At 39.8% G+C, this 72,089-nt stretch overlaps 5 protein-coding genes and 1 long non-coding RNA gene across 6 annotated transcripts; 3 read left to right on the plus strand and 3 right to left on the minus strand.

Moving 5' to 3' along the window:
* Nucleotides 1-10,442: 10,442 nt before the first annotated feature.
* LOC138899907 (uncharacterized) lies at nucleotides 10,443-13,385 on the plus strand. Its single transcript, XM_070186606.1, has 3 exons — nucleotides 10,443-10,644; nucleotides 12,301-12,422; nucleotides 13,314-13,385. The coding sequence occupies exons 1-3, from the start codon at nucleotides 10,443-10,445 to the stop codon at nucleotides 13,383-13,385; spliced, it is 396 nt and encodes a 131-aa protein (XP_070042707.1).
* A 143-nt stretch (nucleotides 13,386-13,528) lies between these two features.
* Nucleotides 13,529-16,132, minus strand: LOC138899908 (uncharacterized). The gene is made up of 5 exons (XM_070186607.1): nucleotides 15,236-16,132; nucleotides 14,608-15,121; nucleotides 14,137-14,276; nucleotides 13,799-14,089; nucleotides 13,529-13,579 (listed from the first exon to the last, which is right to left on the minus strand). The coding sequence occupies exons 1-5, from the start codon at nucleotides 16,130-16,132 to the stop codon at nucleotides 13,529-13,531; spliced, it is 1,893 nt and encodes a 630-aa protein (XP_070042708.1).
* Nucleotides 16,133-25,830: 9,698 nt separating this feature from the next.
* Nucleotides 25,831-26,544, minus strand: LOC117274705 (uncharacterized). The gene is made up of 2 exons (XM_070186608.1): nucleotides 26,332-26,544; nucleotides 25,831-26,136 (listed from the first exon to the last, which is right to left on the minus strand). The coding sequence occupies exons 1-2, from the start codon at nucleotides 26,542-26,544 to the stop codon at nucleotides 25,831-25,833; spliced, it is 519 nt and encodes a 172-aa protein (XP_070042709.1).
* Nucleotides 26,545-35,890: 9,346 nt separating this feature from the next.
* On the minus strand, nucleotides 35,891-36,337 carry LOC138899909 (uncharacterized). Its single transcript, XM_070186609.1, has one exon. It carries the CDS (start codon nucleotides 36,335-36,337, stop codon nucleotides 35,891-35,893), a length of 447 nt encoding a protein of 148 aa, XP_070042710.1.
* Nucleotides 36,338-43,535: 7,198 nt separating this feature from the next.
* LOC117274706 (uncharacterized) lies at nucleotides 43,536-43,928 on the plus strand. Its single transcript, XM_033654030.1, has one exon. It carries the CDS (start codon nucleotides 43,536-43,538, stop codon nucleotides 43,926-43,928), a length of 393 nt encoding a protein of 130 aa, XP_033509921.1.
* A 6,600-nt stretch (nucleotides 43,929-50,528) lies between these two features.
* On the plus strand, nucleotides 50,529-66,097 carry LOC138900649 (uncharacterized). Its single transcript, XR_011411766.1, has 5 exons — nucleotides 50,529-50,818; nucleotides 53,245-53,664; nucleotides 53,997-54,065; nucleotides 63,862-63,930; nucleotides 64,470-66,097. It is a non-coding gene; the product is annotated as an uncharacterized lncRNA (long non-coding RNA).
* Nucleotides 66,098-72,089: the final 5,992 nt, after the last annotated feature.

Below are 72,089 nucleotides of genomic sequence, written 5' to 3' on the forward strand. Positions count from 1 at the left end.
TACTGCACTCTGCACTTCTTGTGCAGATTTTGGTATTGGTCCCAGCTGATTGAAAGGCGTAGCAGCTCGGACTGGTTCATCGGAGACTCAAGGTAGATCTGTTGGCGTTCGCAGATCTTGAAGTCCCCGTCTATCTTTTCAGTTTTCCTTTATTCTGTTTCTTTCGTTCAAACAGTTGTATTTCTTTCAGACTTTTACTTGTAGTAAAATCCTAGAAGTTTGTGAATTGTGACTCCAGATCCGGGTAGTAGTGTATATATTGAGGCTGTTATAAATTTCCGCACTTATTTTAACTCGTATAGCTTAGTTGCTGTTATTTACTGAAATGTATAAGAATTGGCTTGATGAATTCTCTAACATTGGCTTAACTAGCAAGTGAAATGTTAGGCGCTATCACGGTCCCGACGGTGAGAATTTTGAGTTGTGACATCCTCACTTGTTGGTGTTAAAGGACACGGTGCATTGGGGTGGTACTAAGGTGGTTGTGATTGGTGATGATGGTGTTATGCGGCTTCAAGGATGGATTTGTTTCAAATGTTGATGGGTTGAGAGATTTGATCCTTGAGGAGGCTAACAGCTCGCGCTATTCCATTCACCCAGGTGTCACGAAGATGTACTGTGACTTGAAACAACACTATTGGTGGCGGAGAATGAAGAAAGATATTGTTGCTTATGTCTGTCGGTGTTTGAATTGTCAACAAGTGAAGTATAAGCATTAGAGACCGGGAGGGTTGATTCAGAGATTTGAGATACCGGGGTGGAAGTGGGAGTGAATCACTATGGATTTTGTGGTAGGCTTACCATGGAGCTTCAAGAAATATGACGCAATCTAGGTTAATATGGACCAGTTGACTAAGTCCGCACAGTTTATTCTGGTGATGACTTCCTATTTTTTAGAGCGGTTGTCTCAAATCTACATACGGGAGATGATCCTCCTGAACGGTGTGCCCATTTCCATCTTTTTTGACCGAGGCACATAGTTCACATTGCAGTTTTGGAGAGCAGTGCAGCGAGAGTTCGGTACACGGGGTGATTTGAGTACAACATTCCATCCTAGAAGGATGGGCAGTCCGAGCGCAATATTCAGATCTTGCAGGACATGTTACGTGCCTGTTTTATGGATTTCGGAGGTTCATGGGATAAGTTTCTACCACTTGCAAGTTTGCCTAAAACAACATCTATTTAGTTGAGTATCCAGATGGATCCGTATGAGGCTTTATATGGGAGGCGATGTCATTCATCGGTTGGTTGGTTTGAGCCTGGGGAGGCTAGGTTGTTGGGGACTGATTTGGTCCGTGATGCTATGGAGAAGGTTAAGGTAATTCAGGAATGACTTCATACAACTCAGTCTAGACAGAAGAGTTATGCTGACAGGAAGGCTCATGATGTTGCATATATGGTGGGTGAGAAGGTTCTACTCAGAGTTTCGCCCATGAAGGGTGTGATGAAGTTTGGGAAGAAGGGCAAGTTTAGCCCTCGGTATATTGGCCCGTTTGAGGTGCTTGAGAAAGTTGGGGAGGTGGCCTACATACTTGCCTTGCCACCTAGGCTATCGGGAATTCACCTAGTGTTTCATGTTTCGATGATCCAAAAATATTATGGTGGTCCGTCTCATGTTTTGGACTTCAGCACGGTGCAATTAGATGGGGATTTGACTTATGATGTGGAGCCGGTGGCCATTTTAGATCGGCAGGTCCGAAAGTTGAAATCAAAGAGTATAGCATCAGTGAAAGTTCAATGGGGAGGTTAGCCGATCAAGGAGGCTAATTGGGAGACTAAGTAGGAGATGCTGACCATATATCATCACCTTTTTGAGACTCCAGGTATGATTCTTGACTCGAGCACGTACGTCTGTTTAAGAGGGGGAGAATGCAACAACGGGGAGGTCGTATTGTGTATTGTAGCCTCGTTACCCTATTTATTTCCTCTTCTATGATCATTTGTGGTTATATGACTTTTTGGGTTGTTTGTTTTGGTTTCGGCGACATTTCGGAGTGAATTGGGACACCCTGTCCCAAGGTTGGAAGCTTAAGTTAAAAGTGTTGATCGGAGTTTGACTTTTGTGTAGACGACTCCTGAATGGAGATTTGATTGTTCTGATAGCTTTGTATGGTGATTTTGGACTTAGGCGTATTTTCATAAATGAATTTGGAGGTCTATATGATGATTTGGTGCATTTTGCGAAAGTTGGAAGGTCGAAGGTTTAGAAGGTTGGAAGGTTTGACCGAGTTTATTGATATCAGATTCGAATTTTGGGTCCGGAAGTTGGAAAAGGTCCATTGTATCATTTGGGACTTGTATTCAAAATTTGAGGTCATTCCGAGGTGTTTACGCTTGTTCACTGTTAGTTTTGAATTTTGAAAATTCATCAGTTTCATTAGGCATGAATTGGGGTGCGATTCATGGGTTTGATATTATTTTGTGTGGTTTGAGGCCTCGAGTAGGTTCGTGTTGTGTTTTGCGATTAGTTACTGTGATTGGACGGGGTCTAGGGGGCCTCAGGGGTCTCAGGTGTGTTTTGGATGAGTTTCAGACCATTTTCTTCATGTTTGGACAACTGATATGGTGTATGGTGTGTGCCTCTTCGCGTTCGCGATATTGTGATCGTGTAGGGTTTTATTTGTTGGAAGGTGTGTTGTTCTTCGTATTTAGGAGCGGGTGACCATTATCGCGATGCTTTAGAGGGCACTAGTCTTCGCGAACGCGTACAATGAGCAGCGTTCGCGTTAATGGGAGGCTAGCCGGGGGCATCAGGTCTTAAGCCTTCACATTCGCTAGAGAGGCTTCGCGTTCGCGCGGGCATGAGGTCGTTTCTTCATCGCGTTCGCTAAAGATGTTTTGGCGGCTAGTGAAGCTTGTGCTTCGCGAAAGTGAGACTTCTTCTGCACTCCCGAAGGTTAATATGTGGGCAGACTATATAGTACTCAATTTCGAGGGTTTGAGTTATTTTATCATATTTTGAGTTGTGGAGCTCAGATTTGGGTGATTTTGGAGGGGATTCTCACGATTTAGATTAGAGTAGGTGATTTTGACTCGTATTTTTCCATTATTCATGATTCCATCTTTGTTTTTAACATTTAATTTGTGATTTAAATTGGAGAAATTGGGCATTTTGCTTGAAAACTTTTCTAAAACATAAATTTAAGATTTGAAGGTCGATTTGAGGTCGGAGTTGGATTATTTGTATATGGTTGAACTCGTATAGGAATGGTATTAAAAATCTGTATGTTTGGTCGGGTTCCGAGGTGCGGGCCTGGGGTTGAATTTTTTGGTTGACTTTTTAATTTTGGTTAAAGATCTTAGCTTTATCATTTGGCATCAATTCCTATGATTTTTATTGATTATATTAAATTAATTTGGCTAGATTCGGGTTGTCCGGAGGTTAATACATGTGGGAAGGGCTTGTTAGAGGAGTGATTTGGCTTGTTGAGGTAAGTAACTTACCTAAACTTTGTTGAGGCACTAGTTCTTAGAGTTATTTGTGACAGCTACCTGCTATGGGTGTGCATATGTGTGGAGTTGAGCCCATGTGCGAGTACCGGGGTATTTATCCATGCTCGAGGTACTGCTTAGGCTATGATATGCCTTTTATTGACTCTTAATATTTAAGCTGTGATGTTTCTCATATCTGTAACCTTGTTGTGAACTATTTGATCCATGTTTAAGGTTACATAGAGGCTAATTCCCTGAATGAACTTGATAATTGCTATTTCTATGATGAAATTGCCGATTTGAGCTATGATAGTACACTTTACACATGCCTACGCTTTAGCATATCATTATACCAGTCCAGGAGCATGAAATTTAATATTCATTCATCATATACATGTATTCTTGCATATTTGCTTCTATGTGATATGATTTGGACTGGATGCCTATGACCATGCCGAGCGAATTATGTTGTTATGCCTGTGACCACGCCGGGCGAATTGTGTTGTTATGCTTGTGATTATGCCGGGCAGATTGTGTTGTTGTGCCTGTGACCACGCCGGGCTGATATCACGTTGAATTGGCTATGTTGCGTGTGGATATGGATCCATCCCCCGACGTTACACTCTCATGTGCCTTCTTGATGGTGTACACGCGGATTTGAGGAAAACTAATCAGTGGTTTGGTACGGATATGAAAATATTAAGAAAACTCTGGCCAGTGTTTGTTCTAGATTTTGTATTTCATCTTTACCTGCAATTTCCATGGTTATTTACCGGATTTATTTGCATATCATCTTTATGTACTAGATCATTAACTAAGCTGAGTATTTGAGTAATTGTGCACACACGCATATGGTTTTTTCTGTGCTTTATGACTTTATCACATGACTATTGTTTACTTGTTGAATTATGAAATTGTACAGGTTATAGCAAGTATCATTTATAATTCTTGTTTCTTTTAACTCATCGAGATTAGTTATGATACTTGCTGAGTACATTAGATAGGTTGTACTCATACTACACTCTGCTCTTAATTGTGTATATCCAGTGTCAGGACCAGTCATCAATAGCGGAGTTTCTTGATGAGTTGAATATCCAGAGACGAGGTAGAGCAGCATTCTCATTCGCAGCCTTGGCATCTCTTTTCTTACGTACTGTTGTTTTTATTTGAGAGAATATTGTATTTGGTCATTTCAGACTTTTATTTCTGTATTAGAGGTCATGACTCTTTATTTACCAGTTTTGGGGCATTTATCATGTATTGGCTTTACTATGATATATTAAGTTTTCAGACTTATGATATTTCTGTCAATTCTGCTATTATGGTTCTTTGTTATTAAGTCCGTCTTGTCTAGCAAGTGTGTTCGCTATCACGACTGGTAGGGATTTGGGTCATGACAAATTAACATCAAAAAATTTATGCCAAGTAGAACCAACTTATTCCTAGGCAATTCTATTAAAAGAGGTTTAAAGCCTCGAGTCCTTGCTATTCATTTCTACCAAACCCTAACCCACTTTTTCAAGTGAAAAATAAAGTAAATTGGCACTTGTTAATGTTTGCAACCACCAACTATAGATGAAGCATAAGAAATGAATAGAAATCAATATATATATATATATATATATATATATTCAATGGTGAACAACAATTAACATTACACCCACTTTGCATCTACAACCTTAGTATTTAAAGTTAGCTACCCATACTAAAATGCAAGAACAAAGCATTAAAGAAAGCCATGAAAGCTTATAATGAGGACAAAGTGTTGGAATCAATCCAAAAAGCTCCAAAATAATTGTAGTATTCAATGCTCTCAATGTAGGACCTTTTTCAAAAAGCTTTCTCACAAAAACCCTAGCTATTTTATTTATTATGGCCCAAAAGACGCGGATAAATTTGTGACAAAAATTGCCTTCAGGGGAGTTCACGATTGCGAAATGGATCGCAGATGTGGTCCGTAATCCACACAATCCTTGCAAGACCGCATGTTTAATTTTTTGCACTTCTAGATTGCCATCACATATTAGTTATGTGGTCCATATACTGATTCCACGGTCCGCATAATGAATAGCATAATCGTCACTTTGGGTCATAAGGAATTTCTCTTACATTTGTGCGATAATTCTGCTGTCCGCACATGAGTTATGCAGCCGCATACTAGACAACATATATGACTCTTGAAACTAGGCTTGCATGGTTACATCTGCGACTAAAATTGCGGTTCACATATCACTTATGCGGTCGCATATATGCCGCAAATCTGAATTCTTTAAGGTATTTGACATCTTTTTCATTTTCTTGGCTCCTCAAGTCCGATTTCCTGCATAATACCAAAAATCTTAGAAATGACTTAAAATGCTTTAAAATATAAGCTAAAGTCTATGAAATCAGTATTGAAAGTGTTACATCAACACCCCCAACTTAAATTCTTGCTTATCCTCAAGCAACTAAAGAGCTACCCTACTAGGAAAATAATCGACTTTCGGGTGATCACAAAATATCAATGACAATGGACGGTGTAAATTGTTAGCTAACAAACATGTGACTTCCCTTATTTACCCTTCAGCAAAGACAAAAATCATTTAGCTGTTCAAATAATCAGTTAGTGAGCTTTGAGCCTCAAAAGCAATGAAAGAGTGTCACTAATAGCTAGGCATGCACTTGCATCCTTCTTCAAGAAGCCTAAGTTTTTTTGACTCTTGCAATTCACGCGTCCTCTTAATAAAGGAAATCCCTAACTCAATAGAGACATTTATGTACAAGGGACACATTTAGAAACTCTCACACTTAGAAAGAAAGTCATGTGCCACAAGTATCAGTCAATATGCTTACCCTTATTTTAACTCGTTGCGAGCTCAGAAATATTTGGTTGTCGATCAAAAAAGACTTTTCATGGTTTATAGTGTAAGCTTTGGGAAGAGTTGGATGAATATTTGGGAAATTAGTGACTATACCCTCCTTGAACGCTACACGGATTCTTTCTTGAATAACCCACTTTAATGACCCGATCGGTAGTTTTGTGTATTGTAGCCCTGTTTCCCTATTTTTTTTCTTTTTCTATATTCATTTGTGGTTATGTGACTTATCGGGTTATTGTATTGGTTTCGGGAAGGTTGTGGAGTTAATTGGGACACTTCCCAAGATTGGAGACTTAAGTTGAAAGAGTTGATCGGAGTTTGACTTTTGTATAGATTACTCCAGAATGGAGTTTTGATGGTTCCAATATCTTTGTATAGTGATTTTGGACTTAGGCGTATGTTCGGATGTTTATTTAGAGGTCTGTAGGTTGATTTGGTATTTTTTGGCGAAAGTTGGAAAGTTGAAGGTTTAGAAGGTTGAAAGGTTAGACCGAGAGTTGACTTTATTGATATCGAGTTCGGATTTTGGTTTCGGAAGTTGGAATAGGTCTGTTGTGTTACTTGGGACTTGCAGGCAAGATTTGAGGTCATTCAGAGTTGATTTTATATGGTTCAATATGAGTTTTGGAAGTTGGAAGTTCATTAGTTTCATTAGGCTTGAATTGATGTGCGATTCATGGTTTCTATGTAGTTTGATGTGATTTGAGGCTTCGAGTAAGTTCTTATTGTGTTTTAGGACTTATTGGTATGTTTGGATGGGGTCCCTAGGGCATCGGATGTATTTCTGATGGGGTTCAGACCATTTTCATCATGCTTGGACTGCTGATCAGATATCTAGTGTGCTCTTCATCGCGATCGCGACACAATGGTCGCTTTTGCGAAGGCTTCTTGGTTGGAAGGCGAGTACTCCTTACGTTCGGGAGTCTGGGAACTCGTTCATGATGCTTTGGAGGGAAGTGGCCTTGGCAAATGCGAGATGGAGGACGCGTTCGCATAGAAGGGCCTTAAGCCTTCGCGCTCGCATGGGAGCTTCCACGTTCACGTAGGTCTGTGGTCGTTGGTCATTTCGTTCGCATCTAGGTCATCGCGTTCGCAAAAAAGTTTTGGCAGCTGGGAGATTTGTTTTCTTCACAATCACGAAGGCATTTTTGTGATCGCTAAAGGTAATGATTGGGCAGACTATATAGTATTCTATTTCGAGTGTTTGAGTTATTATATGGTATTTTGAGTTGTGGAGCTCAGATTTGGGCGATTTTGGAGGTTTTCACGATTTGGATTGGGGTAAGTGTTTATGACTTAGATTTGTACATTATTCATGATTCCATCTTTATTTTTATTATTTAATTAGCTATTTGAATTGGAGAAATTGGGGGGTTTTGTAAAAACTTTTTTGAAACATAAATTGAGAATTTGAAGGTCTATTTGAGGTCGGAATTGGATAATTTCGGTATGGTTGGACTTGTAATTGAATGGGTGTTCAGAATTTATGAGTCTTGTCAAGTATCGGGGTGCAGACCAGGGGTTTACTTTTTGATTTTGATAAAGATCAAAGCTTTGTTGTTTAAAGTTATTTCCTACGGTATTATTTGATGATATTAAGTCATTTTTTATAGAATCGAGTCGTTTGGAGGCTGATTCGCGTGGGAAGGGCTTTTTGGAGTATTGATTTTCTCGTTTTGAGGTAAATAACATATCTAAACTTGGAAGTGAGGGTATTTAACCATGGGAACTATGTTATGAGAGTTATTTAGGTGACGTACGTGCTAGGTGACGGGCGTGGGTGAGTGCACCAGAGTATTCATGATTAGAAGTGGCTTTTAGACTACCGTCGGTCTTGTTTTCTTTCATGCTTTGTTATATCCGTATTTTTCTTATTTGTTTAATTACTTGAGTTTCGTTTCATGTTAGAAATCATGTATAGGCTAGGCGCTAGTTGTTTGAGACATGATAGGGCTATTATTGCTATTTCTGAGCTATTTTCCTTAATTGTACGCATACTCTCAGTCATGATTCTATATCCGTATACGATATCTCTGTATCAGCATTTTCTTATTTTATTCCTCACATGTTGTTAATGTCTCATATGTGTAACATTGGGAATTTAGTATTGTGAGATGTGGTTAACTAAGACTTGACCAGTTGATGATTGAGCTTGGGCCATAGAGCCGATTTGTTATTGATTTTGAGGTGACACGTACACTAGGTTCATATTGGGCTAAGTGTTATTGATTTGGGGCGACGCGTGCACCAAGCCTCACCACTAGGCTTTATGATTATGATTAGTGCTTGGGCAGGATCTGCCCCTCCAGAGTCTGACATGTTAGAAGTGGGCGCAGGCACAATGTTTTATATACGTGCTTGATGATGGGCGGTTATGCCAGGCACCCGTATAATGCTAAGTGTGATTATTGTTGATGGATCCACTATGTTATTGTCGATTTAGCATGTATATTTGACATGTAGGCATAGAAATGTACTTTCCTCCAGCTAGCTGATAATGAAATATTTTATCCGTGTTGGGCTTTAACTGTTATATTTGAAAAGCATGCCTAAATTCATGATATGTGAACGAGCTGAACAAGATATCATTGAGCTACTTGCTTACATTGTTTTCCTTTATATCCTGAAATGTTATTAGTTATTATTATTGGTCTCTGACTGTTTATTTTGAGCTCGTCACTACATTCAGACAAAGATTATGTTTGTTACTTATTGAGTACATGGGGTCAGTTGTACTCATACTACACTCTGCACTTTGTGTGTAGATACAGGTACTTTCGGACTAGGTGATTTCCAGAGTTGAGTTACTAGTTGTTTTGGGAGACTACGAGCTAGTTGCTATGTCATCCGCACTCCTTAAAGTTCTCTTTCAGTTATTTCTATTATTATTGTTCTATTGTTCAGACAGTTGTATCAGAGGATTTGGCTTGTATTTTAATATTCAGTAGTGCTCATGTACTCGTTGACACCAGATCCTTGGATTTGTTGTAGCAACATTTAAGTGTTTTCATAAGATATTCTATGATATGTTTTTCGTTGTTGAGATATTAACCCATGTTGTTTTATCAAATGTTTTGTTATTGGTGACTGTTGGCTTGCCTAGCAAGTAGTATTAAGTGCCATCGCGGCTCCGGTGGGAGTTGGGTCGTAACAAGTTGGTAACAGAGCGGTAGGTTGCTTAGGTCTCATGAGTCATAAGCATGTTTAGTAGAGTCTTGCAGATAGGTATAGAGACATCTCTACTTATATTCGAGAGGCTACCGAACTATTAGGAAACTTTGCTTTCTTGTACTCTTGTCATGCAGATTTGTTCGTTTTAGAGTCTTAACCTCTATTATTCTATTCTCTCACAGATAGTGAGAACACGATCAGTGGATTAGGTGCTAGTACCACCTGTCAGGGTCACGAGAGGCAGGGGCCGAGGTAGAGGCCGAGTTGGGCCTTGCACTGCAGTAAGGGCAGCATATGTGGAGCCACCAGTTGGTCTAGCGGAGGAGCATGTACCGGATACTGTTGAGCTGTTGGGACCAGCCCAGACACCGGCGGTACCTATTATGATACCTTGTCTTCAGGAGGCCTTGGCTCAGATTTTGGGCATGTGTACAGGTTTGGCTCAAGCAGTTTCGATGCTAGCTGCACCAGCTACCTCACAAGATGGGGGAGGAGCCCAAACTAGGTCATCAGACACCAGGGGTGTTACTAAGCCAGTCGTTGCTGCTCGGGATGAGGTTGGTCTACCTTGAGTGATGCGGAGTAGAGAAGGTTGGAGAAATTTTGGAAGCTTGATCCACCTTAGTTCAGTGGGGCAGAGTCAGAGGATGCTCAGGATTTTCTCGATCGGTGTCATCAGATTCTTTGCACTACGTGTATTGTAGATATTAGTGGGGGGGGGGGGTTTTCACTATTTTTTAGCTGATAGGGGCAACTGACAGATGGTGGCGAGATTATGAGTTAGACAGGCCAACTGGCGCAGTACCACTTATGTGTCATGAGTTCTCAGTTCTCTTCTTAAAGAAGTTTGTACCACAGACTTGTAGAGAGGAGTTGCATAGGGCATTTAAGCAGCTATGCTAGGGAGATGTGACTGTGACTCAGTATGAGATGCGATTCACAGATTTGGCCTGTCATGCTATATGATTGGTTCCCACTGATATGGAGAGGATTAGGAGGTTCATTGATGACCTCAACGATGGTCTACCTTACAGTTTGTCTAGAGAGGTTGAGACGGATGCTCGATTTGACCAGGTGGTCGAGATTGCTAAGCGCTTGGAGCAGGTCCTCAGGCTTGAGCGCGAGGAGCGAGAGGGCAAAAGGACCTGTGGATTTGGTGGTTTTAGTAGAACCTCATTTGGAGGTCAGTTACATCACAATTGAAGTTGTCCTTATAGGACCGCTCATATGAGGTTCCTCATGGTCCATCAGCTGGCCACAGTCCATACAACGCTTGTCCAGTTCGGTCATCTTCAGTGCACTCCCAGCACAAAGCTCGTACAGCGCTCCATTAATTCAGGGTTCGTTAGTACCAGGTTCTTTTAGTGATTATTCTAGTTCTCGGGGTCCAATGCAGGCCCTACAGTCATTCCCGGTTCGTGGTTGCTTCGATTGTGGAGAGTTGGGGCATGTGACGAAGTATTTCCCCTGTTATTATAGAGGTCTAGTGTAGCAGGGAGGCTGGACTATGGCTCTTTCACCAGTTGCTATACCACATGCTTAGCTAGCTCGGGGTGGAGGTCGTACCGATTGAGGTCGCCCTAGGGAGGAAGTCCGACAGGTGGTGGTCAGGCTCGATACTATGCTTTTCCTGCCAGGCCAGAGGTAGTTGCTTCTGACGTAGTGATCACAAGTAATATTTTTGTGTGCCACAGGGATGCTTCAATATTATTTGACCCATGTTCCACTTATTCATATGTGTCATCATACCTTGCTCATTCTTTAGATACGCCCCGTGATTCTTTAGTTATGCTTGTTCATGTATCTACGTCGGTTGGTGATTTTATTATTGAGGACCATGTGTATCAGTCATGTGTTGTGACTATTGTGGGTTATGAGATGAGAGTTGATCTTTTACTGCTTAGCATCGTTGATTTTGAAATGATTTTAAGCATGGATTGATTATTGCCATATCACACCATCCTAAATTGCCATGCTAAGATCGTGACATTGGCGATGCCGGGGGTGCCGAGGTTAGAGTGGAGAGGCTCCCTAGATTATGTTCCTAGTAGGGTGATTTCACATTTGAAGGCTCAACGAATGGTTGTGAAGGGATGTTTGACATATTTGGCCTTCGTGAGGGATGCTGGTGGTGATACTCCTACAATTGAGTCAGTTCCAGTAGTGAGAGACTTCCCAAATTTATTTCCAGCAGACCTGCCGGGCATGCACCTGATAGGGACATTTATTTTGGTATCAATCTGGCGTTGGGCACTCAGATCATCTCTATTTTACTGTACCGTATGGCAGTAGAGTTGAAAAAGTTACAGGAATAACTTCAAGAGTATCTTGATAAGGGATTCATCAGGCCTAGTGTGTCGCCTTGGGGTGCATCGGTTCTATTTGTGAAGAATGATGGTACTATTTTGATGTGTATTGATTATAGGCAGTTGAATAAAGTTACAGTCAAGAATAGGTACCCACTACCACGTATTGGTGATTTGTTTGACCAGCTTCATGGTGCTACGGTATTCTCAAAGATTGCTATGAGATCAGGACATCATTAGTTGATGATCCGGGATTCAGAAATTTTGAAGACGGCATTCAGGACCCACTATGGTCATGATGAGGTTCAAGTGGTGTCTTTAGGGCTGACTAATGCCCAATAGTCTTTATGCACTTGATGAATAGTGTATTCCAGCCATATCATGATTCATTCGTCATCATTTCATTGATGACATATTGGTGTATTCTCGAAGTCGAGAGGATCATGAGCAACATTTGATGACTGTACTCCAGACTTTAAGAGAGAAGAAGCTATATGCTAAATTCTCCAAGTGTGAATTTTGGCTCGATTCAGTGGCATTTTTGGGGCATGTGGTGTCTAGTGAGGGGATCAAGGTGGATCCGAAGAAGATTGAGGCAGTTCAGAGATGGCCTAGACCGTCTTCTGCTATAGAGATTCAAAGCTTCTTGGGTTTGGTAGGTTATTAATACGTTTTGTAGAGGGGTTTTCATCCATCGCAACTCCTTTGACTAGATTGAACTAGAAGGGTGCTCCTTTCAGATGGTCAAATAAGTGTGAGGTGACCTTTCAGAAGCTCAAGACTGCATTGACTAGAGCCCCGGTGTTGGTGTTGCCTACAAGATCGGGATCTTACACTTTGTATTGTGATGCATCACGTATTGACCTTGGTGCGATGTTGATGTAGGATGTTAGGGTGATTGCCTACGTGTTTCGACAATTTAAGGTTCATGAGAAGAATTTCCATGTGTATGACTTAGAGTTGGTAGCTATTGTTCACGCGCTGAAGATTTGGAGGCACTATCTGTATGACGTTCTATGTGAGGTCTATACAGACCATCGGAGTCAGCAGCATATGTTTTTTTTTAAAGCGAATATTCCAGTAAGCTTAGTGCTTAGTGGTATTTTTTATTAATAATAACAAAATCCAGATACAAATTGTATCGATGTCTAACCAAGTACAAAAGAGTAAAACAAGAGTGTATATCCATCCTAGTACCATAACTGGGTAGTGAACTCAATTGCGATATTACAAAAAGTGCTACTAATTGTTTATCTGAGACCAAACCCACAAGACCTACATAGCATAGTACCGTATCCTGCACTAATTGATGCGACAACAAGGCCTTGAGTTTATGATTTCGCTTGCAATATTCTCATAGTAGCCTTGCATATATGTGAATAATCTAGTCAGTTATAGCTTCTTGATCCCTCGTATAATCCGTATGTGATTGACATTTCTTCCGTTTTGGCCTCCCATAGCCCCTATTTTCACACCAAGAACACATTTCACAGTGTATGGATATGGGCACTCTATACTTTATAGACGTAATAGAATTTCCTTTCAGCTTGCGATCTTTACTGACGTTGTTATCTCTAATCAGCAAATTGAAGCAGAAGCATTGGACATACCATGTTGATATCCATAGCTTCCCAGTTGCTCTCTTTAAGTTTCTCCCACAGATTGTATGCCACCTACAAGCCTTCATTCTTTTTTGTGTTGTGTTGAGTTGAACCATGTATTTGTTACACCTATAGGGATTGAGTATCAAAGACACTAATACTACCCTAGTAAGTTTTGCCAATACATATAGAACAACCTCCTCCTTTGTACCTGCAAAAAAGAAGTTATCGAAAGTGAAAAAAGACTTCCTACTCTCCTTCTTCTAGATTTGAGTAGGAGGTTTATGATGTTCATGGTGTTCAACTCCATGTCCTGTAAAATATCGATGTCTGTCCAGTAACCTTTTCATCCAGGCTCCCTACCACACTCTCCAAAACACCTCATATTTTTCAGTTATCATCATGAATGATTGGGTTTAAGCCTCCTTACTCTAATATATGGGACTTGCATCTTATCACTATTCAAGATTTTCTTCCCATGAGTGTCCAAATAACCAAATGATTCAGCCTGAATATGAGCATTCAACTCTAAAGTTAAGTTTGCCAAGTGATCAACTAGCTTATTCCCTTCCCTAAGCATATGAGTTACTGCCACTACACAACTAGACATAAGATTAAGAATTTCTTCCACTTGTCCCACAATATGCCATCGAGGTTCCCATACTTCATCCAGCACTCTCTTCATCAACAATGAATCTGTCTCAATGACACAAGGAGGTAACTGTGATCGTACTATGTATCTTAGAGCTTCCAGGATTGCTTTTTTACTTCAGCAACATTATTGGTGGCATCATGGATTTCCTCTGCTTGTGCATACAGTAAGTCACCAATTCCATCTCTAATAAAGAAAGCATATGAAGCTCTACCATTTCCTCTGCATGCTCCATCTGTGTTACACTTAATCTTTCCTGTCAAGAGGCAAATGCCACCAGACTTTTGTGTACTTCAATTTTTGTGTATGAGCCATCAGTTTATCATGTAAGTCCGGCCAGTTATCAGTGACCCCTGGAAAGGCAGGTCTTCTAATCTTCAGCAACATATGTATGGATGTGGACACTTCATAGATCACCCTATTGATGAACACTATTCTTCCATGCATTACTGCATTCCTTCTTTTTCGCAAATGCCAAATAATCAATGATGGCATAGCTTGGTAAACCATCTTCAGGCCTGTATTAGCTGGCTTATTCCACCACTCATTTATCACCTAGATTAGTAGCCTCCCTTAAATATTAATACCTATTGCTAAACTGAAATATTTCCAGATGAATCTGGCCAATAGAGATCTAAAGAACACATGTGCAAGAGTTTCTTTTGTAGTACTTCTACAACACCAACACCTTGATGTAACAACATATCCCCACCTTCTGAATGTGTCATCTAATAGTAACTTAGCCTTCCATAATCTCCACATAAAGAAGGATACCTTAAATGAAACCCCCTTCACCCGGATGAATTTGTACAACTTGTTTTCCTGTTTTCTCTTCCTTACATATTGCCGGGCTGATTTCACAGTAAGCTTTCCTTTGGATTCACGTTGCCACCATGGTTTGTATTGTATATTAGAGAATGTAGGAGGCTGGATGGTTTCTATAATGTGCTCAAAAAGTTCATCAGGTAATACGTCTCTCAGCATATCAACATTCCATTGTCCATTCTCTATAAGTTCATGAATATTTTTAACAGATTCATCACACCAATGATCAGGTCCTGAGGCATGATATAAAGACCCTACACCTGCCCAATTATTATACTAGAAGGAGGCATTTCCACTCTTTAATTGCCACCATATTTGATACTCGATGATATCTTTCATTTATAGAAATTTTTTCCACTCTTGTGATCAATACTTCCAAGTCACAAGTACTTTATGAATCTTCTTGCAGTATTTATTCCTCATAAATGTTGTCCATAATATCTTCTTGGTTCTGAAATTCCACCATAGTTTCCCAAACAATGCTTTTGAAATATCACGCAGAGATCTAAAGCCAACACCCCCTTCCTCTTTTAGTAAACATAAAGTATCCCATGATGCCCACTGTCTTGCCTTACCATTCCCAGAGTTACTCCAATAAAACCTTGCAAACATTTTATGCAATTCTGTTATAACATGTTTTGGAAGATTGACTGCAGATAAGAGATGTATAGGCAGACTTTCGAGTACATGTGCTATCAATATTTCCCTTCCACCAATGGATAGTAGCTTTCCATTCCAAGAATGAAGCTTTGCCTGCACTTTAAAGATGATGTCTTTATAGAACTCTTTCTTTCTTCTACTATAAAAGATTGGACAGCCTAGGTAAGTAAATGGAAAGGGATGCCTTTGAAACTCTGTGATTAAATGCACAGTATTGGCTTCATGGTACGTTTCCTTTTCATGCATATAGAATGATGATTTCCCCTTGTTCACCTTTTCTCCAGATGCCTTTTCATACTCCTCCAGAACATTCATAATCAATTGTATTGCCCCATAGTGTAATGAACTAAATATAATAGTATCATCTGCATAGGATAGGTAATTGATGTTTTGACTCCACTTAGGCATTCCATAACCAATAAAATTTGGATTGTCATACAAGGCATGTAATGCTCTCCCTAACACTTCGGTTGCCCGAATAAACAAAGTTGGTGATAAGGGATCACCTTGCTTCACACCCCTTGTAGACTTGATGAAACTAGTGGCCTGTCCGTTCAACAAAACTGAGTACCAGTTATTAGAAACCAGCCTGTATACCATGTCAATGATCTTCTCATCAAAGCCCATTTGCCTAAGTACTTTTGTCAATAATAACCATTATAGCATGTCATAAGCCTTTGCCATGTCAAGTTTGATCACCACATTGGAAGGCTTACCCCTCTTCCTAATGTCAGAAACAATCTCTTGAGTCAGTAATATATTTTCTACAATACTCATCCCTTTCACAAACCCTGCCTGATTTGATGAGATTAGAATAGGTAGAAGATCCACTAGTCTTTTATGAAGCACCCTAGAGATGATCTTGTTTGAAAAGTTTCTTAAACTAATAGGCCTCATATCTGAATAAGTGGCCACATTCTTCTTCTTTGGCAGTAGCACTAAGTTGGTATGAGTAATGAATTTTGGCAATTCTGCTCCACAAAAGAAAGCCCTGACCATGTTCAGAACATCATCAAAAGTTATATCCCAACAAGAGTGGTATAATTGGCCAGTAAAGCCATCTAAGCCACTAGCACTATTACAATTCAAACCAAAAACTGCCTGTTGTACCTCTTCCATGGTCAGTTCTGCCCACAGTTTCTCATTTTGCTCTTCAGAAACTAATTTAGGAATATGGTTAATAATAACAAAGCTTTTTGCAATGTTTTCTTCTGTAAACTGAGTTTGAAAGAACTCCACTGATTCTTTTTCCATCTCCTCTTGTGATTCTAGCCAGTTCCCATTGCTATCTAGAATTCTAGATACTTGCAGACTCTTCCTCTTTTCCTTAACATGAGTATGAAAAAACTTAGTATTTCCATCACCATATTTATACCATTATAGTCCAGCTTTCTGCCTCCAAAACTCCTCTTCTAGATGTAGATATCTCGTGAGGTCTACTTGAACTCTATGTAGCTTAGCTCTATTTTGAACAGTAGGATTGAGCTCAAACTCCACTTCATGTACCTTGATAACTGATAACATCCTCTAGTGAAGCAATTTGCTTGAAGATGTCACAAAAAGTCTCCCTACTGAAGGACATGTTCAAGCAGATTGACCTTAATTTGTGGTAACATAGATGGTTCAAATTTCTAAAGGACTATGATATCACCATATTACATCATACACGGAAGGCCAATGTAGTGGCTGATGTATTGAGTATGGGCAGTTTGGCATATGTACCGATAGTAGAGAGGCCACTAGCCATGGATGTTCAAGCTTTGGCCGATCAATTTGTGAGATTGGATGTTTTGGAGCCTAGTCGAGTTCTTTCTTGCGTTGTGGCATAGCCATCATTTTTGGAGTGTATCAAAGCTCGCCAGTTTGATGATCCTCACTTGTTGGTGTTAAAGGACACAATGTAGCAGGGTGGTGCTAAGGAGGCCGTTATTAGTGATGATGGTGTTATGTGGCTTCATGGCCGAATTTGCATCCCAAATGTTGATGGGTTAAGAGATTTGATCCTTGAGGAGGCTCACAGATTGCGCTATTCCATTCACCCAAGTGTCACGAAGATGTACCGTGACTTGAAACAACACTATTGGTGGCAGATAATGAAGAAAGATATTGTTGCTTATGTCTCTCGCTGTTTGAATTCTCAATAGGTGAAGTATGAGCATCAGAAACCAGGAGGGTTGATTAAGAGATTGGAGATATCAGAGTGAAAGTGGGAGCGAATCACTATGGATTTTGTGGTAGGCTTACCACGGACGTTGAAGAAATTTGACGCAGTCTGGGTTATTGTGGACCAGTTGACTAAGTCTGCACACTTCTTTCCGGTGATGACTTCCTATTCTTTAGAGCGGTTGGCTCAGATTTACATCTGAGAGATTATCCTTCTACACGGCGTGCCCATTTCCATCATTTTTGACCAAGGCACACAGTTCACATTGTAGTTTTGGAGAGCGGTGCAGTGTGAGTTGGGCACACGGGTTGAGTTGAGTACATCATTCTATCCCCAGATCAATAGATAGCTCGAGCACACTATTCAGATCGTGGAGGACATGTTACGTGCATGTGTTATGGATTTCGGAGATTCATGGGATCAGTTTCTACCACTCGAAAAGTTTGCCTACAACAATAACAATTAGTCCAGCATCTAGATGGCTCCATATGAGGCCTTATATGGGAGGCGATGCCATTTGTCGATTGGTTGGTTTGAGCCCGGAGAGGCTAGATTATTGGGCACAGATTTGGTTTGTGATGATATGGGGAAAGTTAAGGTGATTCATGAGCAACATCATATAGCTCAGTCCTAACATATGGGTTATACAGACAGGAAGGCTCATGATGATACATATATGGTGGGTGAAAAGGTTCTACTCATAGTTTCGCCCATAAAGGGTGTGATGAGGTTCGGGAAGAAGAGCAAGTTGAGCCCTCGGTATATTAGCCCTTTTGAAGAGCTTGAGAGATCTGGAGAGGTGGCCTACGGACTTTCCTTGCCACCTAGTCTATCAGGAGTTCACCCATTGTTTTAGGTATCTATGCTTCAGAAGTATTATGGTGATCCGTCACATATTTTGGACTTCAGCACAGTGCAGTTAGATAGGGATTTGACTTATGATGTGGAGCCGATGGCCATTCGAATCGAGGTTCTAAAGTTTAGGTCAAAGAATATAGCGCCAATGAAAGTGCATTGGAGAGGTCAGCCAGTCGAAAAGGCTACTTGGGAGACCGAGCATTAGATGCGGAACAAATATCCTCACCTTTTTGAGACTCCATGTATAATTCTAGACCCGTTCTAGGACGAACGTTATTTTTAAGAGGGGGAGAATGTAACGACCCGATCGGTCATTTTGTGTATGGTATCCGGGGGAGTATGGTTATGTGACTTGCCGGGGTGGTTGGATTGGTTTCGGGAAGGTTGTAGGGTGAATTGGGACACTTAGTCCTAAGATTGGAGGCTTAAGTTGAAAGAGTTGACCGGAGTTTGACCTTCATGTAGACGACTTCAGAATGGAGTTATGGTTCCAATAGCTTCGTATAGTGATTTTGGACTTAGGCGTATGTCTGAATGTTGATTTGGTGGTCCATAAGTTGATTTGGTATTTTTTGGCAAAAGTTAGAAAGTTGAAGGTTTCGAAGGTTGAGACGTTTGACCGAGAGTTGACTTTATTGATATTGAGTTTGGATTTTTTTCGGAAGTTGGAATAGGTCTGTTGTGTTACTTGGGACATGAATGCATGATTTGAGGTCATTCAGAGTTGATTTGATATGGTTCAGCATGAGTTTTAGAAGTTGGAAATTCATTAGTTTCATTAGGCTTGAATTAATGTGGCATTCATGGTTTTGGTGCTGTTTGATGTGATTTGAGGCTTAGAGTAAGTTCGTATTGTATTTTAGGGCTTGTTGGTATGCTTGGATGGGGTCCCGGGGGCCTCGGGTGTGTTTCCGATGGGTTTCGGACCATTTTCATCATGTTTGGACTGTTGATCTGATATCTGGTGTGCTCTTCATCGCGATCTCGACACAGTGGTCGCATTCGCGGAGGCTTCTAGGTTAGCAAGCGAAGTGCTCTTAGCATTCGCGAGTCTAGGAATGCATTAGCGATATTTTGTAGGGTAGTGGCCTTCGCGAGCGTGAGTTGGAGGACGCGTTCGCGTAGAAGGGAGGTCGGCTGGGGGCATTGGGCCTTAAGTCATTACGTTCACGTGCGAGCTTCTGCATTCATGTAGGCATGGGGTCGTTGGTCATCGCATTTGCGACTAGGTTGTCGCGTTCGTGAAGAAGGTTTGGTAGCTGGGGGATTTTTGTTCTTCGCGATCGCATAGGCATTTCTGCGATCGCGAAGGTTAATGCCTAAACAGACTATATAGTACTCTATTTCGAGGGTTTGAGTTGTGGAGCTCAGATTTGGGCGATTTGGAGGGGATTTTCACGATTTGGATTGGGGTAAGTGTTTTTGACTCGGATTTGTCCATTATTCATGATTAAATATTTGTTTTTATCATTTAATTAGTGATTTGAGTTGGAGGAATTGGGAATTTTTATAAAAACTTTTCTAAAACATAAATTGAGTATTTGAAGGTCGATTTGAGGTCAAAATTGGATTATTTTGGTAGTTTGTGAGTTTTGTCCGGTTTCGAGGTGTGAGCCCGAGGTTGAACTTTTGATTTTGATAAAGATCGAATCTTTATTGTTTGAAGTTGTTTCCTATGGTATTATTTGAAGATATTAAGTTGTTCGCAGCTAGATTCGAGTCGTTAGGAGGTCGATTCGTGTGGGAAGGGCTTTTTGAAGTATTGATTTGCGCGTTTTGAGGTATGTAACATATCTAAACTTGGAATTGAGGGTATTTAACCCTAAAAACTATGTTATGAGAGGTATTGAGGTGACGTACGCGCCCGGTGACACAAGATCATTGGATTGGTTGTAGTAGTATTTTAGTGTTTTCATCAGATATTCTATCATATTTTTCCGCTGTTGAGTTATTAAACTGTGTTTTTATCTAATTCATTATTATTGGTGACTATTGGCTCGTGCATCAAGTAGTGTTAGGCACCGTCGCTGTAAGACCCCGTAAAATTTCACAAAGAAAAATAAGGTTTTGTGTTGCCGGACTAGGCTTACGTATTTGAGGATTGTCGCGGCTCGGACCTTTTGGGTTGAACAGTGCGCTGAGGAGTTAAAGGAATTTGTTTGGTAGAAAAAGGCATTTCTGCGGTCCATTATGCGGCCGCAGAATCACTCTGCGTGCCGCAGAGTGAGGCAGGACTGGGCAGGTTTGGGTGTCATTCTACGATCGACTATGCGACCGCAGAACTGTTATGCGGTTTATTATGCGACCGCATAATAGGTCTGTGGGCTGCATAGTGACCGAAAACCCAGGCAGAGTTGCCTAGTTCTGGAGGTTCATTTCGCAGTCTATTTCGTGGACCGCAAATGCATTATGCGGTCGTATATGTGACCGCAGATCCTGTTTCGGAGCTTTATTTTTTGGGCTTTATAACCCGACCCTACTTCGTTAAATAGACGATATGTACCATCTTTTGGGGAAAAACCTAATATTTTGAGGGTGAGAGAGTGCCGTAGAGCAGGAAAGAGTTCTTCAACAATTTCTTCTTCAATTCTTTCTCGAATATTGGAAGATTAACAAAGAAAACTCAATAGGTCTTCATCCTAGAGGTAAGATTCTACACCCTAACCCTTCAATTCGAAAGTTAACTAGAAATGGGTAATTAGTAAGATAATTCTTGGGTATGGGATTTGGTTATTTTGCATGCATGTGTTATCAAGGGGTTTAGGAAGATTGTTGAGCTAAAAATGGTAAAGAATGGGTTGTGGGATGATGGAATCCTGCATAAAAGGACAGACCTTAAAACCTTAATGCACACCTAGTGTTTGATAAAATCCTCAAATGAGCTAGAACCATGATCATCTTCCTAATTATGGTTCAATTTTTCTATGTTTCTAACTAGATTGAGGTTGCTAGAGTTTTCGGAACATTGTAATAATTTAAGGAAGCTCAAGCAAGGTATGTTGGCTAAACTCTTCTCTTAAGATTGAACCTCACATTATTCTTGTAAGTTTCAAGTTGTTCACCACGAATCGATTATTCTGAATAAGCTTTGTGACAAGAGATATATGTTCTGTACGTGTTCCAAATGTTATTGTTGTATTGTGTCACTATTGTGAGAGCGTGTTCAAAGTATGGATTGCACATCTAAAATGTTATAACTTCAAGTCGTGTTTCAAATGAAAACTTTGATGCTAAATTGTGTAGAGATTATGATTGGGATTACACCTCCACCCGCATACATTGGGGTAAGGCGGCAAGGCCATTTTGTGTAGAGTTTTGGTATTGTGGAATATACCTCCACCCGCATACATTGGGGTGAGGCGGCAAGGCCGCTTACTATAGAGTTTTGGTATTGTGGAATACACCTCCACCCGCATACATTGGGGTGAGGCGGCATGGCCGCTTTGTGTAGAGTTTCTTGTATTGTGGTTGCACCTCCTCCTGCATATATTGGGGTGAGGCAGCAAAGAAGATCTGTGTAAAGGTAGTTGTAGAGAATTCCTGACTGGAAATTTATAAATGGTATTGGAAGTTCTTAAAAAATCTGTTTGACTCTTATGGCTATCTAAGCCAAATGATTGCTACCACGATTCATCATATCCATGTTGTATTTCAATGTTCTTGAATAGATGTTTTGATTTTCATACTAGTACTATTCGACATGTACTAACGTCCCTTTTTGCCGGGGGTGCTGCATCTTTAATGGATGCAGGTGGTTCCACAGCAGGAGACATTGATCAGTGATAGTGGTACATCCTCTTCCCAGCTAACTTGGTGAGCCCCACTTCATTTCAGGGTCATGTATCTTTTGTTCCTTGTGTATTGTGTTTAAGGTATAGTCGGGGCCTTATTGCCGGCACCATCATTGTACACTTTTATATTTATTAGAGGCTCCGTAGACATAGTTTGGGTTGTGTATTAGTGTGAATGTCGTAATTGTATCTCATGCTTCCACTGTAAAACTATGGTTGTGAAATGTATTGTTTTGGATACTTATAATGGAAGTTTATATCCTCTTTATTTATGGGTGAGTTGGGTAGAAAGAAATCCAGCAGGCTTTCTCGCCGGGTCATCTCGATTGAGCGCCGGTCGCGCTCCCCGAGTTTGGGGCGTGACAGTCGTAGCTCCGGTGGGAGTTGGGTTGTGACGCCTATATTGCCCTTATTGGTATCTATTTTCTATTATCGACCCACCTATTAGTTCATAACCACCCTCTAGTTGCTTGTCTTACTACGTTTGCTCAACCTCCATTTTCTCTTCTTCTTCTTTTGTTTGTATTTTTTTGTTATGATTGAGTATTTCGTGTTTTAGGATGGTGTGAAGCTTTTGTTTTCAAGTATGCTGCATCTTAACTTAGCCGCACGCTTCAAAATATACACCCTCGGGAGATTAGCCTCTACACACGATACATTCCTCTACCAATTTACAATTGACAACAATACCCCCAACTTAGGCTTTAAGCCTCATTCATAACATTCAAGGAGGGACGGGTTCAAAAGAGGGAGTAATTTCACAAAAGGGGTAAAAGTTTATAATGTGGTAGCCAAAGAAAAGGTTTAAGGCTCAAGGGGGGACAACTAGGGTAATAGATGCACAAGGAAGGTCAATTTTGCTATGAGTTAATTAGCAATCACAAAGAAAGCCTAAGATAATTTCAACAACCAAACACCAACCTAAGATTTGCATTGAGGAACCAACCGGGCATGTTCTAGATAGTACGAGTAAAGCACATGCATTATTCACAGATTCTCACCACTCATGACGCATGAAATATTAGAATCGGCATATTTTTAGCCCTCAAATAATACAAGGCAATACAAAGCTTCATCACATGGTATTGAGATTCTAGTAAACTCAAAGTCAAAGAACAAGCCTCAATTTCACAAAAATGACTATTTATTAACAAAAGTTAAAGGGTAGAATATATTTCACAAAATAATTTATCACATGCTTGAATCTAGAACAAAAACATCAAACAAGTCAAAATTACTACGGTCGTGGTTCTACTATTACACCCGTGGAAAAGAACCGACAAAGAAAAATCAAGGGGAATTCATTACTATCTATACATCTACATTCTCAAGACTACTATCTATGTACAATTTGCAAAAGTTTTCTTGCTACCCCACCCACAACATAGAAGCATGCATTTTCCCCAATGCATTGAAAAATTAAGAGCAAAGTTTAGGTGTTTCCTGGAGCACACAAAGCGCTTGGCATGGATGGACTGTCTGATATGGTCGTGGGGCAGGGAGCTGAAACTGGGGAGACAGTAGGGTGAACCTCGGGCTGGACAGTGGTGTTCGAGACCAAAGTAGTGGGCTCCGCAAGATGCGGAGCCGGGTCCTGGAACTAGGAACTGCTAGCCTCACCTAGTGATAGCTCTGTGGTAGTGGTGGTAGCCATGTCCTTAAGTGACTAGGCAATGGCCATTTGTACATCTGCCTCCTCATCATCCATGTCCTCTGTAGAGGAAACCTATTTACCTTTGTCTAGCATCTGGTCATTGACCTCCTCAATAACTTATTCTTCGTCTGTTTCCTCACGAGACTCTACTGATTCCTCATCCAAATAGCCATCAGTGTGTGCAGCAAAGTCCAAAGCCTATGAGGTGCTAGTACCATGTTCCTCCTCTAATGAGAGGAGGTTTGTGAAGTCCAAATCAAGGTTCAGTGCTTGGGATGTGCCATCTCCATGCTCCTCCTCTACCGGGAGAAGGGTTGTGAGGTCAAACTCCAAGGTTTGCATCTTATGTATCTCCAACTTAAGCTCAGAAACATCCTCTTTGAGTTGAGCCATGTTCCCATATCCACGTAGCTCAACCTTCTCAAGGAGAGCTTTGATGTTCTATAGTCGATCTTCATAAGATAGATGTTTCTTTTGAAGAACACTCATTGAGGCTTGGAGTGGTGCTAATGATTGCCTGATGAGCAGTGGAAGATCTTTCACAAGCTTTTGTACTTTGGCATTAGTGTTCTATGCAGTACACCAATCTTGGAAATGGCAGGTAGTGAAAAGTGTGGTGTAGGAGTGGCCGGCCTGGGTGTGATGTTGTGGCTGGCCTAGGAGTCGAGGTGAAGGTGGCAGGTGTTGACGAGGTGGCATGAGCTACTGAAGTAGATGAGACCAGTGGGAGGGTGACTGGTGGCTCTGCGAGCATATTCTCTAAACCAGTGAAGGGTGTTTGGGAGCTAGTAATGTCAATATCATGAGTGGCCTCTACCCTGCGGTCATATTTGGGAATTGGGGGAACCTCTAGATCTTCACACAAAGCAGTGATGAGGCACAAAAAACGGAGCAAAGTTTTCCTTGGTTTTCCTCGATGCCAATATCAGGGAATAGGAGCTTCCCTACATCAGTCTTGAAACCCGACATGATTGAAGAAATTAGGATCGCCTTGTCTAGACTGATGTCGGTTTTATTTCTTATTGGCTGTAGGCGAGAATAACTAAAACTTAGCCAATACTGACTTTCTTGGATGAGATCTTTCTTTAAATTTTCCGGCTCAGTTCAATCCAGGATGCAGTCCCCTGTGCTATGAAAGACGCTACCCATGCACACTCATCTTTCTTTATGACATTTTTGCGTCGTATTCTGCCGTGCCGCCTTCACACTCCTCGAAATAGAGTTCATTGATTGATTTTGGGCCACAAGTTATCGCAATCCCTCGGACTGTAACTGATGTCAAGTAAGCATGGCTCTTTGCTTGTTTTTTAGTAATTGAAGCATCACAAGCAACATAGAATTCCATAACAAGTACCTAGTTGTATTCCCCCTTGAATCTTAGTAAAGAACTCTTGTTCCCTCTTCTTGATGTTTTCCAGTATGTGGGCGTAGTTCTCCTTAAGTCCGTTCATACTTACCCTCTTCTCTTTGAGGATGTTCCTGTGTCCCAATACGTCTTTGTATTTATTCCAGGATCCGAAAATACTAAACCTAAGTGTATCTTAAACATTCTTCCTTCGTATTTCTACTCGGGGATCAACTGGTGACACTGGGTCTTGTTGTGCCCTCTCCTCTGCAGACTGGGAGAAGGACTCGGATGAAGTGATATATGTGCAAGGCTTTTTGTGTTGGTACTGCATTGATGTTGGATATGTAACTCTAGCCCGTTTCTTTCCTCTTGTGGTGGGTGTTGTAGATGGTTGTGCTTTCTTGGGGGTCATACCTGTCAATGTAAGGTAAGTAAGCATATGGTAGAAACCCTCAAGGAAAATGACAAAGAATTGTAGGGGAAAACATATTCTATGGACTGCATATCCGGTCACAGAACAGTAACAACTTTGAATGGGCCAGACCATTTGGTCTTGAGTTTGCCGGGAAAGAACTTCAACCTTGAGTTGAATAGTAAGACCAAGTCATTGGATTTGAATTCCCGCTTCAACATCTTATTATGCACAGACTTCATCCATTTTTTGTACATGATTGCATTCTCATAGGCTTGGAAACATAGCTCATCCATCTCATTGAGTTGTTTCATCCTTAGATTAGCAGCTTCGGCCCAGTCAAGATTTAACTTTTTCAATGCCCACTTGGCTTTGTGTTCTAGATCCACTGACAAGTGAAATGCCTTACAAAAAAAACCAACTGGTAAGGCGAGGTTCCAATGGGTGTTTTGAATGCATTCCAGTAATCCCATAGAGCGTTATCTAGCTTTCTTGACCAATCGGGCCGGTTTGCATTAACATTATTTGCTAGAATTTTCTTGATTTCTCGGTTAGAGACTTCAACTTGACCACTTAATTGAGGATGATAAGGGGTGCACCTTGTTCTTAACTCCATATTTCTCGAGCAACCTCGCAAAGGCTTTGTTACAGAAGTGATAACCTCCATCACTAAGGATGGCCCTTGGGGTTCCAAACTGAGTAAATATATTCTTCTTCAAGAATGCGGTTACATTCCTTGCCTTATTGTTTGGCAAGGCAACTTCTTTGACCCATTTTGAGACATAGTCCACTGCTATCACGATATACGTCATGCCATATGATCTCACAAAGGGACCCATGAAATCGATTCCCCACACATTTTTATCTCTACCTCCATCACAAAATCCATAGGCATCTCATGTCTTCTAGAAATTGACCCTTGTTTTTGACATTGATCACATGCCTTGATCATTTGATTTGCATCTTGGTGTATCGACGGCCAATAGTAACAACATTCAAGCACTTTCCCCACCATACGGTTTCCACCGTGGTGACCCCCAACTGGAGAGACATGACATGCTTTGAGAATCGGCATCACCTCATCTTTCGGAATACAATGCCGAATGATGTTGTCGGTGCATATCCAGAATAAAAAGGGTTCCTATCAATAGTATTGCCTACAATCCCTCAAGAACTTTTTCTTTTGATAAGCTTCCAATTCGTCGGGGATAAGGCCACTAACTAAAAAGTTAGCTATATCAGCATACCAAGGAGTTGAAGTTCTAGATATTGCCAAAAGTTGTTCATCTGCAAAGGCATAATTGATTTCAAGATCTCCCTTTGGTCTCCATGCCTCTTCAAGCCTAGATAAGTGATTTGCGACTTAATTTTCTGTTCCTTTCCGATCTTTGACTTCAAAGTCAAATTCTTCTAACAAAAGGACCCACATAATCCATCGCGGTTAGACATCCTTCTTCGCCATAAGGTAGCGGAGAGCAGCATGATCGGTAAAGACTATCATCTTGGATCCCAACAAATAGGCCGAGAAGTTTTCAAAATCATAGACAATGGCAAGCAATTCCTGCTCAGTCACTGTGTAATTCATTTGCACGTCATGAGTGTCTTGCTTGCATAATAGACATTGTGTAAAATCTTTTTGTGCCTTTGACCAAGCACCGTCCCAATAGCCATACTAGCATCACACATAAGCCCAAATGGGAGAGACCAATCGGGTGTGACAATAATAGGTGCCATGGGGAGCTTTGGTTTCAAGCCCTCAAAAGCTTTGAGGCACTTCTCATCGAATCCAAATTTAGCCTCCTTTACAAGGATGTTGCAGATGGGACTCGCAATCTTTGAGAAGTCTTTGATAAATTGCCGATAGAAATCGGCATGCTCCAAAAGCTTTGAACACCTTTAACCAAAGTGGGAGGAGGAAGCTTGGAAATAACTTTAGTTTTTGGTCGATCAACCTCAATGCCTTTCTTGGAGATTTTTTGGCCAAGAAAAATACCTTCGTCCACCATGAAGTGACATTTATCCCAATTGAGCACAAGGTTGGTCTCCGTGCATCTTTTGAGTACTTGCCTAAGATTATTAAGGAAACTTTCAAATGAATTACCAACTACCGAGAAGTCATCCGTGAATACCTCCAAGAAAACCTCCACCATGTCCAAGAAATCGACATCATGCACCATTGAAAGATAATCGGGGAATTGCATAGCCCAAATGGCATCCGGCTAAAAGCAAAGGTCCCATAAGGACATGTGAATGTCGTCTTCTCTTTGGTCCTCCAAGGCTATGTTGATTTGGTTTTAGATGGAGTAACCATCCAAGAAACAATAAAACGACCTTCCCACTAGCCGGTCAAGCATTTGATCAATAAAAGACCTAGGAAAATGGTCTTTGCATGTGGCACTATTGAGCTTCTGGTAGTCCATGCAAACTCTCCGTCTGGTCACCTTCCGTGTTGGAATGAGTTCATTTTTGTCATTTCGAATAACGGTCATGCCTCTCTTCTTTGGCACACATTGCACCGGACTCACCTAAGGACTATCTACAATGGGATAAACAACCCCGGCATCCAACCATTTTATAATTTTTTTCTTAACTACTTCTTGCATGGAGGGATTCAACCTCCTTTGATGCTCCACACTAGGTTTGCTATCTTCCTCAAGTTCGATTTAGTGCATACAAATACTGGCGGGAATCCCTCAGATATCCGCTATCGTCCAACCAATGGAACGTCTATGCTCCCTCAAGGTCTCCAATAATTACTGAACCCGCACATTATTTGACAAAGAAGAAAAACATTACCAGTAGAGTTTCATTAGAGACAAAATATTTATAACTTAAGTATGGTGGTAGTGGCTTGAGTTCATGTTATGAAGGCTCAATGATTGAAGGCTTGGTGGGAGGAGTGGCTCAATTCTCCAAGTCAAGAGAAAGTTTCTTTAATTCATAAGTGTAAAACCAAACCATTCCAATGCATTCACCGTCTCCACATATCCTTCTATGTTCTCACCATCAAAACTCATCAAGATCGCTGACAATGCCTCACCAAGGCATTTATCTTTCATCTTGACCTCAACGGTATCTTCTACCACATCAATAACATCAAGTAGCGAGATACTCTTGTATGCATTTGGCAATTTAATCTCATTTCTTTTCGAGTCCATAAGTGCTCTCCCGGTTGCAAGAATGGTCTCCTTAATATGATCGGGATCTCTTTATCAACTGCACAATCAAGAATAATGAAGTCGGCGGGGAGGAGAAACATCTCCACTTTTACAAGCACATCATCCATTATCCCTACCGGTCGCTTCACCAAACGGTCGGCCATTTGCAACCTCATACTCATAGGCCTAGCATTATGCTTGTACACAGAAAGAGGCATTAAGTTTTTGCTAGCCCCATTATCCCAAATAGCTCATGCAAAGTCACGTAATCCAATAGTGCATTGAATGGTGAAAGCCATCGGATCCTCTTTCTTTTGGACGGCGGTTGCTGAAATGATGGAGCTAATCCGATGGATGACACTCATCGATTCATTCTTGATGGTCTTTTTTTCGTTATCAAATCCTTCAAGTATTTAGCAAAATCGGGCATCTCTTGAAACGCTTCCACAAACTGAATGTTCACCGATAATTTCTTTAAGATGTCATAAAACTTCTCGAATTTTCTATCATCAACTCTTTTGGCCAATCTTTGAGGAAATGGAGCGGGAGGTCTAGGAATCGGTGCTAGAGGTTTTGCTGACTCTATTACGTTTTCCTCAACCTTGTCATGGCTCACATCTTGAGCTTTCACCTTCTTCGGAATTCTTTCAACTTCAAAAACATATGGAACCTCAATTTGTGCCTCATCTTCTTGTTCAACATCTTCCACATCGACTACCCGTTCAATCTCACTTTGAATTAGTTTCCTACTTTGAGTTGTAATGCCCATACAATGAGAGGTTGGGCCATCCTCACTACCCTTTGGGTTCAAAATTGCATCACTTGGCAGTGTACCTTTTTGTTTTGGGGTTTATTTTCTTGAGAGATCCCTCATTTGAACCTCCATCTTTTGAATATATGCGGTGTGAGAACCCACAAGCTCGGTCATATTTTTCATTGAAGTGTCGGACCCCTCTTGATTTTACAATACTCTTTCAAGCATGTTCTCCAATTTGGAATTGCTTGAAGAACTCTCCCTCCAATGTTGAGAGTTAGAGTATTACTCCTTTAATGGAACATAGTTGTTTGAACCTCGATTCGCTAAATTATAATTGTTTTTGCTCTAATTTCCTTGATTAGAAATACCTTGGTCATTTTTTCATTGTTGGTTACCTTGCCCTTGCGGGTTATGTCTCCATTGATGTTGTTGTCCCAACCCTTGGTAGTTTTGTCTTTGATATCCTCCTTGTGAATTCTGAACATAGTTTACTTCTTCATATTGCATTAGAGGATAGTATTGATGTTGGCCTTCTTGATGTTGATAGTTCACATTTGACATTGGTTTTACTTCTTCCACGACATTCACTTTTTTTGTTTGGCTTTCCGTGAACATTTTTGTCAAAATATTGACATTGGTAGCAAGCCCGTCAATCAACTGATCTCTTTCTTGATTTTCCTTGACAATGCTTGTCAAAGTAGGGGTACCATATGAGACTCCACCGCGGTACCGCCTGAATGACAAGCTTGTTTGTGTTGGGATACCTTGTCGAGGAATTGAGTGACTCTTGCAAACATTTTGTCCATGAACAATCCATTAGACGCATTGTTGGCTACAGATTGTTCATAGGATCCAAACCCATGTAAAACTTCTCCAACAAAATATTTTCCGAAAACCCATAATTCGGTGATCTCACCAAATACTGCTTGAATCTAACTCATGCTTTATGTAGTTGTTCCCCTGGTAATTTCTTGAAGAAGAAGTTTTTTTTCAGAAGTTCGGACTTCTTACTTTGTGGGAACCATTGCCCTAGGAAAACATACACAAGTTCGGCCCAAGTGTGGATGGAGTGAGGAGGTAGACTGTGCACCCCACACCTAAATGAAGCCTGGTAAGTGTAGCTTCTAGCGTGGCCAATCAACTGGCGACGCGTTTGAGGCTAGAAGGTGGTTACACGTTTTAGTAAGCCTGTGACAAATTTCCCACCGGGCACTGTCACCGGGTTGAGGCAACCCATTTTGCATGTGGATCCGACGGTATTTTCTATGCTTGGTATACATATAAAAAGGCAGTGAGGCTCATTCTCCTTCATTTTTTCCCAGGCAATACCATTCACTATTATTCACCAAAAATGCTCTCACATCTCCTTTGAGGTTTCGAAATAGGCTAAACTGGATCAGAAAATGGTTCTATTAGGTTTTAGCTTGCAAAAACATTGAAATCGCTGTCGTAACATCCATTATCTGGTAGTATTGACTAGAAAGATTTGTTAGAGGCAAAGCTAATCACCATAGAAGCATAGTTATTTCTTCAACAAGGTATGTGAGGCAACCTTCTTTATTGGCATGAATTAGTGTAAGTCTCTCCTTCCTTCCAAACAACTCATGTACTGTAAGGTTTGGTAGTACTAAGCCCTCTCACGATGTTGCTCTATTCTTGTACATTCTTGCTGGTAGTACTTCTTTCAAGTCCAAAATGTTCCCAGTTGGTATCCCGAGGTTGGGAAGTATGATTGTTGTTGAGTCTAAACTTTATATTTCTTCAAGTTTATTCTGCGTTTCAGTTACATATATATATATACATAGATCTATTGTACTTTATCGAGTCGCGCTATAGTCGGCCGGTTACGGCACCTATTGTGCAACCACTGATCAGTTGGGTATGGTGTGAAATGATACCGAGCCCTTTTGTGGCCGGGTATGACTGAGCCCTAGAGTGGCCGAGTATGACTGAGGTATCTATGAGGCCGGGTACGAGATAATGCAAGATAAGACTGTTACACTCTGTGCATCCCAAGGTGACGTAGAATGAATATGAGACTGGTTAATCATTATTTAAATGAGTGTAAAGTCATAATATTACTATATATGATATTTGAATTTAAAATAAAAAGTTTGAAAAAAATCGGATTTAAGTTGCGGAAAAACCAACTAAGGATTTGCCTTGTAACGAAGTTTTTTAAGAAATACATTTAGTATATTATATGAGGTCTTTCTGGGACATATTATATACCATATTGAAGGACTTGGAAAGTTGTCTCCAACACTCTTAACCGTTAATTCATACAACATCAGGATAAAAAGATATAAGCGTGTGAAGATGGGCCAATGCTAGGGTGCCAAGCTAGCACCTCTTTGACTTTTTAAAAGTGGATATATATATATATATATATATATATATATATGTATGTATGTATGCCTTAATTCTTCTTTTTCTTCATTTTTCCATAGACCACAAATAGAGGATACCCATAAACTTATCCTTCAGCTTTATTCAAGGGTTTCAAAAAAGATTATCATATCGGGTACGAAATCAAGAAGCGATAACATTAGAACGATCCCTACGACATAAGTATCATTATACCACCTCATGTTTTCTTTGTAGTTTGAATTTTGGAAGGTAATTCATAGTTACGAAAATGCCTACTTGCTGTATGTAAGCTTTTAAATCTCAAGGAATGTTGATAAATTCATTTCCTAATAGTTAGAACTCACGGGACGGTGATCGGAAGCCATGAGTACGATTTATTCCACTTGTCGTGGAATGTTTTTTAGTCCACTCATGTTGGACCCTTGTGCTGCTGATTTATGGCATTTTGAAGGATAAAGGGCGTGGAGAAATGCCACATGTGGTAGGATAGTGGGCTGGTCGCTCGTCGTTGCAATTTCAGGCTAATTGAAACATTGTCGATTGGGTATGTTATGGTATAATTGGGCTTTTTGTTGTATTAAAGGTCTTGAATTGTAGTTAGGTTGTTTTTGAGTTGCCGATTGTATTGTGTTGTTGTCTCGCCTATAGTAGGCTTGAGGAAGTAGTAAAATCAGGAGAAATGCTGCCCGTTTTTGTTACAGATTAAGTTACTTTCGTTATATAAATGAGAGTCTCATTCGTAGCTTGACAATAGCTTCAATGTCATTGTTGTAGATTAAGGTGCAGTGAGTTGAGTTTAGCATTTTTATTGGACAGATTTCTATAAGGTATGTTAAGGCTATCCCTTCTTTTCTTTTGGCATGATCCATATGATACAACAAAACGAGCAAACATGCAACTTTCACAGATGGCTATATTCTTAGAAGTACTAGGGTTGCCTATGTTATTGATTTTCCATATGTCCTATTATTATATCGTCTGTTCATGAGTCTCAGAAAATACGTAAGCTGATAAAGTTTGTTTCGTGATATTAACCGAAGGCATGTTGATCTTATGACATCCCGAGAGATCATATTGACTTACTTCTTATGCATTGCATTCATTTATACATGTACATTGACCCATGACCAGATGGCGTTATATACGCGTATATTATATATATATATGGTGGGGAAAGGTTACAGCGTTATATACGCACCACCACCTGATCAGTTGGTATACGTTGATTATTTCGCCCACTGAGGCCGAGATGATATGATGGGATGCCCTCAGAGGCTTGATGATATTATCTACGCATATACCTATGCATGATATGACATTTATATGCATATGCATGACATTATAAACGTTTCATGATTCACAGAGCTATTCAAACTTACAGGCTGAGTCCTTTACTCCATGTTTCTTTCATGTCTTTTATATACTGATATTTATGCCTTACATACTCGGTACATTATTCGTATTGACGCCCCTATTGCCTGGGGGCGTGTATTTTATGCCCGCAGGTGTAGGTAGATAGGCTGACGGTCCCCCTTCTTACGATCCTTGCTTAGTGAGAGTTGGTGTGCTCCATTTGATCTGGTACTGCTATTGGGTTTTTGTACAATATTTTTTTTATATACATATATGGGTATGATGGGGTCCAGTACCGTCCTTTATATAGTTGTACACTTTATTTGAGGTCTGTATATAGTCATGTATAGTTGGATAATATGTGGACTGTTGGCTTCTATTTTGATATATAGTTGTCCGTAGTAGCCTTGTCGGCTCGCCCTACCGTATTCCGCATATATATATATATATATATATATATATATATATATATATATATATATATATATATATATGTTTATATAGTTATATGTCTTTTTGGCAAATTTCCTTGCGTATGTTATTCATATGATTCAGCAGTTTATTGCTAGATGTTATGCATGACCTACCCCTATTTCATGTTTATATCTTAGACATATGCTTAGGGGTGTTCGACAGGTATGACTCGGGCACTCGTCATTGCCCATCGGTTTGAGTCGTGATAAAAGTGATATCAGAGCAGTTCTGTCCTAGGGTTGTCTACAGACCGTGTCTAGTAGAGTCTTGTTTATGAGTATGTTGTGCACCATACTTATAAATAGAAGGATGCAGATCATATAGGATGTTATCTTGCCTTCGTATCTTAGATCGTGCGATATAAAGATTCATTTTCCTAACGATATATTATGTTTTCAGCGATGCCTAAGAAGGCTACAACTACCTAGAAGGGCAAGTCCGTGGCTGATGAGACTACTAGTCAAGAACCATAAGTTACCAGGGCTCGGGGAGAGTCTCAGAGTGAGACTCCATCTCAAACTTCACATACCCTACGCTCTCCAGAGGAGATCCGAGGGGCACCAGCTCCATCACCCACCCCAGTAACCCCAGCTCCTCAGCCAGATGCACCGGGTCAGGAGATGAGAGATTCTATTCAGCTATTGACTCGATTAGTTGCCACACAGGATCGACGCTAGGAGGTAGGTATTGGTCATGCAGATAGGGCCATTAGTGTGAGGGTTTGTGATTTTATTAATTTGGACCCCCCAGTATTCACTGGAGCAGATCCAAACGAGGACCCTCAAGTATTTATCTATAGGATTTAGAGGATTTTGAGGGTAATGAAGGCCACTGCGACTGAGTCATGTGAGCTACATTTCTATAGACTTTGGGACGTTGTAGTTAATTGGTACGTGTCTTGGCAGTTGTCCAGAGGTGAGGATGCCCTTCCAGCGGTATGGCAGGAGTTTATAGAGGCTTTTCTTCGTCATTATTTGCCACCAGAGCTTAGACGGGCTAGAGTTGATAGGTTCTTGACCCTTCGGCAGGGTAATATAAGTGTTCGGGAGTACAACCTTCAGTATGATTCTTTGGCTAGGTATGCTCCCACTATTGTAGCTAGGATGGAGGATCGGGTTCACCGGTTTGTGATGGGGTTGGAGTCGCACCGGCTTAATGAGTGTATGTCGGTCTCACTTTAGCCAGGCATGGATATTTCTCGTATTCAGGCATTCGCTTAGGGTGTAGAGGAGCGTAAGAAGAAGTAGAAGGCCGATCGTGGGCATGATAAGGGCCATAGTAAGAGAGCGAGATCTTCATGTCCTTTTGGTGAGCTTCGAGGTTGTCAGAGACACCAGTACCTGAGGTATCCAGCCCAACCATCGACTAGTGCACCCCCTCAGTTTTCCAGTAGGAGATTTGATCGTTCCACATATTTATGGTCCAGTCAAAGTTATAGGGCCTCTAGTTCTTAGTATAGGGGTGAGTCAAGTCAAATGAGGCCTCCCTTGCCACAATGTGCTTAGTGTGGTAAGCAGCATGTCGGGCAGTGCCTTGTGGGGTTGGGTGTTTGTTATACTTGTGGTTATCAAGGCCACGTTATGAGAGATTGTCCGGCGAGAGGTGGTGTAGGTATAGTTTAGCCAGCGGGATCAGTAGCTGGTTCGTCATCATCAGTACGCCCCCTGGGCAAGGTTCACAGGCACCAGTTAGTCATGGTAGGAGCAAAAGTGGAGCATCTAGCTCGAGTAGTCCTCAGAACAACATTTAGGCATTAGCGGGTCGACATGATTAGGAGTCGTCACCTGATGTTGTTACAGGTATATTATTAGTCTCCTCATATGATGTATATGTATTGATTGATCTAGGTTCCACCTTATCTTACGTCAACAACAAAGAACATCTAACTATAAAAAAAAAAAAGAAATTGGGATGCCTCCCAAGAAGTGCCTTATTTAACGTCGCGACACGACGCAATGTCAGAACATCCTCAATAAAGTAAATAACCACCACCATGTGGATGTCTCCAACTTTTCCCAAGTAGTGCTTCACCCGGTGATCATTGACTCAAAATATTTCATTGTTCTTGTTCTTCAAATCCAATGCACCGAAGGGTGTCACACCAACAATTTCGAATGGACCACTCCACTTGGACTTAAGCTTCCCAGGAAACATCCTCAAACTTGAGTTAAACAACAATACAAGATCATCGGCCTTGAACTCTTTGTTCCAAATGTACTTTTCATGAAGATATTTTATCTTTTCTGTATACAAGGACGAACTCTCATACGCATGGTACTGGAACTCATCCAATTCATTCAAGTGTGCAACCCGCAAGTTAGTGGCTATATTCCAATCAATATTCAATTTCTTCAAGGCCCACATTGCTTTGTGCTCTAGTTCCACCGGAAGATGACAAGCTTTCCCGAATATTAATCGGTATGGAGACATTATGATAGGTGTTTTGTAAGCCGTCCTATAATCCCATAACGCATCATCAAGATTTTTGGACATATCTGTCCGATTTGCATTCACCGTTTTAGACAAGATACTCTTTATTTCCCGGTTGGAGACTTCCACTTGACCACTAGCTTATGCGTGATAAGGAGTCGTGACCTTGAGAGTAACACCATACTTGCTAAGTAAAGTGTCAAAATCCTTGTTGCAAAATGTTACCCTCCATTGCTTATGATTGCACGCGGAGTACCAAATCTTGTAAAAATATTCTTCTTCAAGAAAGCCACTGCATTCCTAACCTCATTATTGAGTAAGGCAACAGACTCAACCCATTTGGACACATAATCCACTGCGACCAAAATGTAAGTGTTTCCACACGAACTCACAAAAGGTCCCATAATGTCAATGCCCCAAACATAAAAAATATCAATATCCAAGATGGTTGTGAGAGGCATCTCATTTAACTTTGAAATTCTATTGGCCTGTTGACATACATCACAGCTTTTCACTAATTCATTTGCATCTTTGTTAAGAGTAGGCTAATAAAAACCACAACTTAGAACTTTGGCTCCGGGGTGCATAGTTGTACGACCCCATTCCTTGCAAGGAGTTCACACATTCCATGAAACCATCCATCTCATCATCATCAAAGTTGAGAAAAATGGCTTCCAACATATCACCAACATTGATTGTAGCACTTGTATCATCAACAATATCATCGGTCACTAAATCCACAAAAGAACACACCTCATTGGTAATTGGTTGCCGCATAGACTTACACACATGGAATACCACCTTTTTATCACCAACCCATAAAGTGAGTTCTCCGGCTTCCACATCACAAAGAGCCTTACCCGTAGCAAGGAAATGTCTCCCAAGAATGATAGGCACTTCATAATCAACTTCACAATCTAGAATAAAAAGTCCGCAGAAAGATTGAACTTATCAACGCGGACCATAACATCCTAAATAATCCCTAATGGCCTCTTCATTGTATGATCGTCCATTTGCAACTTCGTAGATGTGGGTCTTGGTTTTCCAATTACCAAAGTTTTAAACACCAAATAGGGCATCAAACTGATACTTGCCCCAAGATCACAAAGAGCTTTAGCAAAATGGGCACTCCCAATTGTACAAGGAATCGTGAAATCACTGGGATCCTCCAACTTAGGAGCCATGGAATGAAAAATTGCACTTATTTAATGACTGACGTTGATAGTTTCAAAATTCATCGACATCTTCTTGGTTACAAGATCATTCATAAACTTGGAATATCTGGGCATTTGTTCCAAATCTTCTACCAATGGCACATTAACATAGAGACTTTTCATCATTTGAAATGAACTTTTTGAATTGTTTCTTACCATATTGCTTGGCAATCCTTTGAGGATAGGGATGTGGAGGCTTAGGCAATGGTGCCTCATTCTTTTGCACTACCGGCTCCGGTATGCCCATGATGTGCTCCTTAGACGGGTTCACCACCTCTTGAGTCTCCACCACACTCTCATTAATGTCAATTTGAAGCTCATCAATTGCTTGAACATCATTGTTTGGGATTTCCTCTTATATTACTTGGTCATCATCCACAATTCACCTTTTATTTGAGGTGGGTGCATTCCTGCCTCTTTCACTTCTTATGATAACCGCCATAGTATGCCCCGTGTTGTTACCACCCTTTGGGTTTACTACAGTATCACTTGGTAGTGCACCCATATGACGGGTATTAAGAGTTTGAGAAATTTTCCCCATTTGAACTTCAAGATTACGGATTGATGTGGTATGTGAGGGATGTTGGGCATCCGAATCAATGTTCTTTTCAATCATTTGCTTGAACATGTTCTTAATCCCATCTCATTCTTTAAAGAACTTGAACCATGGGAAAGATAAGGAAGTGGGTTGCTAGGTTGTTGGTACATAGGGGGCCTTTGAAAACCCTATCCTCGATTTCCTTGATTTTTATTGTTTCCCCAACCACCATGATTGTTGCCTCCCAATTTCCTTGGTTGTTTCCACTCTAATTTCCATGGTTGTTATTGTTGTGCTAATTCTCTTGATTGTTAGAACTCCAATTGCCTTGGTTATTTTGTGGTCGCCATTGTTGTTGATTGGAGCCTTGGAAATTATTCCTTTGCCATTGATAATTGTTCACACATTGTACCTCTTCCTCTTGCTTATGATAAGAATCATCTTGATCAAAACTACCATCATCCTATGCATAACTCTCCACTCGGGTTTGAAATTGTGGACCATTGGTCCTCTTCTTGTTAACCAACACATTTACCCCTTCCATAGCATGAACTTGCTTAGGAGCTTGAACTTTATTAAGTTGGGCCTTGGCAAGTTTCAGTCATAAGGTGTTGTCATAAAGTTGCCTCCAGCCAATTGATTGATCATACATTGGTTTGTAGTATTAATACCATGGTAGAAACTTTGTTGGATCATGTTGTCGGTCATATCATTGTTCGGGCACTCTTTTACAATTGTCCGATACCGCTCCCAAATTTCATGTAAAGGCTCATTGGGCTTATGTTTAAAAGCCAATATTTCATCCCTAAGAGTAGCCATGTGCCCGAGAGAAAAAAATATAGCAATAACCTTTGCCGCTAATTCATCCCAAGTATGGATAGAATGATTAGGCAAGTGTTCCAACCTATTTAAATCTTTACCCATAGGTAGAAGGGAAAAAACTGTAGCCTCAAAGTATCCTCCAAAATATTTGTTTGCTTGCTCCCCCAATACGTAACACACAAATCCCTTCAAATATGTATAAGCATTTTGATTTGGCGCCCCGGTGGAAAAGCCTCGTTGCTCTAGCAAAGTGAACATCACATTGGTAATTTGAAAGTTTTCCGCCCTATTGCAAGGGGGATTATTGCACATGCATAACCTTCATTGGGAAAAATACGATGTTGCGCCGCTTGTGGTCGTGGTGGTAGAGGTGGGGGCAAGTTGTCTTGTTAACCACGCCCTCGACAATTTGGTTATGGAACTTGAGGTACGTAATCCAGTTGTTCCTCCTCGCCGTCAACCTCGCCCAATGGAATATGTTCGAGCTCATTGTTAGTCATTTTGTACCTATGATTGCTTCAATAAATTAGTAACACGGAAGGAAAAGAAGATATTTCAAGAACAAACTCGAATACATAGCTAACACTGTAAAAACTCCTCGGCAATGGTGCTAAATATTAATCCACGTCCAATCTGCACTCAATAGTGACTGGAAATGGTCGTTGCAATTATAATACCCAACTAGAGTCGGGGTCGAATTCTTCAGGGAGTTTATGAAGGGTGCTAAGGTAGATACTTGACGAGAGTACGTGAAACAACTAAATTACGCTTCCAAACAAAAGAGCGATTATTTTCCAAAGTAACACTAAGAGATTTAAACTTTGAAAGTAACTAGAAAGAGAATAATTATTTTTGGTGTTTTTAATCAATTGGAAAATAACCTAGGGATGTAACCTTCACCTAGGTGCAAACCTATTGGGTAAACTACGTTAATGCTTATTTTGAGGATCGTGGTATATTATAACTCTCAATTCTTAAGTACTCACTCAATACCTCTCGGTTATAGAGTGGTTATGCCCAAATAGACTTTCTCAAGTCAAATTGGGTAGCAATCCAAACAATTGATATGAGTCCAAGTCGCCTATCTCTAGTTCAAACCCTTTAATCAAACTAGCCAAAACCTTAACTAGCTCAATTCCTTGTTAGCCAAGTATTCCTAGACTAAATTCCTCTTTCTCAAGTAAGAAATAAGTCAAATATGTATGAATCAATGTTTGCAACCATTAATTCTAGAAATAATGCATAAACAAGGCTAAATAATAAACACAAAATCATAAACAAGTATTAAAATTAATAACACATAAGATTTACACACTAGGGTTGGGTCAAAACCCTAGATATCCTAGAAAGTAAATAAAACAAAGTAGAAGAAGTAATTAAAGCCATAAACTACAATTAATTGATAAACCTAATGATTCTTCACCAATATTTGTCACTACATTCCGGAAAGGGTAAAATATAACTGCTACAACTGCTTAGAATACAAAACATGCCCTTAAAAAGTGTTTTTCGTCTATTTATAGTGCCCAAAAATTTACTGACATAAATACCCTTCAGGATGTTCTGCGGCCGACAATTCCAGGTTCGGTCCGCAAGTTTCTTCTCTTCTTCAATTGGGAGGAATTCTGCAGCCACACAATTCCATCTACGACTGGACTTCAGCTTCTGCGTCCGCACATTTTGACTGCGGACCGCACTTTGACGAGGCTTCACACTTGGTCTTTTTTCACCTTCTCTGAGCTTTTCAAATCTTGTCAGTACGACCAGCTTTTGCAGCCACACAATTTGGTGTTTGGACCGCGCTTCTTCAAACTTCTCTAAGGCTTCAGGTTTCTTTTTGTGGCCGCATGTCTATATCTGCGGACCGCACAATCTTATGCGGCCGCAAAATTACTTCTGTGGACCGCACTTTTGCTTGTATATCTCCTTTTTACCTTTTTGAGCTAGAATAATCCTTTTTGAGGTAGCTCCAATCCTCCAACATGCCTCACACTATTTCATTAGTTTTGAGAACAAAAATCAATACTTTTGGACTAAAACTATAGCAAAAAAGTACTAATAAGTGGTTAAAATCCATATTTATCAAGCGCTACAGTCACCGATTCTTGGTGGGTTGGACGTTGAAGGTTTATACTAGCTTCAGCACTACAGCTACCAATTCTCGATTGGCTAGCCGCTGAAACCAGCAACTCCCTCCAAAAACTACGGAATCTTCTCCAAATGTACCAAAACTCACCCGATCTACATGGGACCCTGTCTAATAATCCCCACTAGTCCAGATGTCCTATACAAACTTGTCTAAGGGCTCAAAGAAGATACAAAAATATCATAACTAAGAATCAAGTGCAAACCAAACTATGAACTCTTTTAAGTTCTTCTTTTCAACTTTCACAAGATAGGTTCAAATTACACCCAAGCCTCTCGGATACTAAATCAAACATACATACAAGTCCAAAATAATTATACGAACCTAACAGAACCTTCAAATTATAAATCCGAACTTGTTTACCCAAAATATTGACATTGGCCAGCTCTCTTAACTTAAAGCCTCTAGTTAGGAACTAAGTGTTCTAAATCACTCTCGAACCTCTCGGAACCCGTGTCACCATACCCGCAAGTCATAAAATACCAAATGAACCTTCGAAAAGTTTCAAATAGGGGAATGAGGTTTTAGAACTCAAAACAATCAATTGAATTGTTGCAATTAGGTACTTTCTAGTCTAGTTAATTTATGCATTTGATTTATCATTATCATAAAAGCTTCTTTTATAAAGTGGGCCATGTATTTATATTTATTATATTTTCATTTTAATCACGAAACTATGTATAATGTATAGAAAGGCTTATGGGTTATTATGCTAAATATTGATGATTTTAAATCTTTATTGAAAATATTCTTATCATGAAATATGCATTATCCAAGTCTAAGAATGAATTGAGTATTGGTTTACTTGTTCACAAGTTTAAGTCACCGAGTGTCGTATCCTATTCTGCAAGATTTGGGGTGTACAATAATATATATATGAGAGAGAGAGAGAGAGAGAGAGAGAGAGAGAGAGAGAGAGAGAGAGAGAGAGAGGATTGTGTGATAAAAAATCTATTGGGTTCACAAGAAAGAAAAATGAGGTATTCCCTTTTATTCAGAATGGAAAAAGAGTGTTAGAGAAGGGAAAAAGTTGAAAAATGGATATATTAAGGGGCTAAAGGGTGCAAGAACTATTAAATTTGGTAAAGAGGTCTAAATTGGATTATAAATAGAGAATTGATGTCACTACCCACTTCCTACCATAGGTCGTGATGACGCCCAATGTTGCCGTTAGGCAAGCTAATGATAAATCATCAACACAAACAACCTCTGATAACACTTTTCAAAATCAACAATTGCAACAATAAAGCAGGGATAGATTCAGGAACCATGACAAAATACTTTCATTCTTACTAAGTCATGAAAAATGAACAAAACATAAGGCGAAATGATATAAATATCAAATACAACCACGAACATCTATTGCAAATCCCCAAAACCCAATATCACTAGTGTTTGAGCATCTAATACAATATACAAAAACCACTACACTACTGTCTGGAATGAAAATAGAATGAATAAAATAAATATAGGGTAGGGAGACTTTAGGTGTTGCAGGTCGAAGCATGGAAAGCAACTCACCACTAAGACTCCAGCTGATGTGACTACACGCCTAAGTGACCACCCGATGTACCTGTCTCAATACATGTACATTCCATGTAAAACTGTAGTATGAGTACGTAAATACATGCTACCCAGTAAGTATCTAGTCTAACCTCAAAAAAATAGTGGCGAGAGATCGACATTGAGACTTACTAGTGGTCCAATAATGATGTACATAAAAATAGATAGGTATGAAACACAATAAGTAACAACGAAATAGGTAAATATAAATAATATGATTCTCAACATATGAATAATTACGAAGTCATTAAATACCATACACTGCCTCGAAGGAAACAAGATAACCAATATCAGACATAATATCAAATCTCAAATCAGGAAAATCTCATATGCGTTCTGACTCCCTATCGAATATTACGCACTATTCTACCAAGGCAAACGACGTGATCTAATAAGAATAGTGTTACGTAATACCACTGAGGTCGTGCAAACCGATCCATATATGCATCTAATAACGCTGCCGAGGCGAACAACCTGCTCCCATAATAATATTTCATATCATTGCCGAGGAAAATGGTCTGATTCAATAGGAATACAGAAATATTCATTGGGTCACTATCCCTACTCGCAAAGGTACATGCGAGTCACGAAATATCACAATCCGAAATTTCAACCAATCGGGGTTGTGATGGCACCTAACACCGCTTGCTAGGCAAGCCAACACTCAATAGAAAACTCTGAAACACTGTAATAAATAACTAATAATAGGATAATAACATAGTATAAAAGAAATTCTAAAATAAACATAATAAGTCCAAAACCAACATCTAACACAAACCACCCCAAGTTGCGATACATGAGCTTCTAGAGTCTACTATACACACTATTATGAAAGAAATGCAACATTATCCAAAAAATAAAAATAGTACAATTGAAATAAGAAGGTGACTCAAAGCCTGCAGATAGAATGCAACTCTACGTCAAATCAGCTGCCAGGTATCAACTAAGAATCTCTCTGTAAGGCCCCTCAAATTTCCTATGAGTCTGAGGTGCTTGGCTGCAATGCTGCCATATCCAGGCAATGTCCATATTGACCCATCAGAGATTCAAATCAGAGAAAGATATGGTTATTGCAACACGGTTGAAGCAGAACCCGATGTCCAGCCATGGTATCATGATGTCAAAAGGTTCTTGAAAACAAAGAAATACCCTGAGAAAGCCAATGGAGACAAAAAGAGAGCCATTAGAAGGCTTGCTAGTAATTTCTTCTTAAGCGGAGAAGTGCTTTATAAAAGAACTCTAGATTTGAATCTGTTAATATGTGTAGATGCCAAAGAAGCTGAAAAGATCATGAACGAAGTGCATTCAGGAGTATGCAGTCCCCACATGAAACTTGCGGACAGGTTATTACTGGATGACCATGGAAAATGATTGCTTCAGTTTTGTCCGGAAGTGCCATTAGTGTCATATACACGGTGACCTGATTCATGCACCGCCTTCAGAATTGCATCCTATGTTAGCGCCTTGGCTGTTTGTTGCTTGGGGTATAGATTTCATTGGGCTAATCGAGCCAAAAGCCTTAAATGGGCACAAATTCATCTTGGTTGCCATTGATTACTTCACAAAATGGGTTGAAGCGGTCACTTTCAAAGCCGTCACCAAGAAAGTAGTGGTGGACTTCGTACATTCCAACATTATCTGTCATTTTGGTATTCCAAAAACTATCATTACCGATAACGCGGCAAATCTGAACAGTCATTTGATGAGGGAGGTATGTGAACAGTTTAAAATTATGCATCGCAATTCTACCCCTTACCGACCCAAAGCCAATGGCGCCGTTGAAGAGGCAAATAAAACCATCAAGAAGATCCTCAGGAAAATGATTCAAAGTTCTAGGCAATTGCATAAAAAGCTGCCTTTTGCATTATTAGGATATCACACAATCGTGCGCACATCGGTCGGGGCTATGCCTTACTTATTGGTTTATGGCACTGAAGCCGTAATACCTGCAGAAGTCGAAATTCCCTCTCTTAGAATCATTGTTGAAGCTGAGATCGAGGATGATGAATGGGTCAAAACCCGACTGGAACAATTTACTATGATTGATGAAAAGCGAATGGCCGCAGTTTGCCACGGGCAGTCGTACCAACAAAGAATGGCCCGTGCTTACAACAAGAAAGTGCGGCCTAAAAACTTCGAAGTGGGGAAACTCGTTCTAAGACATATTCTCCCACATCATGAGGAAGCAAAAGGAAAGTTTGCACCAAATTGGAAAGGTCCATACATTATAAGAAAACTGCTGCCAAAAGGGGCATTGTATTTAGGAGATATTGAAGGAAATGACCCCGAAACGGCTATTAATGCGGATGCAGTCAAAAGGTATTATGTTTAACCCTTTTCGCGGTCTTGATACTCTCCGGTTGGGATGACGAAAGCTTTCATTCTCTCTATCCAAATACTATCAACTTTCATAAACCCTTTGAGCCGGTTATTCTTCTTTCATCACCCTCCTTGGAACCAAAAAATAATCAATCAATCAATCAAAAAAAAAACAAAAAAAAATGTTTCCTTGAACTACGTTCGACTTGATTCCGAAAGGATACGTAGCCAGCCTCTTTCTGGGGTTCAGTCACACCAAAATAAAAATCCATATTTTTCCAAAGTTGAAACTGGGGTAGAAGTTATAATGGTTCGGCGATGGTTCCGCCCGAAAGGTTCCAAAGTTGTAACTCAATCCAAATTCTTTTTATCCCAAATCCTTTTCAAGTCCTTCCGACCGATCGGCAAAGATGTCCAAATTGGAGGATACAGATACTTGGATCTGATATAACAAATTAAGAGAAATAAAATGAGAGAGTCTCATCGGTGAAAATCCTCACGGGCACCGTAAGGCGATGGTAAGCAGGGAAGTTGAAAATAAGAGAGTCTTGTTAGTGAAAACTCGCAAAGACCACTACAAGGCGATAGTGAGAAGAGAAATGAGAGAGGTTAGCTGGTGAAAACCCTCAAAGGGCACCACTGATCGAAAAGAGGATAATTGGTCACCGACATGGACACAGTCCTGAGCAACGTTTCTCAATCTTGAGGTATAAGTTATGATGGATTTTTGAGAGTTGGACGGTTCACACAAATCAGGCATCTAGTCCTAGAGGCATGTCATGTTCATTGAAGTTTGCATACACTCCAAATATGTCCTACTTTCCTTTCTCCGAAAGGGATTACCTCTTGTCTAAATTCTTTTATCCATTCCGTCGTTTATTTTCTCTCAATCCCTTTCGGCTAATTCTATTCTAAATTAAGACAAAGAAAGGGTGGCAAGACTGATTTACAAGGTTTTCGCTTAATACAAGCTAGCACGCAAAAGCGCCCAACCTCGGTAGGTGCATCGAGTCGACCTCGACTGGCCATGATGACTGATGCTTTGAAATCAAGAATTCCCGAAAGGAAAGGGATCAAAGTCAAAATGCCGCAAAGTCAAAAGAAAGTTAAAGAAGGTTATGTCCCACGTGATTAACCTCCCTGATAAAGTTTTGGAAGAATCCAGATCTTCAGGGTTAGAAATGAAACCAATCCCCAGCGAGACAGCAAGCAGTTGAGGTCTTCGTCAAAAAGACGGGCCGAGATCAAGTGACCAAAATAATCAAGGCCACAAAACCAACCACAATTTCAAACTGACAAATTGTTCTTTGTTTGAAGAAAACAGGAAACAGGTGCAACCCGAAAGCAACCTTGCAAGAAGCAGGGGCAACCAAAAGAAATTGCGCAAGGGCTAGAAACAGCTTTGCAAAAGCAACTTCAAAAGAGAAGTATCCTCCAAATTGTTCCTCGCATTCACTTATTCTCTAAAAATAAAAGAAGAAAAGAACAAATTATGTTAAGGTAGTATAGGGCCTCCAATCCCTAGCTTCGCCTTTTCCAACGTAGGGCTTCCACTCCCTAGTTGATGCCTTTCCAATATAGGGTCTCACTCCCTAGTTGATGCCAGTATAACCTGATGCCAACATATGGTCGCCACTTCCTAGTTGACGCCAGCATAACCTGATGCCAACATAGGGTCTTCCATTCCCTAGTTGATGCCAACATAGGGTCCCACTCCCTAGTTGATGCCAGCATAACCTGATCACTTTCCAACATAGGGTCCCACTCCCTAGTTGATGCCAGCATAACTTGATGACTTTCCAACATAGGGTCCCATTCCCTAGTTGATGCCAGCATAACCTGATGACTTTCCAACATAGGGTCCCATTACCTAGTTGATGCCAGCATAACCTGATGATTTTCCAACATAGGGTCCCACTCCCTAGTTGATGCCGGCATAACCTGATGAGTTTCTAATATAGGGTCCCACTCCCTAGTTGATGCCAGCATAACCTGATAACTTTCCAACATAGGGTCCCACTCCCTAGTTGATGCCAGCATAACCTGATGACTTTCTAACATATGTTCTCACTTCCTAGTTGATGCCAGCATAACCTAATGACTTTCGAACATAGGGTTCCACTCCCTAGTTGATGCCAGCATAACCTGATGACTTTCCAACATAGGGTCCCACTTCCTAGTTCATACCAGCATAACTTGGTGACTTTCCCAACATAGGGTCTCCAATCCCTAGTTGATTTCACTTTTAGACATAGGGTCTCCACTCCCTAGTCTACATTTACTCTGGGTACACCATTCCCGCCTTTTACCCCTTTCAATAATGAAGTAGTGTAGAATTTTGTTACAATAACTCACAAAATTTTCCTAGTGAAAATTGGGACAGAAAATTTCGTTCGTTTATTTTGATTCCTGAGCAGGTTATACCTTAAAACACTGGGTTCGAGACGACCAAAAGAAGAAGTCTCAATCCAAAATAAAAGAAAAGAAGAAAAGGAAAAGCTGAACCCAAAAGTACAGAAGTGGAGAGGATGTGGATTGCTCAAGACAAGATTGAAGTCATCAGTTTTGTATGTCCCGTCTTGATTCGAAAAGATGAAGAAGATTGAACCAGCACCTGCGGTCTACAAGCATCAAGATTCAGACCAGAGTCTGCATAAAGAACCAGCCAAGACTCAAGACTAAGCTTCAAAAATTTACAGATAGGAATCTTGTAACTCGTAGCTGATAGGCTTAGTTAGTTTTCTTCATTTTTTACTTTGGTGTAATAAGGAGATTAGCAGTAGTAACGGCAGCAACAACAGTGAAATCACAACTTTCCGGTAGTCTCATCTACCAAAACTTCCAGAACTACACTGACCTGATTCCTTTATAGCCAAGGATATGTAGGCAACCTTTGAAGCAAGGTTCGGTCAAACATTTTCAAAATGCTTCTCATAGAGGATCAAAACGGGTAAAATTTGTTTGTGACTGCTCACTTTGTCTTTGCCCGAAAACTCTTCGTGTTTTCGAGCAAAGAGGGACAGTTATGAGCATGTAATTTTTACCCTATAAAATTATTCCTACAAAATTAATAAATAAATTAGTCCTATTTATTTTTAGATTTTTTTAGGATTTTTTGGTATTTATTTGGAATTATTTGCATTTTTAGTCATATTTTTCATTTTTAAAGTTATGAAAACTAACAAAAAATATTTTAAACCTTCATCATCTTGCATTATTAGGTTTTTAATTTAATTACATAGCTTAATCATATTATTAAAAGAAAATCACAAAAAATTATTTATTTTTAAAAAACTTAAGATTGACTAATTGTTTAAATAATGCAAATAGATAATTAGTGTAATTTTATAACCTAAGGTAATTTAGTGTTTTATTTAGTATTTAATTAAAATTAATTAGATTTTAAAATTAATTAAACAAAAAAGGGTTTTAACTAACCTAAAATCGGACTGGGCTAGTGATTGACCAAGCCCAATCCCAAAAATCAAACAACAACCACTACTAGAAATTCGGTAAAAACCGACCAACGTTGGTCGGTAATGGCCAAAAACCAACCAAAACGCGACCATTTACGTGTGGACGGTATTTTTATGGTCGGAAAGGAATACCGACCAAAGTTGGTCAGAAATTACCGACCAACTTTGGTCGGTCAATTAAATTCAAAAAAAAAAATATTGCAAAAAAAACCGACCAAAGTTGGTCGGTTTTTTCCGACCAAAGTTGGTCGGTATTTTAATTATGTAAAAAAAAATTCACCATCTGGGAATCGAACCGGGGTCTGTACTGTGGCAGGATACTATTCTACCACTAGATCATTGGTACATTTTGTTTTAAGACTATTTTTTTATTTGATTTATACTCTTTAATTGTATTTTCGCACGAAAATAACCGACCAAAGTTGGTCGGTTTTATTAAAAAGTAAAATTACCGGCCAAAGTTGGTCGGTTTTTTTAAATGACCCGCCGAATTAACCGACCAATTTTGGTCGGTTTTTTTAATATTAATTTTTATTTATATTAATTGAAAAACCGACCAAAGTTGGTCGGTTTCTTGAAACATAAAATTCGCGGGACTCAAAAATAGTTTCCCGCATTTTTGCGCCAAAGAAAACCGACCAAAGTTGGTCGGTTTCGTAAAAAAATTAAAAAAAATATTTTGAAAAACCGACCAACTTTGGTCGGTTTTTTTACCGACCAAAGTTGGTCGGTCGACCTTGATCGGTTTTTGCCGAATTTCTAGTAGTGAACCAGCCCAATCCCCAAACTTAACCCAAAATACCCAAGCCCAACCCCCTTTAAACCGGTCCAGCCCCCATATAAACCAAACGACGCTGTTTGGCACCAATCAATATAGGTCGTTGATCTTTGATAGATCTAACGGCCCAGAACTCACCCCCGTTCACACATATATATATATATATATATATATATATATATATATATATATATATATATATATATATATATATGTCCTAACCCTCCCTTACCCCCTCATTTCAAACCCCACTCTTTCACATTTCTCTCTCAGCCGCCCTAACACCCCAAACCCTAGCCGCCATCTCCGCCTATAACCACCACCAAACCCTAACGCCGCCTTAGCCCCGCCGCCGAACTCTAAACCCACTCAAACTCACCCCATACCTTCCTCTCACTCTCCTATACCTCATTTCACCAACCAAATCCCCAAAAACCCACAAATAATCATAGATCTTAGATCTAGGGTCTCCGAAACCCTAAATCTATTTTTCAAAACCCTAGATCCAACCTAGTCCGTCCAAACAATCCTCCTGTCAAGATCTCCCGTCAAGGATCTCAGATCCCAGATGGGAGTCTTGGCACGTGGGTTTTTTCACGGCTAGATTCTTTTTTTATATATATTTTTCTGTTATTTTCCATTCTGTTTTCTTCCATATTATTATTGCATGTTTTATTGTTGTTACTGTTTTTATTTATTATTATTCATTATGTTGCTTAAACTAATTAAGTAATTAAACACATTTAATTAAGATAAAATAAAACCACTGTAGATTAATTTATTTTTCCTGTTTTCTTTCTATTTTATTTTTATTATTAGTTTTGCGTTTATTTTTAGTATTACTGCTTTATTTATTTTTGTTAAATTAATTGTCATTATTTTTTATTTATTTCTGTTTGTTTAAGTAATTGTTAATAACTGGGCCTCACTAAAGTGGCCCATTCTATTTGGCTCATAAATTGGGCCTGTCTTAATAGACATGCCTATAGCTTTGTTAAAAAGCTTAAGAGCCCAAGTCCTTAGGCCAAGAGTCACCTGACTCAGGCCCAGAACCAACTTGGTTCTGAGGTAATTCCAAGACCCTTAAGGGTCAGTTTTGGAATTTTAATTCTGGAAATTATTCAGAAAATACTAGAAACTTTTAGAATATGGACAACTGTCCCAATACTGAGTAGGAAAATAGGGATAATATCCAGAAATTGGACACTTGTCCATTTTCTGAGATAAGGAAGGTACTAGAAATTGGATAGATGTCCATTTCTGTTAAGAAAGATGTCATTTCCCTAATTTATAAGGAATTCTGACAGATTCTTTTGTACCCTAATTCTTATCCCTTTTCACTCCTTTACTCTATAAATACACTCTTCCATTTTCATTATAAGAGCAGACAATATACACCTTTACAGAGCTGAAAAAATCCACATTTTACTTACACTTGAATACATACTGAAATTGCTATACACACTTACAACACACAGAAATATTTTTAGACTGCCTTAAGATTTAGCTCTCTTTCAAAAGAAAAACTTCTGAAAATCAACTTTGATCTTTCAGAATCAAAAAATACATTCCTTTCCTATTTTAAAATCTGGTCATCTTTCTTATTCTGCTGGGTTTCATTGTTGCTGTTTTACTCAAGTTCAGAGATTTATTTTCTTTTAGATGTCTGTTTATTTGCTGCTATCAAGGTACTCTCTTAACAAATGTAAAGTTTCATTCTGTTTTATCATGATTTTTTTACTGTTTATTGAAGTTTGTGGTTGGTTTGAATATGACTTTATGCTTTAGTTAAGTTATTACATAAATCGTTGTTAGTAAAAGTTGTATGTTTAAGAATTGTGTGTAAATTCATGAAGAGTTAATTATTTACAATATTTTAGGCTGTTTAAGGTATATTAGCTATAATGTTAAAGTGTTCTAAAAAGATTATAGAATCTGTTTAAAGCTTTCATACATTTATAAAATCTGCACGTTCATATGTAATAGTAAGAACAAGAAAAAGCATTTTTAGAAAATTCGTTAGAATAGTAATAGGCAGATTTTTATCACTGTCCGTGCTAGTAAGATGTAATAATTTAGTTTTTTTTTCTCTTATGCAATGTGCTAGTTTAATTAGCAGTTTTATTATGTCGTTAAACATTCAAATATAGTAATTCTGATGCTATTAGGTTTTAAAATCATAAAAAGTCGGATTTTACAAGCAAACTTGACAGTAACCATAATACATTTTCAGGCCCAAAACCAATTGGGTTCATGGAATTGTATTCTAATTTTCTGTTAAATAAAAATGAGTTGATTAAAGGTCTTTACACTTTAAATTTTCAAATGCAAATGAGTTTTAAATATAGCATTTTAACAAAAGTTAATAAGAAAATGAAGACTTAGGCGATAAGTAGGAAATTATCCAAATTCAACCTAAATTTCAATTTATTTTATGCATATCACAAAATTCCTTTTTAACTTCTGTTTTAAAAGATATACAGTAGGAAAATTTTGCAATTGCTATTACAAACATTAAACTCGTTCAAATAAATACGAATTGGGCCAGAGTCACTTGGGACTCATTATCACCAGGCCCAAATTTCTTTAGATAATTTCATTTATTGGTCCACAAAAAAATATTGGGCCAGAGTCATTTGGACTCATTATTAGGCCCGAATCTTCCTGAATTAAATATGTTTAATTGATCGAATGTTTAATAACATTGTATTGGGCCAGCGTCAATTGAACTCAAACAGGCCTAAATGCTTTTTCAAATTAATTCAGTAGCTGGTCCAGATAATGGACAATATCATCTTGGGCCAGAGTCCATTTGGACTCAGCCTTATCAGGCCCAAAGCCCTTTTAAATATAGATCTGTTTGGCAGTTCATACATAAGTTGCCCCCATTTGATTCAAACAAATATATCACATAGCCTTGAACCTTTACACTTAGCCACATGACATAGAGTATTTAGCATAACTTTAGGTACTCATAATTGAATTAATTATTACAATTATGTACACGTACGCGTGACGTAGTTGTGATGACAAAACAAAAGCAAGGTACATGTTCTCGTGACCTTGGTCAAACAATCTTAGTAAATAAAATGCCTTAATACTCGTAGAAATACTTTAAGCGCGAATTTTAAACTACTATCGTGATTACGTGCATGTTCGCATGACGTAATCCCGATATTTAAATAAATTCAAGGTACGCGTTCGCGCGACTTTAACCTAAACTTTTTTTCTTAAATAAACTAAGTATCATGAATTGTGTACACGTACGCGTGACACGATTTTTGACACACATTAAAAACTAAATGAGTATACGTACGCGTAGCTCGCATTAAGATAATTCTTCTAACACAATCGAGTAATTAAAAGCGGTATAGGATAAAATACACATAGGTCCTAAAATGAGTAATTAAATAAAATGATCCAAGTATAAATCATTAAGCGACCGTGCTGAAACCATGAAATTTGGGAGTGCCTAACACCTTCTCCCGGGTTAACGAAATTTCTTACCCGATCTTCTGGTTGCGCAGACTTTTAACGGAGTCAAAATTTTCTCGATTTGGGATTTAAAATAAACTGGTGACTTGGGACACCATAAATTATTTCAAGTGGAGACTATTAAATTAAATAAATAATACTATTTCGATTAATGTCACTTTAATTAAAAAAACTCCCTTATATCTATCCTACCGGGAAAAAGGAGGTGTGACATCGACCTATGTGTAAATGACCCCGGAATAGAATTTTGATGATTTCAACAGCCCAGTATGGTGATTTTGGACTTAGGAGCATCATCGGAATTTTATTTGGAAGTCGGTAATTAAATTAGGCTGGAAATGGCTAAAATAGTAATTTAAGTTTGAAAGTCTGATCGGGGAGTTGACTTTTTGATATCGGGGTTGGAATCCACTTCCAAAAATTTTCATAGCTCCGTTATATTATTTATGACTTGTGTGCAAAATTTGAGGTCAATCGGACTTGATTTGATAGGTTCCGGCGTCGTTTGTAGAAATTAAAAGTTTTAAAGTTCATTAGGCTTGAATGTATGTGTGATTCGTGTTTTTAATTATTGTTGGATATGATTTGAAGACTCGACTAAGTTCGTATGATGTATTAGGACTTGTTGGTATATTTGATTGAGGTCCTGAGGGGCTCAGGCGTGTTTCGGATGGTATTCAGATTATTTTCCTTCACTTTGGCACTGCTGGTAGCTACTGTTTACTGGTGTTTCAAACCTTCTTCGCGATTGCAAAGATTGGGACGCGATCGCGTAGGCTTAGTTGAGGCAAAGTTGATTTTGTTCTTCTCGATCGCGTGAGATCAACCGCGATCGCGTAGATTGGGCCAGTCTGTGCATCGCGATCGCGTGGCATTGTTTGCGATCCCGTAGAGCTGGAAATCTTGTGCATCGCGATCGCATGGCATTGTTCGCGATCGCGTAGAGTAAATGTCTGGACAGAGAGTTTAATTTCCATTTTTGACGGATTGGAGCTCGGGAAGAGGCAATTTTTGGGAGATTTTCAGAGAAAACATCGGGGTAAGTGTTCGTAACTCAATTTTGGTTAGATTACTCGAATCCATCACTGTTTTTAATATTTAATTGGTGATTTAAGTTGAAAAAATTTGATAACCCTCTTGGATAGATTTGAGGATTTGAGGGTCGAATTGTTATCGGAATTTAGTCATTTTGGTATGGTTATACTCGTGGTTGAATGGGAGTTCATATTTCGTAACTTTCGCCGGATTCCGAAACATGAGCATCACAGGCGATTTTTGAGTTAATTTCGGATTTTTATTGAAAAATATAGTATTTTATCATGGAATTGATTCTATAATTTTTGTTGACTGTTTCGAATTAATTATGACTAGATTCGAGTCGATCGGAGTCGAAAAATCGAGGAAAAGGCATACTACTTGATTGAATTGGAGCAAGTCGAGGTAAGTGACTTGTCTAACCTTGTGTGGGGGAAATTTTCCCTATGATTGATATTGATGTGATAATTACAATGTGCTGAAAGTCGTGTACACGAGGTGACGAGTGTGTACACGGGCTAAATGTGGAAGATTATGTCTTTAAATTGTGTAAACCGCTGTTGCATATTAATTAAATTATTTTATTATGTTATATTCATCATCATTAATATATTTTCGTATTTTAAATTTGCCTGACTTGTTTCTGCTAAGTGTTTTACCTGTTTAGTTGAAAGTCTGTTTTCTTTTGTTCTGTGCATTATTTGAAGGATGGATTTCTTAATTTAAATATTATTAAAAATGAAGTATTTTACATTTAAAATTTTGATATTTAGACAAGGTGTTAAATTTGTGAAATATTATTTTTGCTAAATATTTTATGAGATTTTTGTACTCATTGTGATGGAGCCGTGAGCTCTTTATTATGAAAAATATTATTGTTGATTTATTTTGGCATGAGCCGTGAGCTCTTTATTGTGGAAAAACTAATGTTATTGATTTATTTTGGCAAGTTGAAATATTTGGGCACTTAAGGTATAAATTGTGATATATTGTGATATTGATACGCATGCGGTGGTATAAGGTCTGGGTGTTGAAACGCATGCGGTGAGATAAGGGTGGCTTGTTATGCATGGCTAGTAGGGGAACTACTAGAAGTCATGCAGTGTGATAAGGGTGGCTAAAACGCGGGATGCTATTTCGGAAAAAATATTTTCTTAAAAATAAATTGTGAAATCTCCCGCGGTGATATAAGGGAATGAGACATTGTGATTTATTTATGTCACGATCCAAAATTCCACCATAGGCATCGTGATGATACTTAGTCTCTAAGACTAAGTAAGCCGATTTCTATTACTTTTCGAAGCCATATATATATATATATATATATATATATATATATATATATATATATATATATATATTTAAACCATCAGCGGAAATAATTACAAATATGAATATATCAACCTCCCAAGACTGGTAGTTCTGAGTTACGAACTCTAACTAAATACATGGAATGATCTCAAGGATCGAATACTCAATACTGATTGATTAATAATTAACAGTACAATAAAATGAAAAGACTTCAAAGGATTGCGACTACCAAGTAGCTCTACCTTAAATCCTTGCAATCACACTTTAACTCTGTGCAAGTCCAATAGTTCCAATACCTGGCTCTGCACAAAAATGTGCAAAAGTGTTGTATGAGTACACCACGGTCGATACCCAGTAAGTATCAAGACTAACCTCAATGAAGTAGATACGAGGTACAGTCAAGACACTCACTAGTCTAATTACTTATGCAATATAGCATACAAAATAATAGGAAATAAATAATAATAATAATAATAATAATAATAATAATAATAATAATAATAATAATAATAATAATAATAATAATAATAATAATAATAATAATAATAATAAGGGAAACACAATTCAACCAGTGATATGTCCGGCATGGCAACAAGAACACTATTAATATTACTCAACAAATAATAAATACAAGTACACCATATTAAACCAAGTTCTTCAAATAATTATCTTTCACATATAATTCTTTCAAATAACTCTCTTTTAAAATATAATTCCCTCAAATAAATATCCTTCAAATATTATTCCTTAAATAAATCGTTTTCAAATATAATTTCCTCCATAAATATCTTTCACATACAATTCCTTCAAATACTACTTTTTGAATTAAAATCCTTCCAAATAAATATTTTGAATATAATTCTTTTAATTAAAAGTCACCATGTGACACTTCATTTCATAATCATAAAAATACGGGTCTCAGCCCTTTTCATATTTTTCACGGCACTTCGTGCCCATAATTAAATCATCATATTTTCCCGGCACCTCGTACACATTTTTCATATCATATCTGCACGAACAATTCACGTGCCAATAATAAAACCATCATATTTTCCCCGGCACTTCATGCTCACATTTCATATCTCAACTGCACGGACAATTTACGTGTCAATATCATCATTATTTACTCACGGCACCTCGTGCCCACATTTCTTTTCATAATCCGCATGGCAATAGCCACATGCTTCCAATTCCAACATAAATCAGATTATTATCAATTTACCAACAACAAGACAAATTGCATAAGATATAAAAATAAACACAAAGAAAGTCACAACATCACATAAAATCATCAATGCAACCACTCCACATCATCACATATCATCCCTGAAAATAGCCACCATTATCTCTCCTATAGCCACCCTTATCACTCCTATAATAGCCTCCATTATCCCTCCGTCCTAACAATATCAATAGCCACCTTTATCGCTCTTATTGCCACCCTTATCTCTCCTATAGCTCTCCTATAGCCACTCTTATCGCTCCGCTCAGACAATATTCTAACACACATAACAACAGTGAAATGCCATCCTTATGCCCACATAATATCAACAGTGAAATGTCACCCTTATGTTCTCAAAATAACAACTCACACAACACAATAATTTACACGAAAAATTATCACGGCAACATAACAAAATCAATTCATATCACAATTTGCCCAATGGCCATAACCAAATTACAAAGATACAACCAAATTAATTAATTTCACAACAAATAGCCGAAGGCTCCACACAATGTGTATAATACCACAAAATCAATCAACAGAGATAGAAACTATTCAGCATAAAGCAAATCCTTCATTAATCCAAATTTAGATAATTATATTAACACATCTTCTTAAGCTTGCTTAATTAATTATTTGCATCGAGAAAATTCATAATGAAAATTTAATTCCAAGAAATATCAACCATCAAACTCACAGAATTCACGTAAATATAAAAGTAATAATTACATCAATTGCCATATAAACACAAATTCAATAAATGTGATTTGAGGCATGGCAAACCGATGATTAAATATATGTCAACAATGATCCAATTTACTACATAATATGCTCAGGACTTTGACTCAACAAATTTTGCACATATAAGCCCGAGTACGTACTCGTCACCTCGCGTACACGGCTTTTCATATTTCACAAATGGCACATAAAACTCGATGCCTAAGGGGTAATTCCCCCACTCGAGGTTAGGCAACACACTTACCTTTTTGAAGTTATGCCGATTTTCCAAAATCGGTTTCTTGCTTGAATTGACATTCGGACAGCTCAAATCTATCCAAATTAATTGTACAACTTCATTAAAATTCATCGGAAACAATTCTGGATAATAATACGTCGACTTAAAATTTTATTTCAAAAAGTCAACAAAAGTCAACGCGTGACCCGCCTCTCAGAACCCGACATAATTTTTACGAAATCTGAATACCCATTCCGATACGAGTTCAACCATACCAATTTTATCGAATTTCAATAACAACTCGACCTCCAAATCTTAAATTTAAACTAAGAGGGTTTTAAAAATTTTGCAACTTAATTCACCCATTAAATGATGGATTCAAAGACATAATCATGGAAATTAATCAAAAATGGATAAGAATCACTTACCCCAAGCACCCACGCAAGAATTTCTCCAAAAATCGCCTTCTACCGAGCTCCCAATTTAATTTTGTGTTATGAACTCAAAACCCCCGTTTTGGAACTTTTAATTCTTTCCAAAAGTGCCTTCATCGCGTTCGCGAAGCACAAAAATGTGCTGCCAAGATTCCTTCTCCGCGTTCGCGATATCCTCATCATGTTCGCGATGCCTTCCGACCTCTGCCCTTCGCGTTCGCGAGACACGAGTCGCGTTCGCGAAGGTTTAACGCCAGGCAGGCCCCCAACTCTCCTTCCTCTTCGCGTTCGCGTCTACCTACTCACGTTCGCGTAGGCTTTCCTCAACTCCCTTCTTCGCGTTCGCGATGGGAAAAATCCCAGCCGTCCAAAATCCTTCTTCGCGAACGCGTGAGACCCTTCGCGTTCGCAAAGAACAATACCAGATAGCAGTTCCAGCAGTTGCAAAACAAGGAAAAATGATTCGAAACCATCCCGGAACTCACCCGAGCCCCCCGGGACCTCAACCAAACATACCATCAAGTCCCAAAACATCATACGAACTTAGTCAAACCTTCAAATCACCTCAAACAACTCTAAAACCACGAATCATACCCCAATTTAAGCCTAACGAACTCTGAAATTTCAAATTCTATATCTTGTGCAGAAATACATCAAATCAATCCGCAATGACTTCAAATTTTGCACACAAGTAATAATTGACATAACGAAGCTATTCCAATTTCCAGAATCATATTCCAGCCCCGATATCAAAAAGTCAACCCCTCGGTCAAACTTCACAAAAATTCATCTTTCGCCATTTCAAGCCCAATTCCACTACAGACTTCCAAATAATTTTTCGGACACGCTCCTAAGTCCATAATCATCATACGAAGCTATTGACATCATCAAAATTCCATTCTGGAGTCGTTTGCTCAAAAGTCAACTCTCTGGTCAACTCTTTCTATTTAAGCTTCTAAATAAGGATTGTTCTTTTAATTTCATTCCGAATCTTTAGTAAATCAAACTCAACCACACCCGCGGGTCATAATACATATTGTGAAGCTGCTCGAGACCTTAAGTTACTGAACGGGGCGTTAATTCTTAAAATGACAAGTCGAGTCGTTACATTCTACACCTCTTAAACAAACGTTCGTCCTCGAACGTGCTAAGAATTATTCTAAGGTTACCAAATTGATAATTTTACTTTTACACATATACTCAAGGTTGATCCCACGTTACTGCATTTGAGATAAGCCCGACAACACTGTCTCATTTGAGATTTTTTTTTATCCATATTTGTGAAATTTAAGACTAATTTCTTACACTCTAAACATTTTCAAAAGGCCTGATTTTTACAACAACGCACGATTTTAGTCTCAACTGGCTATAGCAACTCGTGCCTGCGCACACATCAACTTTCTTGATAGTGTTGAAGTACTTGAAAATTTTTCTGGGGTGTTACATTCTCCCCCTCTTAGGATCATTCGCCCTCAAACACATAACATAACTTATCTCTTCTTTTGCAAATCTCAATCCCCCAAATTTTACTAACTCCCAAATTTTTCAGAAATTTTGACAGAGTCTCCCCTGTAATTGGGCCTATCCACATGCCAGAGTAACACCAAAACAACTCCTAACAACACATCACAACCCAACAAAACACCACAATGTATATATCAATAATACTAATCTCAGCATTACAAGCACTGCATTATCATAATGATATCAGGACATGAAGCACATCATATGTATGTCCACCACCACATCTATGGTATTAATAGTTGTTCATAAACGATTACAAAATTGCCAATTAACCTCATATTAACCAAAACCCCATTTCGAGTTTTCACAACACTGATAGCAAAATGTGAGGCATGAAGACCTCATAACTATTTACCCGACTTAACGGGTCACATTTAACGCCACCTGGGCACTCACCTCGTAGGCTAAAACTCAATAATTACAGCAATATTATGGCACATAATCACATAAAGGAATTATAACATAAGCCTATCGGGCATAACTCCCTATTAGTACTATAGTATAAATTAAACTTCACAAAGGGAGAATTTAAACTCATAAATATTTCACCATAAGGAAATCGTCCTTATATAACCTCCACTGCGGCTTGTAGCCCAGTTTAAGTATTTCACATCATATAAAAATGCGAGGATCTCGTCCTCAAGTCTGAATCACAAGTATTTTGCACATTGTGCCAAATGAAATTTTCAATTTCCTTTCTTTCTTCTTTTCAATAAATTCCGTAAACAATTTTCATAACACATAATAAACCCTCATACCGGTAGGGCATATAGTTCATAAAATTAGAATCAATTATTCCGAAACACATCAAACCTACTGTAATGAATAATAAAAATTATTTTTGGACTTATAGCCCTCAATGGTGCCCAAGAATAAAAATGACAGACACAGGCTCACATCTTCAAATCTCCCAACAGGGATAAATAATAAGTGGGTCACAAAATTATGAAGCTCACCCGTAAGCGGGGCATAATAGGAGGTCTCACCTCAATATTCAGATCCGAATCAAATTAAGGGAAAATATTCTTTTATAACAAATTTGGATCGTACCTGTAACGACACCATCTGGTGTATCGGCCTCAGTCAAATCATAACGATTATATCAACGGATCGGGCCTCCACCTCTTAGGTGCCCTCTACCCGTCTGTCCTCCACCCCTAACTGGCTATGCACGTTAGGTAGTAGCTGCACTGGGGCCCATAGTCTGAGTGTTCTGATAAAATTCACCCCTCCCAAGTCTGGGACAATCTTTCATAATGTGCCTAGTGTCACCACACTCATAATAGCCCCTCTGAGGTCGCGGCTGCTCATACTGAGTCTGTGCCGGATAACTGGAATAACCATTGTAATAATCTCGTGTCGGTGGTGCACTATAAGAACTTACTGGAGCACTCCAAGTAATGAACTTTTGGCCTCCTTAGACTCCCTTTCCTCGCTTAAAACACCCTCAATCTTCCTTGCAATCTCCACTACTTGCTGAAATAGAGTATCAATTTGCAACTCTCGAGCCATGCATATTTTAATCATAATCGAGCCCCTCAATGAATCTGCGGACCCATTCTCTGACTGTAGGAAGCAAGATAGGTGCAAGACGGGCTAACTCACTAAACCTTATAGCATATTCTGACACTGTCATAGTGCCCTGACGCAACCGTTCAAACTCTGTGCGCCACGCATCTCGGAGAGTCTGGGGAAACAAATGCTTTCAAGAACATTTTTGAAAATTGAGCCCAAGTTGGTGTGTTGCATCGGCTGGTTTACCTTCTTCATTGATTTTCCACCATTGATACGCTGCGCCTGACAGTTGAATTGTTGTAAAGGCAACTACGCTCATTTCCACAATACCCATGTTGCGGAGAATACGATGACAATTTTCTAGAAATCATTGGGCATCCTCTATAGCTGTGCCACTGAAAGTACGTGTACTATACCTCTTAAACCTTTCAAGTCTCTTTTGTTCTTCTTCTGATGCCTCTGGCCTTACCTCAGGCCGAATCGGAATAACAGGTTGTACCGACACTACACTTGGAACCTGACCAACGTGAACCTGCTGCTCGGGAGTTGTGGTAGGAGCTTGAGCTACTCCCCCAATCTACAAAATATTTGGTGCAACAGAGATCAATCCTGCCTAAGTTAATGTACCAAACATACTCAGGAACTATGCTAAAGTCTGTGATGACCCAAAATATCATCTTTAAATTTAATAAGTAATTCTGGATTCTAAGACCTCAAAAATCACCATGTATCATTCTTCGACTTCTGTGCGCAGTCCGTACAATTTTCCAGAAAGTTTTTATGTAAAAAATAGATTAAAATGTGAAATAGAGCTTTAAAACTCAACTGAGTGACTTTGGTCAACATTTTGAGCAAACGGACCCGAATCAGTGTTTTGACAATTCCGATTGGTCCGTATCGTGATTTGGGACTTGGGCGTATGCTCGAAATCGAATTCCGAGGTCCCTAGCCCGAGATATGGAATTTTGATGAAAAATTAAAAACTTGAAAGCTTAATGATTTTTAAGAAATTACTGATGTTGGATTTATTGACCTCGGGTCCGTATTTTGATTCCGGAGTCTGGTATAGGTGCACTATAATATTTATGACTTGTCTGCCGAAATTGGATAAACTCTGTAGTTGATTTGACGTGATTCGGACGTCCGGTTGTAAAAATATAAGTTTTAAAGTTTTCTTAAAAATTTCATTTGATTTGGTGTCCGATTCATAGTTCTTGGTGTTATTTTGGTGATTTGATCGAGCGAGCAAGTTCGTATGATGTTTTAGGACTTGGGTGCATGTTTGGTTTGGAGCCCCGAGGGCTCAGCTTGGTTTCGGGTGGTTAACGGATCATTTTTGGACTTGAGGAAACTGTAGAAACATGCTTTTGGTTTCCTTCTTCGCGTTCGCGAGGGGAGTCTCGCGTTCGCGAAGAGAAAATTAGGGCTGGCACATTTTGTGCTTCACGTTCGCGATAGAGTGAATGCGTTCACGAAGGCTTGAGGTGCGAAGCTTCGCGATCGAAGCCTCGCGTTCGCGAAGGGAAAGGGGCTCAGGACAATTGCCTTCGAGTTCATGAAGGGCATCTCGCTTTCGCGAAGGCCAAGCCAGGTAAGCTTCACGTTCGCGAAGTAGCCCTCGCATTCACGAAGAGTAAAATTGGGCAGTAGGAATTTGTGCTTCGCGAATGCGAGGCACTGACCGCGTTCGCGAAGGGTAAAAATCGCAGAAACAGAACTTAAGTTTTGGGAATGGAGTTTCGACCTATTTTCAACTCTTTTCAATTTTTGAGCTCGGGTAAGGCGAGTTTTGGGCGATTTTCAAGGAAAAACATTGGGGTAAGTGTTCCTTATCCTATATTGATTATATTTCATAATTCTATACTCATTTACATGATGAATCCGTGATTTAGGGAAGAAAAATCAGATTTTTCTAAAATCTTTCAAAAACGAAAAATTTAGATTTGAAGGTCCATTTGACATCGGAATTGGATAATTTTTGTATGGGTGGACTCGTCTCAGAATGGGTATTCAGATTTTGTATGTTTTTTTCGAGATTTGAGATATGGGTCCCACTGTCGAATATTTAAATGAATTTTGGATTTTTATCCAAAAAATTAGTAAATTCATATGGAATTAATTCCTATGATTCGTATTGAGTATATCGAATTGTTTGTGAATAGATTTAAAGCTTTTGGAGACAAATTTAAAAGGAAAAGTTGTAGTAGAGTAATTGATTGGAATTTGCAAAGCAAGGTAAGTGTTGTGGTTAACCTTGACTTGAGGGAATAGAACCCTTAAATTATTTGTTATGCGAATTGCATGTGAACGACGTATAGGCGAGGTGACGAGTGTCTATACGTCGTCAAATAAATTGTTTGCCTGCTTACTTGAAAAATCATAAATTATTTTAAATCATGAATTAATTATTATAAAAATTGTTTCTCTCTTATTCTTTGTCAAATATTAATTCTTGAATTCCTGCATTAATTGTTACATGCTATTTGAATTATGTGCCTTAATTGTTATTTGACATTTAGCATATTAAATATTAAACTGCATATTTTCTCTCTGATTTCCATAATAATTTGCTATTTGCCTTTTTTTGTTTCATAATTATTGTATGCTTGTTGTCTTATAATTTTATATTAATTGTTGCATTTATTGGGGAAATTTCTTCTATAAGAATTGGTAAATGAATATATTGGAGGAGCGGGTTGCATGCCGCAATAAAATTGATTATAATGAATATTTTGGAGAATCGGGTTGCACGCCGCAACAGAATTAATTATAATGAATATATTGGAGGATCGGGTTGCACGCCACAACAAACTTATTAAAAAGTCCATATTGGAGGATCGGGTTGCACGCCGCAACAGACTTATTTAAAAGTCAACATACATATTTATGTATTGGGGGATCGGGTTGCACGCCGCAGCAGACTTGATTAAAATGAATATATTGGAGGAGCGAGTTGCACGCCGCAACAGAATTGAATGTGAATATATTGTGAGAGCGGGTTGCACGCTGCAACAGAATTGATGGAAATGATAATTGGTTATGACTGCTGAGTTGGCTTCAATTATTATAAATGAGTTACGTGATTTATTTCTATTATTGTTGTTGTTACTAATATTGCGTACAGGTAATGTAAGTGACCCGCCTTAGCCTCATCACTACTTCGTCGAGGTTAGGCTCAGCACTTACTAGTACATGGGGTCGATTGTACTGATACTACACTCTGCACTTCTTGTGCAGATTTTGGAGTTGGTCCCAGCGGCGTACCATAGACTCGCTCGGATTTCAGCCACTCAGAGGAGACTTGAGGTATAACTGCACGACGTTCGCAGTTCTGAAGTCCCCGTCTACTTTACTTTAGCTGTGTGTTTGTTTCCAGACAACTTTATTTTATTCAGACCTTTATTTGTATTATTCTAGAAGCTCGTGCACTTGTGACACCAAATTCTGGGATGGTATTTTAGACACCGTTGTTTTTTTATGGATTATTTACAATATTTCAGACTTTACTTCCGAAATCGTCCTTTGATATTAATAAATTTAAAGATTGTTTAAAATTGGTTAATATTATTCTAACGTTAGCTTGCCTAGCAAGTGAAATGTTAGGCGCCATCACGGTCCGAAGGTGGGAATTTCGGGTCGTGACAGTTGGTATCAGAGCACTAGGTTACATAAGTCTCGCGAGTCATGAGCAAGCTTAGTAGAGTCTGAAGGATCGGTACAGAGACGTCTGTACTTATTTCTCAGAGGCTATGAAGTTTAGGAACAATATCACTTCTTTCTTATTCTGTCGTGCGATTTTATTCTATCGTCAATGATTGAACCATTTTACTCTTATTCTATAGCAGATGGTGAGAACACCTAATACCTCTATCGATGGACAGGGACCAGAACCCCTGGTGGCAACTATGGTCAAGGGTAGAGGTCGAGGCCGAGGTAGAGCTCAGTAAAGAGCTCGAGCAGCTGCACCTATTGTAGAACCTCAGGTAGACCTTCAGGAAGAGGTTCCAGTTCAGGATGTACCAGTTAGACCAGTTCAGGTCCCGAAAAGATTCATAGCCACTCCAGTACTTCAGGACGCTCTAGTCCGATTGGTGAGTCTTATGGAGGGCGTGGCCCAGAAATAGTAAATTTTCAATGGCACCAGCCATCTCACAGGCTGGGGGAGGAGCACAAACTCCCACAACCCCCGCTCTAGAGCAGATGGCTCCCCAGAATCAGGCTCCAGCAGCCCCGCCAGTTGGGGTAGTTTAGCCAGTTTTTGTGGCACAAACCGGTGATAGGCCTGCCATATCTTTTGAGGCCTTATTGAGACTTAGATAAGTTTACTAAGCCCTTTCGAGTTCACTTCAGTGGTACACCTTTTGAGGACCCACAAAATTATCTTGAACGCTGCCACAAGGTGCTGCGAAACATGGGTATAGTTGAGACCAATGGGGTTGATTTTGCTGTATTTCAGATGACGGGTTCCGCCAAGAGATGGTGGAGAGATTATATATTGACCAGACCAGTTGGATCGCCTGCACTTGCCTGGGAGCAGTTCTCTCAGCTATTTCTGGAGGCGTTCCTCCCTATCACACTGAGAGAGGAATTCCGCAAGCTATTTGAGCGTCTACAGCAGGGCAGTATGACTGTTACTCAGTATGAGTCCCATTTTGTGGATTTGGCCCGTCATGCTCTCCTTTTACTACCTACAGTGGGAGAGAGAGTGAGGAGGTTTATTGAGGGACTCACTCACCCTATCAGACTTCAGATGACCAAGGAGACCGGAAGTGAGATTTCTTTTTAGGCGGCTGCTAATGTCGCAAGGAGGATCGAGATGGTTCTTCCACAAGAGAGAGGGCAGAGGTCTGATAAGAGGCCTCGTCAGTTCGGTGGTTTTGGTGGTGCCTCGTCTGGAGGCAGGGGTAATTTTGGTAGGGATCATCCTCCCAGACCGTTTCAATCAGCACTTCATACATCTCCCGGTGCTTCACGGAGTCACGGTCCTATTATGCCTTACTCTGGGCAGCCAACATTCAGTGCACAGTCAGCTCCTATCAGTGGTTATCCGGCCCATTTGGGTCACCTTCAGCTTCAGTAGCCATGGCAATAGGATGGGTGTTATGAGTGTGGGAACATTGGTCACATCAGGAGGTATTGCCCTAGATTGGCGAGTAACTGATCTCGGCAAGATTCTCGTGCCATCATACCGGCACCGGTTACTTCACCACCTTATCAGCCAGCTAGAGGTAGGGGTCAGGCAGCTAGAGGTGGAGGTCAGGCCATTAGAGGTGGAGGTCAAACTGTTAGAGGTAGAGGCCAGCCAGTTAGAGGCCGTCCCATGGATGCAGTTCAGAGTGGTGGGGCCCAACCCCGATTTTAAGCTTTTCCAGCTAGGTCTGAGGCCGAGTCATCTAATGCTGTGATCACATGTATTATTCTAGTTTGCCATAGAGATGCTTCAGTTCTATTTGATCCAGGATCTACTTATTCCTATGTGTCCTCCTATTTTGCTTCATATTTGGTTGTGCCTTGTGATTCTCTGAGTACTTCTGTCTATGTATATACACCAGTGGGAGACTCTGTTGTAGTAGATCATGTCTATCGTTCATGTGTGGTTACTATTGGTAATCCTGAGACTAGTGTGGATATTCTACTTCTTGATATGGTAGATTTTGATGTCATCTTGGGTATGGATTGGTTGTCCCCTTATCATGCTATATTGGATTGTCATGCCAAGACAGTGACCCTAGCTATGCCAGGGTTACCTCGGTTAGAGTGGAAAGGAATTCCTGGTCATTCTGCTAGAAGGGTTATTTCTTATATGAAAGCTCAGCGTATGGTAGAGAAAGGGTGTCTAGCCTATTTGGCTTATATTTGCAATCCCAGTGCGGATGTTCCTTCTATGGACTCAGTACCAGTTGTTTGTGAATTTCTAGAAGTATTTCATGCAGATTTGCCGGGGATTCCACCCGACAGAGATATTGACTTCTATATTGATTTAGCTCCAAGCACTCAGCCCATTTCTATTCCACCATACCATATGGCCCCACCTGAGTTGAAAGAATTGAAAGAGCAGTTACAAGACTTTCTTGATCAGGGATTCATTAGACCCAGTGTCTCGCCCTGGAGTGCACCAGTATTATTTGTAAAGAAGAAAGATGGCTCTATGCGGATACGGGCAATTTTTGAGTTAATTTTCGAATTTTTATGAAAAATTAGTATTTTCTTATGGAATTAATTCCAATAAATTTTATTGACTGAATCGAATTATTTTTGGCAAGATTCGAGGCGTTTGGAGGCCAATTCACGAGGAAAAGACATTGCAGAATAAAGCATTTCACGGGTTGAGGTAAGTAACAGTTATAAATCTGGTCCTGAGGGTATGAAACCCCGGATTATGTGTTATGTGAGTGGTTTTGAGGTGACGCACATGCTAGGTGACGGGCGTGTGGGCGTGCATCATAGGAATTGTGACTTGGTCAAATTCCATAGAACTGTATAGTTGAATTATCTGTTGATATCCGTACATTCTCTACGTGATAGGGAAAATTGAGCTGAGACTCGTATTAAAAATCATGTTTAGACATATGCTGTTATTATTGGTACTCACTGGGGTCATTTCTGTGGTTGAATAATATGTTCAAATTATAATTTTTCACTCAGTCATGTTTATTCATTTTATACCATACCTCAGTCTCTCTTATTTATTATTGATGCATCATATCACTATATTTTCCAAAAGTTTCAGAACAATGATATAAATCATCTAAGTGCTGCAAAAAATGAAACAAGTGCAACCTCTTAGAGCAACAGTCCCCCAGGCTCTCTCAATAGCTCAACACTCGGCTCTCAGCCCTCAATACTCACACTCAATAGGTACTTGCGCTCACTGGGGGTGTACAGACTCCGGAGGGGCTCCTACAGCCCAAGCGCTATAATCCGCACAGATAACTAACGTGCTGCACGGATAACTCACGTGCTATAGTATCAATATGTGGATCCGCACGGACAACTCACGTGCTGCACGGACAACTCACGTGCTATAGTATCATATCAAGATCTGTACGGACAACTCACGTGCTATGGTATCAATACCTCACAAACAGGCCCTCGGCCTCACTCAGCCATCAACCTCTCTAGTCTCACAGCCCTCAATAATAAAGGGGAATCGGCCCAAAGCAGAATAATATAATGTATCAACAGGGAATAATAGAGACTGAGCTATAATATGCAAGTAAAACTACAACTGAGTACAAGTAACAATAAGCAGGAAGATTCAACAGGTATCACGACCACTGGGGTCTTTACAGCACCAACACATAGCCTAAGCATGATTTCTAGCATGATTCATTGTCAAATTTCTATAGCACAAAAAGGGCACATAGCTAACAACAAGCTTCTTCAACTTCCCAGTTTCACGGAATGGACCAAGTCCTAATTCCCACGGTGCACGCCCACACGCCCGTCACCTAGCATGTGTGTTACCTCTAAAATACTCCCATAATACAATAATCCGGGGTTTCATACCCTTAGGACCAAATTTAAAACTGTTACTTACCTCAAACCGCACAAAACTCTACTCCAAAGTGCCTTTGCCTCTCGAATTGGTCTCCAAACGCCCCGAATCTAGCCATAAGCAGTACAATATAATTAATATAGGCTAAAGGAATCAATTCCATAAGAAAAATACGAAATTATAAGCCAAAATCCGAAATTGGCTCAAACCGGCCCCCGGGCCCACGTCTCGAAATCCGACAAAAGTCACAAAACCTGAAAGCCCATTCACTCACAAGTCTAACCATACCAAATTTATCAAAATCCGATATCATTTGGTCATCCAAATCCCCAAAATTCACTCTCTAATTCTCTAGCCCTAAACCCCCAAATTTTACCTCAAAAACTCACTAACTAGGTGTAAAATTAGTGAGGAAATATCATTATTGAAGATAAATGTACACAAGGAGCTTACCTCAGTAATCACTTCAAAATCCCTCTAAAAATCCTCCAAAATCCGAGCTCAAAGTGGTCAAAATGGTGAAAAATCTCGAAGTCCCGTATTTATATGCTATGCCCAGGCCTTCCGCACCTGCGACAATTTGGCCGCTTCTGCGGTCTCTTTTCTCGCTTCTGCGAGCTCGCATCTGCGGTCCCCAATCCGCAGATGCGATTACACCAGCATCCCTCAAACTTCAACAGTTCTTCAACTTCAAATCTTGAACTGTTAATCACCCGAAATCAATCCGAGGCCCCCGGGACCTCAACCAAACATACCAAACACATCTTAAAATATCATACGAACTTAGTCGAATCTTCAAATCACCTCCAACAACATCGAAAACACGAATTACACACAGATTCAAACCTAATGAACTTCGAAATTTTCAAATTCTGCAAACGACGCCGAAACCTATCAAATCACGTCTGATTGACCTCAAATTTTTCACACAAGTCACAAATGACCCCACGAACCAACTGCAACTTCCGAAATCAGAATCCGACCCGGATATAAAAAAGTCAACCCCCGGTCAAACTTTTCAAAAATTCAACTTTCACCATTTCAAGCCTAATTCTACTCCCGACCTCCAAATCACAATCCGGACACGCTCCTAAGTCCAAAATCACCCAATGGAGCTAACGAAACCATTAAAATTTAAATCCGAGATCGTTTACACATAAGTCGACATCCGGTCGACTTTTCTAGCTTAATATTTCAACTAAGAGACTAAGTGTCTCAATTCACTCTGAATTCACTCCGGACCCGAATCAACTAACCCGGTAAGTCATAAAATAATAGTGAAGCACAAAAATTAGAAAAAAAGGGAAACAGGGCTACAACTCTTGAAACAACCGGCCGGGTCGTTACATCCTCCCCTCTTAAATAAACTTTCGTCCTCAAACGAGTATAGAGACATACCTGAAGTGGTGAAAAGATGAGGATAACTGCTGCGCATATTTTGCTCGGTCTTCTAAGTCGCCTTCTCGATTGGCTGACCCCTCCACTGAACCTTCACAGAAGAAATATTCTTCGACCTCTACTTTCGAACCTTCCTATCCAAGATCGTCACCAACTCCTCAACATAAGATAAATCCTTGTCCAACTGGACTGAGCTGAAATCCAACACGTGAGACGGATCGCCGTAATACTTTCGGAGCATAGAAACATGGAATACTAGATGAACTCCTTCTAGATTGGGAGCCAAGGTAAGCTCATAAGCAACCTCCCCAACACGTCGCAACACCTCAAATGGGCCGATAAACCTCGGGCTCAGCTTGCCCTTCTTTCCGAACCTCATAATACCCTTCATGGGTGACACCCGGAGCAGGACCCGCTCTCCAATCATGAATGCAACATCGCAAACCTTCCGATCTGCATAACTCTTTTGTCTGGATTGGGATGTGCGTAGTCTATCCTGAATTACCTTAACCTTCTCCAGAGCATCCTGAACCAAGTCTATACCCAATAATCTAGCCTCGCCTGGCTCGAACCAACCCACTGGAGACCTACACCGACTACCATCTGGATGCTCGACTGATAACTGTTGTTGTAGGCAAACTCCGCTAGTGGCAAGGACTAATCCCACGAACCCCCAAACTCTATCACACATGCACGGAGCATATCCTCTAATATCTGAATAGTGCACTCGGACTGTCCGTCCGTCTGAGGGTGAAATGTCATGCTCAGCTCCACTCGAGTACTCAACTCATGCTATACGACCCCTTAAAACAGTGATGTAAACTACGTGCGGGTTAGAGATGATAGATACCGGTACGCCATGAAGCCTAAAGATCTCGCGGATATACACTCGAGCCAGCTACTTAGAAGAATAGGTAGTTATCATAGGAATGAAATGAGATGACTTGGTCAGCCTGTCCACAATCACCCAAACTGCATCAAACTTACGCTAAGTCCGTGAAAGCCCAACAACGAAATCCATAGTGATCCGCTCCTATTTTCACTCAAGAATCTCTAATTTCTGAAGCGACCCACCTGGTCGCTGATGCTCAAACTTCACCTACTAAAAATTTAGACACCGAGCCACATACTCCATTATGTCCTTCTACATTCTCCTCCACCAGTAATGTTGCCTCAAGTCCTGATACATCTTCGCGGCACCCGGATGAATGGAATACCGCGAGCTATGAGCCTCCTGAAGAATCAACTCTCACAAACCATCTACATTGGGTACATATAGCTTGCCCTGCATCCTCAATGCACCACCATCCCTAATAGTGACCTCCTTAGCATCACCGTGATGGACCGTGTCCTTAAGGACAAGCAGATGTGGGTCATCATACTGACGCTCCCTGATACGATCATAAAGAGAAGACCTAGAGACCACATAAGGCAATACTCGACTCAGCTCAGAAACATCCAATCTAACAAACTGGCTGGCTAAGGCCTGAACATCCAATGCCAATGGCCTCTCTACTGCTGGAAGATATGCTAAGCTCCCCAAACTCTCCGCCCGGTGACTCAAGGCATCGGCCACCACATTGGCCTTCACGGGATGGTAGAAAATGGTGATATCATAGTCCTTAAGAAGCTCCAACCACCTCCGCTGACGCAAGTTAAGATCCTTCTGTTTGAACAGATGTTGCAAACTCCAGTGATTAGTGAGAATCTCACAATGGATACCGTACAAATACCGCCGCTATATCTTTAAGTCATGAACAATAGCTGCTAACTCAAGGTCGTGGACATGATAGTTCTTTTCATGGGGCTTCATCTGGCGCAAAGCATAAGCAATCACTCTGCCCTCCTGCATCAGAACACACCCAATACCGATCCGAGAAGCATCACAATACACTGTGTAAGAACCAGAAGCTGATGGTAGAACTAGAACTGGAGCCGTGGTAAAAGTAGTCTTGAGCTTCTGAAAGCTCTCCTCGCACTTATCCGACCACCTGAAAGAGCACCCTTTTAGGTCAATTTTGTCACGTCCCAAAATCGGGGAGCACGACCGACGCTCAATCGAGTGAACCCGGCCGAGCAAGCCTATTAGATTTCCTTCTACCCAAACTCTTCCATGAATATATAGGATACACATCTTCGTTAATTCGATAATAAGATGTTCATGTCTACAATACCAATTCATTACCAATAGTTCCATCATTTTAAGGTCTTAAATAGAACAAGTAATACAACATAGTTTAACTTTCCCAGCACCAATACACAACCCACACTTATGTCTACAGAGCCTCTAAAATACCAAAGAGTACAATGATAGTGCCGGCAACAAGGCTCCAGCTATACCTCATAATATGATAACACATATGAAATAAAAGATGCGCAACCCCGGAATGAGATGGGGCTCACCAAGTCAGCTGGGAAGAATGAGCATCGCTATTACTAGTCGATATCCTCCGTTGTAGAACCACATGCATCTATTAAAGATGCAATGCCCCCGTCAAAAGGGACGTTAGTACCGTCGAATAGTACTAGTATGAAAACCAAACACCAATTTAAGAATTCGAAAATACAA

Source organism: Nicotiana tomentosiformis, chromosome 10 (assembly GCF_000390325.3).
Source record: "Nicotiana tomentosiformis chromosome 10, ASM39032v3, whole genome shotgun sequence".
Taxonomy (NCBI): Eukaryota; Viridiplantae; Streptophyta; class Magnoliopsida; order Solanales; family Solanaceae; genus Nicotiana; species Nicotiana tomentosiformis.

Coding starts and splice junctions, on each gene's coding strand:
- LOC138899907 (XM_070186606.1), top strand. CDS start 10,443: ATGGAGAGGATTAGGAGGTTCATTGATGACCTCAACGATGGTCTACCT. Junction 10,645..12,300: donor TAGTAGAACCTCATTTGGAG/GTCAGTTACATC, acceptor GGCTCGATTCAG/TGGCATTTTTGGGGCATGTG. Junction 12,423..13,313: donor TTCAAAGCTTCTTGGGTTTG/GTAGGTTATTAA, acceptor ATTTCCTTTCAG/CTTGCGATCTTTACTGACGT.
- LOC138899908 (XM_070186607.1), bottom strand. CDS start 16,132: ATGGGCTTTGATGAGAAGATCATTGACATGGTATACAGGCTGGTTTCT. Junction 15,122..15,235: donor ACTGCAAGAAGATTCATAAA/GTACTTGTGACT, acceptor GCCTCCTTCTAG/TATAATAATTGGGCAGGTGT. Junction 13,580..13,798: donor TGCAAGTCCCATATATTAGA/GTAAGGAGGCTT, acceptor TCTTTTTTGCAG/GTACAAAGGAGGAGGTTGTT.
- LOC117274705 (XM_070186608.1), bottom strand. CDS start 26,544: ATGACGTATATCGTGATAGCAGTGGACTATGTCTCAAAATGGGTCAAA. Junction 26,137..26,331: donor AATATGGAGTTAAGAACAAG/GTGCACCCCTTA, acceptor TTTTTTTGTAAG/GCATTTCACTTGTCAGTGGA.
- LOC138899909 (XM_070186609.1), bottom strand. CDS start 36,337: ATGTCCAAAAATCTTGATGATGCGTTATGGGATTATAGGACGGCTTAC.
- LOC117274706 (XM_033654030.1), top strand. CDS start 43,536: ATGAGTCTGAGGTGCTTGGCTGCAATGCTGCCATATCCAGGCAATGTC.